Source organism: Meles meles, chromosome 10 (genome assembly GCF_922984935.1).
Source record: "Meles meles chromosome 10, mMelMel3.1 paternal haplotype, whole genome shotgun sequence".
Classification (NCBI taxonomy): Eukaryota; Metazoa; Chordata; class Mammalia; order Carnivora; family Mustelidae; genus Meles; species Meles meles.
The window spans coordinates 58,649,798-58,721,886 of NC_060075.1; the positions used below are offsets into that span (position 1 = coordinate 58,649,798).

Genomic DNA, 72,089 nt, shown 5'->3' on the forward strand with positions numbered 1-72,089 from the left:
AAAAAGGCATAAGCATATGAAATGAAGCTGAGTGAACTGAAAACAGGGTAAATCCATAGAAATCCATAAGTATTTATGTTTAAGTGTTTAAGTAACCCATAGGAAATCCATGATGAAACATACCATAGTCAAACTTTGGAAGACCAAAGGACAACAACAAGAAAAACTTTTTAAGGAAATAAGAAAGAATTCTACATAGAGGCAAAATATTGAATGATAGCAAATTTCTCATCAGAAACCATGGAGGCCAGAAAAAAGTAGTCCTAGTTTTCAAGTACTGAAAGAAAAGATCAAGCTAGAATCCAATACCCAATAAAAATAATGTTTCAGAAATAAAGAGGAAATCAAGATTTTTGAAATAAAGGAATGCCAAGAGACTTTATTCCTAAAAGAATGGCTATGGAAGGTCCTCTAAAGAGAAAGAGAGGAAAAAAAAATAAGAAAGAACCTTGGGACATCAGGAAGGGAAATAGAGCATAGTGTGCAAAAACATAGATAAAATACTAAATTATGTTTGACAAATGAGGCAAAAAAGTTGTAATTGTTTTTTGTGGTTCTACAGATACATAGAAGAAATGTTTAAGACAATTACACTATAAATGGAGAATGGTAAAGAAAAGCAAGCTCTCAAACTTCACTCAAACTAGTAAAATAACAACACCATTAGCATGTGCTGAGTGTTATATGTATAATGTAATTCTTAGAGCAATCATTTAAAAAAACTACACAATGATGTTAACTTAAAATGTGATATATAAATCATTATGTAAATATAGAAAATGTTTAAGTAACCCATAGGAAGACAAGAAAAGGGAAACAGGAATAAAATGAGAACAAATAGAACAAAGAGAAAAGAAAAATAATACGGCTGACTTAAGTCCTAATATACTGAAATTTACATTAAACAAAAGTGGTCTAAATACATTAATCAGAAGATACCCTAGCAAAGTATATTTAAAATCATGACCTAATATGCTTTCTTCATTTATCTTCAAATAAAATGATATAAGCAGATTAAATGAAAACGTTAGAGAAGATATATCATGCAAATATTAATCAAAACAAAGTTGTATGTGTACCTGGGTAGCTTAGTCTGCTAAACAGCCAACTCTTGATTTCAGCTCAGGTCATGATCTCAGGGTCATGGGATTGAGCTCCATGTCATGCTACATGCTCAGCAAGGAGGTTGCTTGGGAATTTCTCCCTTTGCCCCTCCCCCTCAATTGCACTCTCTTCCTCTGTCTCTCAAACAAATAAATAAAATAAATCTTAAAAACCATGAGAGACGAATAGCCAGAAGAATACTGAAAAAGAAAGCCAAAGTTGGTGGCATCAAAATTCCAGACTTCAAGCTCTATTACAAAGCTGTCATCATCAAGACAGTATGGTACTGGCACAAAAACAGACACATAGATCAATGGAACAGAATAGAGAGCCCAGAAATAGACCCTCAACTCTATGGTCAACTAATCTTCGACAAAGCAGGAAAGAATGTCCATTGGAAAAAAGACAGCCTCTTCAACAAATGGTGTTGGGAAAATTGGACAGCCATATGCAGAAAAATGAAACTTTCTTTACACCACACATGAAAATAGAGTCCAAATGGATGAAGGACCATGATGTGAGAAAGGAAGCCATCAAAATCCTTGAGGAGAACACAGGCAGCAACCTCTTCAACCTCAGCCACAGCAACTTCTTCCTAGGAATATCATCAAAGGAAAGGGAAGCAAGGGCAAAAATGAACTATTGGGACTTCATCAAGATCAAAAGCTTTTGCACAGCAAAGGAAACAGTTAACAAAACCAAAAGACAACTGACAGAATGGGAGAAGATATTTGCAAACGACATATCAGATAAAGGGCTAGTATCTAAAATCTATAAAGAATTTATCAAACTCAACACTCAAAGAACAAATAATCCAATCAAGAAATGGGCAGAGGACATGAACAGACATTTCTGCAAAGAAGACATCCAGATGGCCAACAGACACATGAAAAAGTGCTCCACTCAGCATCAGGGAAATACAAATCAAAACCACAATGAGATATCACCTCACAGCAGTCAGAATGGCTAAAATTAACAAGTCAGGAAATGACAGATGCTGGCGAGGATTCAGAGAAAGGGGAACCCTCTTACACTGTTGATGGGAATGCAAGCTGGTGCAACCACTTGAAAACAGCATGGAGTTTCCTCAAAAAGTTGAAAGTAGAGCTACCCTACAACCCAGCAATTGCACTACTGCATATTTACCCTAAAGATACAAATGTAGTGATCAAAGATACAAATGTAGCACGTGCACCTGAATGTTTATAGCAGCAATGTCCACAATAGCCAAACTATGGAAAGAACTTAGATGTCCATCAACAGATGAATGGATAAAGAAGATATGGTATATGTGTGTGTGTGTGTGTGTGTGTGTGTGTGTGTATATATATATATATATATATATACACATATATATGTGTATACACACATATATATATACATATATATATGTATACACATATATATGTATACACACATATATATATACATATATATATATACACACATATATATGTATACACACACATATATATACATATATATATATACACACATATATATGTATACACACACACATATATATATATATATATATATATATATATATACACACACACAATGGAATTCTATGCAGCCATCAAAAGAAATGAAATATTGCCATTTTCAATGACGTGGATGGAACTAGAGGGAATCATGCTTAGCGAAATAAGTCGATTGGAGAAAGACAACTATAAAATGATCTCCCTGATATGAGGAAGTGGAGATGCAATGTGGGGGGCTTAGGGGGTAGGAAAAGAATAAATGAAACAAGATGGGATCAGGAGGGAGACAAACCATAAGAGACTCTTAATCTCACAAAACAAAAAGGGTTTCCAGGGGGAGGGGGGGTAGGGAGAAGGTGGTGGGGTTATGGACATTGGGGATGGTATATGCTATGGTGTGTGCTGTGAAGTGTGTAAACCTGGCGATTCACAGACCTGTACCTCTGGGGCTAATAATACATTATATTTTAATTAAAAAATAAAAAAATTAAAAGAAAAAAACCATGAGAGACTGTGGACTCTGAAAAACTGAGGGTTTGGGAGGGGGGAGGGGTTGGGTGAGCCTGGTGGTGGGTATTAAGGTTGGCACATTTTGCACGGAGCACTGGGTGTGGTGAATAAACAATGAATTTTGGAACACTAAAAAAAATTAAATTAAATTAAACTAAAAGAAAAAAGAAAGCAAGTTGTTGTAGTTATGCTAATATTAGATAAAGTAGACTTCAAAGCAAAAATTACCAGAGACAGAGAGAGATACTGTATCATTATACATCTACCAAGAAGACATATGCATCATAAATATATACACCAAACAATGAAGATGCAAAATATATGAAACAAAAACCAATACAACCAAAAGGGGAAATATCCAAATCCACCCTTATAGTTGGAGACTTCAACACCCCAATCTCAACAACTAATAGGACAATCAGAAAGGGTAAGAAAAGGGTAAGAAAATCAGCAAGGGTAGATAACAACTGAACAACACCATCATCAATAACAACAAAATGTCTATAAAACATTTTTAGAATATTTCATGTAACAGGAACAGAATACACATTATTTTTAAGCACCCATGGAATGTATATCATGATAGACCATATCCTAGGTCATAAAAAAACTAACAAATTTAAAACAACTCAAACCACAGGAAGTATGTTCTCTGACCACAATGGCATCAAATTATAAATCAATAATAGAAAGAAAACAAAAAATCCCTAAGCACTTGGTAACTGAGTAATATATTTTAAATAACTCATTGGTCAAAAAGAAAAAATATAATGTATTTATCTGAATGAAAAGGAAACTATAGCAAAATTTGGGAAACATAGGTAAAGCAGGGGTCAGAGGAAAATTTTAACGCTAAATTTATAGTCCTTAGATAAGAAAAGAGGAAATGTTTCATATTAATAATTCAAGTTCCCATTTCAAGAACCTAGAAGAAGAAAAACAAAGATAACCCAAAGCAAGTATAAGGAAGAAAATAATAAAGAGCAGAAAACAACACAATTGAAACTGAAAAACAATAGAGAAAATTAATGAAACAAAGAATTGCTTCTTTAAAAGATCAGTAAAATTAATTAACCTTCAGAAAGACTATAAAGCAGAAAACAGGTAATTCAAATGGCCAATATCAGTTATTAAACAGACCTTGTGGATATCAAAAGGATAAATGAATACTGTAAGCAAGATTGCATAACTAAATTTGACAACATTGCTAAGTTTGACAACTTATGTTCCTCAAAAACATAGAACTATCACAATTCATCCAATGTGAAATAGATAATATGAATAGACCTATAATAATTAAGTAAACTGAATTCATAATTTAGAAGTTCTCCAAAAAAAGTAATCTTTAGACCAGTTTCTCTGCAGAATTCTATCAAATTTTCCAACAAAAATTAACATTAGTTATGTACAATCTCTTAGAGAAAGCAGAAAAGAAAAAAACACTTCAGGATTCATTTTATGAGGCTAGCATTACCCTAATACTGAGGACAAAGATAGTACCAAACACAACAAAACAAAACCCTCAGACCAATGCCCTCATGAATATAGATGCAAAACCTTTAACAAATATTAGCAAATAGAATTCAGCAATGTGTAAAACAAACTATACAACATAACCAACTGAGTTTTAAGCCTGGTTTAATATCTGAAAACCAATTATTATAATCTACATATTAACAAGCCAAAAAAGAAAAATTACATGATTATATCAATCTATGAAGAAAAATAATTTAAAAAAATTCATCACCCACTCATGATAAAAGTTCTCAAAAAAAAAAAATTAAGGGGAACTTCTTTAAACTGATAAATAGCACATACAAAAAAACCTGCAACTAAAATTGTGATTAAGGTGAAATACTGAAGGCTTTATCTATAAGATTAGGAACATGGCAAGAATATCTGTACTCACAAGTCTTGTGTAACATAGTGCTGAAATTTCTAGCATTGTGATAAGGCAAGAAAAGGAAATAAAATCATAGAGATTAGAAAGAAAGTCTAAAAATGTATCACATGCAAATGGCATAATGACCTACATAGACAATCCCAAGGAATATGAAAAAAGCAAAAACAAGCAAACAAACAAGAACCTCCTAGAACTAAAAAGCAAGTTCGGCAAGGTCACAAAGTCACAAGGTCACAAAATACAAAGTAATCATAGGAAAAAATCTGTTGCATTTCTATATACCTGCAATGAACACATGGAAGTAGAAATTTACAATATAATGTCATTTATAATCACTTAAGAAAATAAAAAAGTTCAGTGCTATTTTATCAAAATATGTACAAAACTTCCATGCTGTAAATACTACCAACTGCTAATGAAAGAAACCAAAGAAACTTACTCAAATAGACCCAATGACTTAAACTCAATATTACCCAATAACTTACTCAAATACACTAAACTTTATGACAAAAGTGCCAAATAAATTGAATGAAGAAAGGAGAGCTTTTTCTAAAAACAGCATTGGATCTACCCAGCATCCATGAGACTGGTAAACAAATGAACTTTGAACTAAAACCTTACACTTTAGGTAGAAGTTAATTTAAAAGGGTTCACAGACTTAAATGTAAAACTGAAATATTATGAAAATTTTTGAAAAATTACAGACAATCTTTGGACTAGGAGTTTTTAAACTTGAAAACAAAAGCATTATCCAGAAAAGAACAAAAGAAAAAAATTGAACTTTATCAACATTAAAAATATTTGTTTTGCATAGGATCCTGTTAAGAATATGAAAAAATCAGGTAGAGGCTGAAGGATAATATTTGCAAACCTTATGTAAACAGAAGGAATAGTATCTATCGTATGTAAAGAACTCTCACAATGTAAAAACCAAAAAAAACCCCCAAAAATACAATTAAAAAATTGGCAAAAATGGATATTTCACCAAAGGGAATGTAGAGATGGCAAGAAATCACATAAAAAAGTGATCAACATCATTAACCACCAGGGTAGTATTAATTAAAACTGCAGTGAGAGATCATTATGTATCAGCAGAATGAATAAAATTTTAAAAATGTACCTACAACCTTAAGTACTGGGGAGGATACAGAGAAATTGAAACACTCATACATTTTTGGTAGGAATGTAAAATAGTACAGACATTCTGGAAAACAACTTCACAGTTTCTTAAAAAAAATAAATAAATAAACATGCAACTACCATATGACACAGAACTACACTTCTGGGCACTTATCCCAGAGAAGTGAAGACATGTTCACATAGAAACCTGTACACAAATGTCAAGAGTAGCATTATTTGTAATACCCCCAAGCTGGAAACAACCCAGACATCCTTCAATGGGTAAGTGATTAAACAAACTGTATGGAATGCTACTCATCAGTAACAGAAATAAACTATGAGTACATGCAACAACTTGGATAAATCTGCAGAGGATGATGAGTGAAAAAAATTCTAAAACGTTACATGTTCTATGATTCCATTTATGTAACATGATTGAAATGACAAAATTATGGAAGTGGAAAATATATTGAAATATATTGAAAATATTGGTGAAGTAAAGAACTGTGATTTCAAATGGGAAACAAAGAAAGATAGAAGAAAGTAAAGAAAAGAAAGAGAGGGAGAGAGAAGGAGAGAGGGAGGGAAGACGGAAGGAAGGAAGGAAGGGAGGAAGGGAGGAAGGAAGGAGGAAGGAAAGAAGAGAAAGAAAGGAAGAAACCTTGAAGAAGTGGTTCACAAGATGACTGGTCAGGGATTAGAGGAGGGAGAACAGTCAGAACATCACCATGAAAGACTGAACAAGAAATTAAGTCTGAATCTGAGAGCAAATCTGGCAGAGGATTGTATACTATTCAAGTGATGTGTCAAAGAAAGAAATAACAGGGCTTGGAGACAAATAGATACAGAAATCAGTTTTTCCTCTTTATTTTTTTTTTAAGATTTTATTTATTTATTGGAGAGAGAGAGAGCGTGCGCACTTGAGCAAGAGACAAAGAGGGAGCACAAAGGGCTCAGAGGCAGAGGGAGAAGCAGACTCCGCACTGAGCAGGGAGCCCAGGACAAGTGCGCAGGTCTGGATCTTAGGACCCTGGGATCATGACCCGAGCTGGAGGCAGATACCTAACTGACTGAGCCACTCAAGCACCTCTTTCCTTTTTAATAAGAAAAATTTTGGTTGACATTTATTGGCCTTTATATCTATTAACCTTAGGTGAATCAAAAAAGAAGAAAAATTATTTTGTCCAAAAATTGGTAATTGTCACCATTTTTTAAAATCCGATTTTTATCTGAAATCTGCACAAAAGCATACAATGTAGCCTAACAGTGAGGCACTGCAATTCTAATCCTGATTTTGCCACCTGACAACTATTGGACAGATCAAGAAATTTATCTTCATGAGAAACACATTGAATCAGTGTCATCAATTCCAATTTTCTATAAATATGGAAAAAATTAATGTCATTTTTCTTCTCTTGGCACCGATGGAATGCTTAATCATGAAAATGCATGATTTTCATGCCTTCTCAGCACTAAACAATATCCTTGGTGGATGAATGACTGTGTGAGCAAATTTTCGTTTTCTTTTTTAAAGTTTTTTCCAAATAGTTTCTAAGCAATTTTCAGACAATGTTCTAGTAAGAACCGGACCTAATAGATGTATGCTTGAAACAGATTCACATACAGAGCTGTTAAATCTAAATGTGATCTGAAATACATGTATCCAGGTGACAAAACTTCTTATAATAAGTGAGCACCAGTGGAAATCTAAATTGATCCTCAGGGCCTCTGATAGCCTTAACAGGTCTCGCAAAATATCATTCCTGGGGCATTCCAACTACAGATGTTCTCCTATAAAGAATATCCCCAAAATCTTTGAAATGTAAGGTAGAACTCACAATGTTCACATCTTCCAAACATATAAGAGTGCCGCATAGTTACATGAAGTTGATGCAAAAGACATGAAGTTTTACTCTAATGCTTTACTCAGGCTTTACTGTCTGAGCAGGACAGTAGTTATGAAAATTAATTTCCTATTCTCTAGAATTATTCCTGTGTAGTAAGCATAGGTAGATCTTTAGAATCCAAATTCTTTTAATTAGAATATACCATTGTGTTGGTCTTTTTTTTTTTTTAAAGATTTTATTTATTTATTTGACAGACAGAGATCACAAGCAGGCAGAGAGGCAGGCAGAGAGAGAGGAAGGGAAGCAGGCTCCCTGCCGAGAAGAGAGCCTGATGTGGGGTTCAATCCCAGGACCCTGGGATCATGACCTGAGCCCAAGGCAGAGGCTTTAACCCACTGAGCCACCCAGGTGCCCCCATTGTGTTGGTCTTTAAAAAAGTTTAAAAAGAGTACATTTTAAGTATTCATCATTGCAAGATGTGAAAACATCTTCTTTTAGAAATATCTGTTATTCTTGGAAATGAATAATGGTTTATAGTAAGAAGGGGTGGCAAATAATTATACTACTCAAATTCAACTCCGACCTCTCCCATTTCTGTTTTCCTTTTCCCTCAAGGCAGTATCATTTCATACAAGACTTAAAAAGCCCTGCTTTAGAGTCAAGGAACAAATTTTTGTATATATGGTAGAAATGTTAACATAATTTAGAAATTGAATACTTTTGAGCTCTGAAAAATATGTCCCCAAGAACTGAGTTGCCTGTTTCTATAGCAGGACACGCCACCGCTCACAAGAACATCATCAATAGAAGTCAGTGATTCAAACTGAAACACAGATGACAGGTATGCTGTTTCCACTAGTAAATTCTGTTTTTACTTCTTAACAAATTGTTCAATCGAACTATATTATAACGCTTTTAGAAAAGGAAACTTCTCACATGAAAAAAATGGTCAGTAAATAGTCTTTGAGAACGTTTGAATAAGTTACTATCCAAATCAATCTGTCACTTACTTAATATAATTGGGAGAAAATAATATTTCATTTTTGCATCCAGAAGAGTAAATTATACTAAAGTCCCACATATTGGCATTGGGTTACCCATAGAATGCCATAACTTCCTGCTTTCAATGAAAAGTTTTTAAAAAATCATGATCCAGTTATTTGGATACCCACATAACTATTAACAAAACAAAACAAAACAAAAAATTAAAACAAAAGCAAACCTTTACCAAAGAGACTAACAGAAATCTCTGTTCAGTTCTAGGCTGCACAATTTACAAGAAAATTGGAGAATATGAAGAAAACTTAGACCACAGCCATAAACAATATTAAAAGTCTAAAAAATGGGATCTAATAATAAGGATAAAAGAAACATTTAGACAAAGGGAAACTAGTTAGGGCTAAATGAACTTCAAATTACCCGATAGCTGAGCGTCTGTTTCCTACTGGAGTCCACGCAAGCCTTGGGTTGCCCTGGGGTGGCTAGGAACAAGAGCGGTAAACTGCTGTTCCCTGCATTTTCATAAAAGAAGACAAAAAAAATCACTTGAAAATAATAGACCTTTTAAGTAAGGATCTGGCAAGTGCTATGAAATATACAGATGTTATTGTAAGATTCTTAGCACTAATTATCCAAAATTTTTCTTCCAAAAGGTTGTCTCTTTGGTGTATTGAACTTTACTACTTCACTCTAGAGCCCCCACACAGAGAGATGCCATGCAACTGTCCTCATTCATGGAATGTTTGAGACTTCTTTGTTTTCTTACTTAATTGAAATACGACAGATTCACATTTGTATCTTAAATAGCTGTTCAAATGAAAACTCGCTGTACCATAATCTTCGTGATTTCCATCGATGACCACCCACCTAATATCATTTGTTCCTATCCCCAGGAGACTATACCTTTATCTTAGTAAATATAGAAATTCTGTACTGTTCTCTATGCTTTAAAATCTTCATTTTATCTTCCAGTTTCTGAAGACACACGTACTATCCGACCTGAAGTGTTCTCATATATAAGACTTAAAGGAATGCTCAATTCTTATGTCAGATCACGTAGATTTACACAGAGCATGTAAAAATACCGCTCTTCTATCCAAATTCTGGTATCGAATCCCACCTCTCAGGAACTACCTGGCACAGTAATTCTTTAATTGAAAATTTTCTAAAATTTCACAACATATGTGAATATTAAATTTTGAAAATTGATGTTCAGCATCTCTTGTATTTGAAAACTTGGTTTTCCCAGAACTCCAGAAAATGAGGTTTGGACCACAGCTTAACTACAAATCTAAGCCACATTTTATAAAACACACACACATTCCAAATTATTTGCCAAATTTCACTGCTGCTAGCTTCCCACAATATTCTAAAACATATCAGACAAACAGGCGTCAGTATGATTAATTCTGATGATTACTGAAATTTTCCCCTATACACAGTGACCTCTAGAAGCTCTAAGTTCAGTTGAATACAAGTAGAGTCACTTCAGTTAGCTAAAGTGTTTGTAAATAAATGATATCTTTTCTCCATTAACATGTCTCCATCTTGACCTACAAGAGTGAATTGTGTGGGTCAACCCTGATGACTAATTTTCCTTTTTTTTTTTTTTTTAACCCATTGCAAGGGAACTAAAAGGGCAGAGAAAAACAGAAATATTTTAAAATATACACATATTAAGACACTACTGCAAAAAGTGAATTTCTGCTGAATTTAAGTCAAACTTTTCCTGTGGGTTTTTACCAACTTTTTATTATAAAACCCAATAGATAATGACAACAAATAACATAGGAAATTTTAAATTTTTCAGATAAAAAGATACTTTCATGTGTATTATCTTGTTTTCATAAAAATCCAAAGGAAGAAACTGAGTCTTGGGGAGGTGAAGTTAATTGCTTAATTCTCACTGACAGGAAGTGGTTCAACAGACTTCTACCTCCCGATCCTAGCCTCTGTCACCATGATCAGGAATATACAAGCAGACGGGTGTGACACAAATCTGCACACAGAGACAGGCCGAGATCATTGTTTAAATGGGACAGAGATTTCCCCAAATTCCAGTTTGCTTTAAGGTCACTTCTCTGGTTTTGCTGGCCATAGGCTGTACAGTTTATTCTGTGCAAAGTGATATAGTATTTGCATACTTAATTAGGAAGTTACAGAATTAGAAAGCTATCAGAAAAATATCCTTGTGGGGGTGCCTGGGTGGCCCAGCAGGCTAAACAAAGGATCCTTGATTTCAGCTCAGGTTGGGTCTCAGGTTTGTGAGCTGAGCCCTTCACCAGGCTCCATGCTCAGAAAGACACGGCCTCAGATTCTCTCTCTCCTTCCGCACCCCATTCCTGTTCCCCTGCTCAAGCACACACTCCCGCTTTCTCTCTCTCTCTCTCTCAAAAAAAGTATCCTTGTTATCTATTATTTCTTTAAAAAGTGAGATATCTGTGTAACTACAGAATTCATTATAAATGCTTTCAGTAAAAAGTAACCTTTTTCTACATCATCGTTTAAAAAAAGGAAACACATGTTTAGTTTATGCAGTATTTATAACTTCTTAAGTAATTCACTTTCTAAATTTCATAATTTAAAATTTATTTAGAGCTTACTTTTAGTTATCATATAATGATATTAGTTCCTTATGGAAATGTAGGTTTAATTCTGTACTGGGAAGAGAATATCAGCTGTTCTAATGAACCCCACACTCTCAGTGGTGGCCGCAGACATTTATCTCATGTGGACACGTGTGTGATCTGCTTGTTCCTGGCAGGTCACTTTCCTTCACATCATGATCCAAAAACTCAGGCAACTTCCATTTTATGACCCTTCTATCTCTCGGGCCTTACTTTCCTCTGTCTGAGCTGGCAGAAGGGGAAGAAAGCTCAGAGAAAACTCTTGGACTGTGCTTCTGTCCGTGTTCTACCGGTAAGACCTACTCCCACATTTAATGTAAACATAAAGGGAGCTACGATGCCTAGCCCAGCAGTGACTTCCCAACTCCTACTCGGTACTATGGCAGGGCAGTCCTGAATTTTGGTGGCTAGTTGCCATCTCTAGGTGACTATAAAAGGATGTATATATATAAACTGCCTTTGCTCTATTACACTTAATTAATAATTTTTATATCATTATATATCTAGTCAGGAGGCTAGGTAAACACATTTGCTTGGTATGTGAATGCAATCTAAATTGCATTGTTTTCCCTGTGTGCAAAAATGAGAAAATTACTTATGCTCCCTCTGAATTCATTTCATTTCTGTCAAATGATATTATGGAGTTGAACATTTATTAAATCACCCATGACCTGTGTTGGAAGAATTTTATAAAACAAAGAAAGATAAACTATACTACAGTAGAATTCTGGATGTTTGTTCATTTGAAGGTATTTTATATCATATATATGTATATAACACGTATCTTTATATATTCATATACACACAAATATATATGCATACACATATGTATACACTTTTTCCACCTGTGATCTTGAAATATTAATGAAATGGTGCTCTTTCACGAAATAAGAATAATAAAGCATTTGACAAGGAGTTCATAACAACAGGATGTATGAAATGTCAGGGATTACTATTATTAATTTCATTAATATGAAAATGTATGTGAACCTCTTTTAAACTTCAAAACTCCTTATGAATATGGAGTTTTAATTTTCATTCTTATAACTGTTATGATATAGGATCCTAGAATTCATGTTACATGTTTTATTATATAATTGGAACCTCAGTGTCTAAGGTAGTTTACACAAATGTTCACACTAGGAACTTGAGTCTATACAAAAGATGATGAACTTTATTTATCTTTTAAAGATTTTATTTATTTACTCGAGAGAGTGAGCAAGAGAAAGAGAGCATGAGCAGGGATTAGAGGCAGAGGGAAGGGGAGAAGCAGGCTCCCCACTGAGCAGAGAGTCCGAAGCAGGGCTTGATCCTAGGACTCTGAGATCATGACCTGAGCAGAGGGCAGACACTTAACTGACTGAGATACCCAGGTGCCCCAAAATGATGAACTTTATACAAAAACCTCTAGCTTCTGAAAGAAGACACCTATTAGGTTGTTTTTACTGCAGATGTTCCCTATGGAGTAGAATTGCCAAGTATATATTTTCTAGAAACTGAGGAAAGCAGGAAAGAACAGAAATACTAAGCAGAGAAGCTCCAGCTATTTTCATGTGACTAAGTAGCACAGAGGAGGAATAAAAAGCAAGAGGAGGTAGGTTTCCAGTTTCAACATACATTTATGACACGTGTGTTTATATATGTTGAAGTGTACTTTGCAAACTTTTAATCCATAACGTGCTATTTCTCATTTTTGAAATCAAGTTTATGATCTTGACCTCATTTTAACAAAACTTCTTACATTTTTACAACAGTGTCTCCCACACTCAAATCATTCAAGTATTCAAATAGGTTATTATTTGGGGAATAATCAAAAAAAACTCCTAAGACATCTAGCTATTAGCTTAGCCACCCGGCACAGACTGAGTCTAGGAACCAACAGGTTTATTTGAATAAGTGGTTTATGTTATGTTGTCTGAGACCACCCACACAAAGCATTTGTCTGGACAGGCCACGTGGTGTGCATGTGTATGTGAGCCCTCAAAGAGGTACACTCGGCTTCCTCTACAGTGTGTAATGGGAGACAGGTACTGGGTTTTCTTGGCTCTGTCTTTTTAACAATAATGTACTATGAATTTTTAATTTACTCAGATACAAATGCTCATGGAATTCAATAACCCTACCATACAAATTTATTTTTAACTGGTCACTGAAAAGGAAGTGGGAAAATCCTTTCAAATCCTTTCTACTCTTTAAGATCTGTAGTTTAAAAATCTGGCAGTAAATGGTCTATTTTAAATTCTTTCCTGGGAACTCACCAGGAGTTTTTTTTTTTTTTTTTTTTAAGATTTTATTTATTTATTTGACAGAGAGAGAGACCAGAAGTAAGCAGAGAGGCAGGCAGAGAGAGAGGAGGAAGCAGGCTCCCTGCAGAGCAGAGAGCCCGATGCGGGGCTCGATCCCAGGACCCTGAGATCATGACCCGAGCCGAAGGCAGCGGCTTAATCCACTGAGCCACCCAGGCGCCCAGTAAATGGTCTATTTTGCAGAGGAAATTATACTGTATAATCCAGAGGCCTAGGAGAACAACTGTGACTCCGTGGGTTAAAAGTTGCATTCCAGATTGACAGTTGAAATCAATCAAACCAATGTTTTCTTTCAAATCTGATGCCTTGTCTACCACATGCCACTACTGACAATCCAAAAATGAAAATGAGAACAATTGTCTTAACAACACGATCAAATACTACTCTGCCTGAACTCGGGATCTCCAGGTTGCTGAAATACATAATTTGTTATATGTATCATTCAATGACGCATAGGATGAGAATTTCTGGTTTTCATGTTTTTGAAAAAATTAAAGTTTGTTGGTTGGTTTTCTTCTTCTTCACCAGAAGACACTGCGATATAGTGGAAAGCCTTGAACCTGGATTCAGAAGTCACGAATGTTTCATCTCTGACATTTATTCTTCATATCCTCAGACAAGTTACTCCATCACACGAAGCCTTAACTGACTCATGGGAATTATATTCATTCCTCACGGGGCTGTTGGAAAGATAAAACACAACAATGTTTGTGTTTCATTTCTAGTAGGTATCATGCCGTGTTGTAGGGCCTCCCAACTTGCAGCTAAAAGGACATTAGACTGACTTGGGCATAGGGAATGCTCAGGGTGGACCCTCCAGAAGCTTTTTTGCAGTAGGACTGGGCAACTCCGAGAAGGTTAATTGTTTTGATGGAAAAGGGACCTCAGAATGAAGAGTAAAGCCTCGGTTACCAGTGATGAAAGGAGATTCTGAGTCATACGATGCCTCTTCCTTGGATTTATCTACTGCACCAGCCCTGCTGCTCTCATCTGGGACACGTAAAAGGAAAAACGACAACACCACCACCAAAAAAAAAAAAAAAATCAAAAGAGCATTTTTACTAATATCCTAGTCAAGACAGTGAAAGAGAAATAGCACTTCCTTGATGGCCACCAGGAAGCGTTTTGTTTTTTGTTTTTTGTTTTTCCATTTAAAGCAGAAACCCGAGCAGCTTAGTACTTGAAGGGCTCTAGCAACCCAGCTGCCCGGGGAGGGTTAGAGGGGTGTGCTGGACATCAAGGCACCCCGAAAGTACTGGGCCGGGGTTGGGAAGCAGACCTTCTTATCAGCATGTGCTGAGCAATCTGGAAAAGGGAAGTTCCCTGGAAAAACAGTGAGACTGTAAGCAGAGGGCTGAGGTCTTCTATCAGCAAGCAGGGGCAAGATGAGATGCCAACTAAGATGCCATAGTCTGTTTTACTATGTGCCGATGTGCCATGGGGAGAAATTCTGAATATGAAACAATATCGTCTGGCATATGGTTAATCAATTTTTCATTTTTTTTTTAAATTCACGTTCTGGACTCTCGAAGACCAAAAACTTCTGTGAAATAGGATGTGAAAATTTTCAAACAATATTGCCACACAGTTTTTCTTTTTTTCTCAAAAATAAAAAAGGATGTGAGAAACCCTACCCAAACACATGTTGGACATATCATAAGAACTTTTTTTGAAAAGCAGAAATACCTATTCATTTCATTAACTACTATGTAACCTCTGATACAAGGTTCAAGATGTTAAGTGATTATGATTTTAATTACAAACAAATGAAACAAATGAACAAATTATTTTAAAAAATTGTCCACAGACTTTTGAAGCAAATTTGAAAAATAAGCTCTTTCCTGTTTGTTTCCTCATTCTGTTCTCTTCTGACATGGTGTGGTATACAGGAAAAATCATGAACCCTTGGAATTGGACAATTCTGATCCTTCTATGTAACTGGTTGCAACCCTTGCAAACTGTTTATCTTCATAAAATAAAATGTTGCAGTGGGGCGCCTGGGTGGCTCAGTGGGTTAATCCTCTGCCTTCAGCTCGGGTCATGATCTCAGGGTCTGGGGATCGAGCACCGCATCAGGCTCTCTGCTCAGCGGGGAGCCTGCTTTCCCCTCTCTCTGTGCCTGCCTCTCTGCCTGCTTATGATCTTTCTCTGTGTTGAAGAAATAAACAAAATTTTCCAAAAAACAAAAAAACAAACAAACAAACAAAAAAAGCCTTTGTTTGAAAAAAAAAATGTTGCAAGACAAAATGAGATACACAGGGTGTGTCGCCTAGCCCAGTGCCTGGCACATTTGGTGGGCAGTGTGAATTCTTTCCCACCTTCTCAATTCCCTGCCTCCTTTTTCTTGCAAACATCCATTTCCATTTCAAATATCCACAGGCAGGATAGTAAAATGATTAAGAAAGCATTGCACGGTGTGTATTCTATTTCTGCACGTTACGGCAATTCTCAAGACCTGCTTCCTCATCTATAACAGGGGGATACAGCACCTTCCACATAGGTGTTCATGGGAGGGAAGGGTTAAGTCATGTGAAGTACTTTCAGGAGTGACCACTAGAATACAAGCCCCATGAGAAGTTACTGGTCACGCCTGTGTCCCCAGCACACAGAGCAGTACCTGGAACAGAGGATACAGAATAAATATGTGATAAGTGAATAAATGCAGTACTAACGTGCTTGCTTCCCTTTGCCTGACCTAAACGGTCCCTTTTGTAAAATGTGGGACCTGTGTGGGTGTCTGCAGGGATTAGAGACTGCATCCTCAATGTAAATAAGGAAACCCCACCATGCTTTCCACACCCCTAAACTGTATTTGCCATGACCAGGGATCACATCCCTCCATAATGACAATACCCGGCCCATGTTGTACAGGACACAGATCTGGGTTAGATGCATGAGCTGTGGTGGAAAGGCCAGCATGCCTGTGGGCTGCCTTCTGCTCGGGGGCCACTGAAGAGCAGGGGAGCACCTACAGCTTGCGTGTCAGAGACGCGCTCCATCAACACCGTGCGGAGGGAGCAGTCCGCTTGCCACAGCACCTTGCAAATAACTGTTATTATGATACGTTCTCGTTTACAGAGTCTTGATATTTTCTATCTCCTTAACAGTAATATTATGAATTCCGGGGTTAGATTAAGAGCTACTAGAGTATGGTACATCTTGATGATTCTCTTCGATGGTCCTGAGCGTGCTAGCACATAGTTCCCTGTAGGTAGCTGCGGGTCATGGATTAGGCGATCCAGTCTCAGGGAATTAAACTGTTTTAAAAGCAAAGTATAAATTCAAGAAGGTATTATTATGCATCTTCTAACTCTTTCCCATGAAAATCTGTGAGACTCTATGTGATCAGAGCTATATTATTTTTCCCATATACTTTCAAGGGCAAACCCTTAGGACCTAAGGTCAAGCAAACTGAACTATATTCGAGCAGTCCTCAGAGAACCTCACCATGCTGTGTTTTGAGAAGACCCATACAATGAGGTTGAAATATGAGGATATAGGCTGTTCTAGCAAAGCCAAACCAAAGGAAACCGGTCCGTTTCAGCCTCACGCATGCTGCTTTGTTTTCTCCCTCTCCTTCTGTGATGAGCCAGCCGAAAGTTTAGGATGAAAATCACTGGAAGCGCCAGGCGATGTTTGATGAATCAAAAAAGCCAGTTTGGCAGCCAGGAGGGTGTGCAAGCCCAACACTGAAGAGCTATTAGGAGTTCTGTATTTCATGTTCCTCTCCCCTACGCTAACCATGGGAAGACAATCACTAGGGGAAACACCTTCCTATTTGAGAATATTCATTGTTAGAAAACTGAATTAGGTGAATCCATTGTTATGATCCCCTCCACACTATAAAATGCCTAATGAAGACGTCACGGGATAATCCAATCATTTTCTCCTTGAGTCTGAGTAAAGGAGATTTTATAGTTCCTCACTTTAGCGATCAAAGTCTATGATGATTCAAGCATGAGTCATGGTCTCTCTTCCTGTAGTAAATTTGTCCAATAGTTAGATGTTTAAGAAGAGCGAATGCAGCAAAGTATTTTACTTACAATTGTGTGTACATGTGTGTGTCAAAATGCTAAAATTTAATATTTTTGGTACCCTCCAAGATTACAAGCAAAATCATCTTTAAGAACCAGTGATAGTATAGGACCCACAACCTAAAAATACCCTGAAACCTTTTGACATACTCTCCCCAGTAATACTAAATCTATGAACATAACCTTTCAATTGATTTCTTAAAAACAAACTCCCATTTATAAATGCTTCAGGTTGCATAAACAGGAGGATTCTTCTCCCAAACTGAGACCTGTAGGACTTACTATTATCTAATTCTGGTTTGTCACACTCCACCAAAGGGTCTGTTGAGAGTGTCATTGCTGACATACATACACACCCACGTCCACCCCCACACAAGGTAGGTAGGAAATATCCCAGGAATAATGGATGAGATACAGACTTGCATGTAATGAACAATAATAGATGTTTGCATCACTTTCATTTAACAGATTATATACAGCAATGGAATGCTATGCAGGCATCAAAAAACCCTGAAATCGTGCCATTTGCAATGACATGGATGGAACTAGAGGTATTACGCTAAGCGAAATAAGTCAGTCAGAGAAAGACAATTATCATATGATCTCACATATGAGGAATTTGAGAAAGAAGACAGAGGGTCATAGGGGAAGGGAGGGAAAAATGAAACAAGATGAAACAGAGAGGGAAACAAACCATAAGAGACTCTTAGTCTCAGGAAACAAACTGAAGGTTGCTGGAGGGGAGGGAGATGGGAGGGATGGGGTGGCTGGGTGATGGACATTGAGGAAGGTCTGTGCTATGGTGAGCACTGTGAATTATGTAAGACTGAATCACAGACCTGTACCCCTAAAATCAATAATATATAATATGTCAATAAAAAAGATTATATACAGATTGAAATAACACTGAGGATAAATCATCCCAGTTTTTTCAAATCATCAGTCCAGGTGCAGTGAGAATGCTAAGGACATCTGAAGGCAGTACAGCTCAGCCCTGCCTCGTGGACTGAGAGGTAAAGGAATGATTCTCCCTCCTCCTGGTAACTGACTGCAATGAGAATCTCACCAAAGCTCTGGCCAGCTTCACTTAAAAATGCAGAAGCACACACCGGCAAATGCCTAAAAAATAAGCTCTTTCCTGTTTGTTTCCTCGTTCTGCTCTTCTCTTCTGATGTGGTGTGGTATAAAAGAAAAATCATGAACCCTTGGAATCGGACAATTCTTGATCCTTCCACATAACTGGTTGCAACCCTTAGCAAACTGTTTACCTTCATAAAATAAAATGTTGCAAGACAAAATGAGATACACATGGTGTGTCGCCTAGCCCAGTGCCTGGCACATTTGGCGGGCATTGTGAATCAATATAAGTCCTTTGGTCTGGACTATAGTTTAAGAATCCCCTGAACAAGTGCCTAAAGAAGTCCTTTGTCCTGAATGATCTTATGATGAACCATCATCTGGGCTAATATCCCCAATGGACTGAACTGGGATCCAACTATTTTGATGTTCCTGCAGTGACATACATGGCAGTCTTGATAAAACATATTTGCATCAAATCTTATATGTACCCACAAAGTAAAATACATTGACAGACAACTTGTGTTTTACCTCTAATTGTATGAGGTTCTTAACAAATTTTCCATAGCTCAGAATCTCATGTTCCTTCTAAATATACATATTCCTTTCCAAATGAAATCATATATTTTTAAAATATCAAGTTTACTTCTTAGTGATTCAATACTTTATCTGAAAAACCATTGATCCACTGATATACTGTGACTGTGATTAAAAAAAATTATTTCCAAGGCAAACCATAAGAGACTATGGACTCTGAAAAACAACCTGAGGGTTTTGAAGGGTCAGGGGTGGGAGGTTGGGGGAACCAGGTGGTGGGTAATAGGGAGGGCACGTATTGCATGGAGCACTGGGTGTTGTGCAAAAACAACGAATACTGTTATGCTGAAAAAAATAAATAAATTTAATAAAAAAAACCTTATTTCCATAGTAACATAGAGCTCAAGAATGGAAGCAAAATACTGACCATTTTTAAAATTTTGCAGTAGTAATACTATGAACTATCATTTAGGTCATATAGACTTTTTAAAGAAAATGGCCAAATAGTTCCTATCTCAAAAAAGAACTGCAATGTATTAAAAAAAAAAAAGATGAACTCTGCATAAAGGAAAATACTAGTGTAAGGCCACACACACCCACTTCTAGGTCATCTCCCCAATGACTAGCATTAACACAGCTGATGTGTGTGTAGAGCTCTACCGATGTGCCAGAGAGGCTCAGATTTCATAGTCAAAATACTTACTGGCTAAGAACTGCTTGGGGCAGACAGGGTGTGAGGGCATTCATGGACAAACAAGTCACAACATAATGAAAGGACATTTGGTTAGGAAACATTGGGCATATGTATATTTGGAATAATCTCAACTCTATTTCCATACAAAAATTTCAGTCATCAGGTTGCAGATATTCAACCAACATTTGACAACTTTCTATGATTCCTAAGATGCCAGCTATTTGTAATACCACCTTGCCCAATGGCAGAATCTGTAATGGGCCTGGCTCTTGTGAAGAAAATTCCAGTCCCAAAGTTAGGCTCATGCATGGGAATGGCTCAACTCACATTCTTCTCTTACCTTAGCAACCATTTTCCCCCTGGTTCCTAGAGAACTCTCTGGGGCACTCAGTAGAATTCCCAGATATTCTCAGACATGTCCGTCATTCTTCAGTATTTCCCAAAAGGTCTGTCATGGAATTTAAGCCCTAGAAGATACCCTGCTAAAGAAGGCAGGAAATAAGGAATTTCTCCTTAGATCAATAATTTTAGGAAACATAGCAGAAAATGTTCCCTCATATGTCAAATTTGATAAGACAAGTTGGCAAATTAAAGATCTGTTACTTTGGGTCTTCACAAAATTGCTTTCTCACCTAAAACTGTACTTGGTTATTAGCCAAAGACCTATTACCATCCTGGGGACTAACATTTTGTAATACTTTGGAATGTCCTTCACCATTCCCTAGAGTTCATCCACACATAGATCCCACTCCTAGATCCCCATGAGCGAGAACAGAAGCTCAATTTCCCTTATCTTCCCTCCTATTTGAGTTTTTCTTATCCTATCCTTCCTTTATCCAGAGTCAATATCAGATATAACCTAACCATGGGCTTTCTCTTGGAAACATTCACTATGGATGACTATCGAATTCAGAAGTTTGGGAATGTAAGAAATTGAAGGTATTGTGTTAATAAAATACGTTCTGCTTCACTGTTTATTATAGGTTATAACAAAATACATAGTGCATTTTAATGTAATTTAGCTGCAAATGGAATCAATATTGGTAGTTCTTCTTAACTTTCCTTTGATCTAAATTTGTAAGACTAGAAATTAGCAAGTAATTTTTATCATTATAAGCTTTTACCATGGGTTCTTGTGCTTTACATTGACTCCAGCCCATCAGAGAACAAAAATTATTCATTCTCTCATGAGCTCTTTAATAATTATCAGTATTCACCTGAAAAATAACAATTTTTATCTCATGTCTAATTTCCTGGGCTCTGGACCTCAATCCCTTGCTATGAGTCAGTTCTCCTGTTTACTCCATGACTTTTGCAAAGTTTAAGCTTTTTTGCTCTGGGTTTTTTAAAGTAAAAAATGGTAACAATACAAATCCACATGCCCATTGGTCTACTGAGTGGATTAAAAGCAATAATAAATGCAGAGGGTTTGGGCTATTACCCAGAGTATGACAAGGGTTTAATAAATATTGGCTATTGTTATTATGGCTAAAGCGCTAGAGATTTGCATAAAATCACAGACTTCAATGTCCACCTGCAAATCCTTTTTTCTCCACCTTACTAGAAAGTAAATGTCAGAAGCAACAAGAAATTGACTCAGAAATAGAGAAAGCAGGGAATTTGTCTCAGCAGATAATCAGTCCTGATTAGTCATTCAGATGACTAATCATTCAGATGACTTCTGTGAATGTGTTATCTTTGTGTTATCAAAGATAACACATTCACAGAAGTCATCTGAATTGTCCATGACACCAGATCTCAAAAAATGCAAATACACACAGATGGAGAAGCAGGACACTGTGAGTTGCTATGAAAACCGGAGTAAAATACACATGATTTTAATATTAATAAGCATGCTTCTAATAACAGAGGGAAAAATCACTAGGGAAATTTTTCCCCCATATTTCCTTGTTATCTTTGATATGATGCCACCTTCTCACTTAGGACTCTGTGTACGACCCACCTTCCAGCATACCTTATCCCCTATTGATTTAGTTTCTTCATTGTACTCATCACCTTTGCTATAGGCCAAATGTCCCCCCAAAATGTCTATCTTGAAACCCTACCCCCTGCTATGATGGTATTAGGGGGTAAGGGCTTTGAGAGATAATCAAGATTAGATGGGGTCACGAGGGTGCATCCCTTATAAATAGGATTAGTGCCTTTATAAGAGTTAGGACAGAGCTTATTTCCTCTCTGCCCTAGGACATGTGAAGGTATAAGAAGCTGGCAGTCTGCCACCTGAAAGAAGGCTCCCACCAGAATCCAACCCTGTCCCCTTGTACTTGAACTTCCAGCTTCTAGAACTGTGAGAAATAAACTTGTGTTGTTTATCATCTACCCACTGTGTGGTATTTTGTTATAGTGGCTTGTCCTAAGACACATTTTAAGTTACTAATTCATTGTGTTTAGAGTCTGGCTTCCCTCACCAGAACGTTAGCCTCCTTGCATTGAGATTTAAAAAAATTTTTTTTTCAAAGCTATATCCCTGGCACTTAGAACAATTCTTAGTACCTAGGAGGTCCTCATGAATATCTGACGAATGAAGGAACAAGACAAGTCCAGAAGTGGGACAGATACAGTCTTGATTAAGTCAGTAGCTAAAGAATATTATCAAAATTAGGTCTCTTTTATCTCCCCAGGCTGCCATCCTTAGTATTGTCTTACTCCTAAAGCAAAATGTCTTTCCCTTGGTTTTCTAATATCAAAAATGGTAATACTTTAACAAACTCCCATCCTTTTCCTCAGTGGGTTGAAGCAGATAATAAGTGACCCCTTCAAAAAGCAGGAAAATATTCACAGAAGACTGTCAACAGATAACTCCTCACACCTCACTGTGTGAACTTGATGACTTAAACTAATGAATTAAAGAAAAAGTAATTAATTCAAATATTTCTTTAAATATTTGAGAAACCAGAATTTCTCTCTAAAATGGAGAAAGGGATCACATTCCCCAAGGGGTAAATATTTGAACTGATGTGTTTCCACTGGCAAAGAAGAAATTTTGAAGGGGTAGACAGCAAGTGAGCAAAATAATTATATTTGCCACATGGTCAGATCTCTGCTTCCATGCACTACTGGAGTGAGCTAGAATAAGACTAAAAGCTTTTACTGAGGGTTTCCAGAGGGAGAGGGGGTGGGGAGAGGGTGGTTGGGTTATGGACATTAGGGAGGGTATGTACTATGGTGAGTGCTGTGAAGTGTGTAAACCTGGTAATTCCCAGACCTGTACCACCGGGGCTAATAATACATTATATGTTAATAAATAATTTTTTTTAAAAGACTAAAAGCTTTTAAAACAATTTCAAGTAATACTGTCTTTAAAGATAAACAAAAAGAATGGGAAAGCAGACCCACATTCTAAAGAGAACGGGACCACTTCATGTGTGAGCTGATTCAGGGAACATCATTCAGCAACTAAAAGCAAACAAGGCGATTTTTTTTTTTTTTTTTTTTTTTTTTTTTGCATGCTACTCTCTGGATGCTAACTCTGCTTTTGGAAAGAGTTTAAGTGGCAATGACCTAAATAAATCCATTTGTGAACTATATCTATTCCAAGAATATCGGCTTAAATTTCAAAATGTGTGTGGTGTGTTCATGTTACAAAGATGAATAGCATTTTTACTTAACATAAACTGTCCATTTTTGTTGGCTCTTCAAGTGTTCAAGTGGCCAAGGTAAATTTTTTAAAAATTAGTATTTTTATAGATGCAAGAAGTGATGTGTTGACATATTTTATTGGTTTACAGTCAGTTTGGTAATCTTTTTTTTTTTTTTTAGTTGGATAACAGATGTGAAAAGCATGGGGTTTATAAAAATGTCTTCTAAAAAATAAAACAGCACAATGAAATATTGGCTCAAATGTACAACTGGATTTTAAATGGCAGAATTTTAAAGAAGCCATTCATGTTAAATAATGCTCCTTAACTGTAAAACTTTCAGTACCTAAGATTTACTTTCTTAACCTTCATCTGTTATTTGATTTTATGTATTTTACCTTACTATTGACATCTACAAAAGAAAAAAAAAGTAGTAGCCACAAAAATGATAAAATGAAATCGGGCCATTTTGCCAAAACTTAATATTCCTGATTCAACTCTCATATTAGCTAGAATGAAAGTGAAGATTAACTACGAAGTTAATATTTTAACTTGCTTAGGTAATTGAAAATTATGTCAAAGTTCTCTCTTTAGGAAATCCTGAGTGCTTTTTCAGTCAAGTGTGGCCTTTATATGCATCTAGCCAGAGTCTATAAGTGAAAAATATTGCATGGAAGCACATACCCTAAGATTTTATTTGCAATACTTCAATATTAAGTACTTTTGATGTATTTAATAGCCAAATTATAATGAGGTCTTCCCTGAAGAGTCTGTTTACAAGTACCTTGACACTGTTCCACACTCTGCCTCTCAAATGCCATGTCTCTCATCTATTTCCCTTTTTCCATGGCACCTATCGTCTATGCACTATGTAATTTACTAATTCATTCTATTCATTTACTAGGAGTTAAAGTTGCAATTTGATAAATGATTTGTCTTTGTCAGAAAGCTAGAGAGATACCACAAATTTAGCAAACGATATAATTAAGTGGTAGAGATAAAGAATATTTCCAACATATTAAATTGGCCAATTTTTTGCAACACAAAGCCAGTAACATTTATGTTTTATCAGCGCTGTGATTTATGTAATAGGCTCCACAAACAAATCAGATAGTAACAAATTTCTGCAGGGTACACTATGTGTCCCGAGGGTTTCCTGCTTGAAACATAGAATACTTCTATTCATTGACCTACATACTGAAGAAATAAAGAAGATAAAGGCTCGTAAATTATCAAAATATGTAGAAGTCCAAGACTGGAGGCCTTTCTTGGTCAAGGAGAATGTGATAGTCATGTTTTCACAGAAGTGCTGCTGACATCAACCCCTGGAACAGATGACTCTAACCTACAGTCAAATCAAAAGCGATCTCTGGGTGGGAAGTTGACAAGCAGCCTCTCCAAAAAGAGCAGTCCTCTTCTGTGGCTGTAATAAAAATCCCTAATTCTATACAGGTTTATTTTTGATATAATAAGTGAAAGATGAAAGTCATAAGCATTCTACCCATGATAGGGGATGAATTACCCTAAAGCACAGAGGATGCCACAGTCAAAAGCATGTGCAGAGATAACATGAAGTTGTATTTCTCACAGAGAAGTTACTAGAGCAAGCAGTGTCCAAATCATGAGAGTCTTAGAGAAGAATCCACTGATCTCCTGACTGAGAGCTCAAAGAAAAGTTGAAAGTGTGTCACTTTGGCACATCTAAGTAAAGTATATTGAGGGCACTGAATGCAGGGACATGCTTAGTGCCTCAAGGCATGGACTTCCCCGGTAGTGTCAGGACTGGAGTGTCTCATCTGACAGAATCTGAAAACACATGATGCATTCACACTTACACTTTTGGCTCTACACTTCTACAAAGGTAATAGAATTGTCTAGTGCTTACTCATTTTTAATCATTCTATTTAAGAAACTATCTAATTTGTATCTGTTTCTTCAAGTACTTTTTACAAACAAAGTGATAATTTTATCTGATTTATATTACCCATTCCTATAGCAAAACACCTAAAGGTTGGAACATGTTTTCCAGGATATTAATTTTCAATTTCATACAGAAACTCTCCGTAACAAAGAAGCAGAAAAAACCAGAGAGAGGAAGTAATTTAAATCAGCTCTGTGTTCTGTGTGGTATTTAGATATATTTAAAGAAAAAACAAAACAAAACAACTTTAACTTTGTCTCTAGGTAACTTCATTTCAGCCTTGGGTACAAAAGGATCCTTATGTTTGGGCAGCAAATCATCTAGTAGGTTTACCATGACTTAGTCAAACTGCATTCAGTCTTCAAAAATGAAATAGAATTGTCCCATGACAATCAGAGGGATAAGAATTGTTTGGTTTTTTTAGCTCACCACAAAGAGCTTATAGAAGTCTGGTGCTCAAAATCATGGATTCATGCTAATATTTGAAATATAAGCATGCAACCCCACCCTCAGAAAATACTGCTCCTTATGTGTCCCTGGTTACAGTAAACAAAACGGAAGAGAGTCCAATATATATATTATGATGTAAAACAAACAAAAATGAAACCATTTGTGGGCGAGTTGTGAAATAATCTCTCCATATAAAGCGACGATGACAATAATCTTTGAAATGACTACTGCAACAACAGAAGCTACTAAGATCTCAGTCTTAATCCATATTAGAATGTCATTGGAGATATTCAAGAATATTCTCGATGACTACTCAGCTGGTATTTTAAGAACTGATTCAAACGCAATTAATGGCTGGGTATCAGAAATAAATAACCTTCAAAATTTCTACCTCTTGAGCAATTGTCATTTCATGACCATTCAGTTTACCAATAATCTGATGATTACCACCTAAATTTGAATAAACTATTTTCTTCCGAAACAGCAAAATCAAGGCAACTGAATACCTCAGGTCCTGGTCTGTGCAAAATAGTCATGTATATCTTTATCTCTTTGATGACTGTTTCAGTTCCGTCAAGCCAGCTTCTGTTTCTGAATTTCCTCTGTGATGTTTTGGTCACAGAGTCAGTTAGTGACTCATCTCCTCATTCTTCTTGAAAAAGCAAAAGTAGTTTGTTGTGTAGCACAAATTTTTTTCTCTCTCTTTTCTGTATGCCTTTTTATTTGAAACATACTAAGCTTTCCTTCAATTAAAATAAATAAATAAATAACCTGTTCAAGAATACCAGGTCTCTTGTTTGCCAAAAGTTCTCCCCTCTAACCTGTAGATTTTCCTTTCTTTTCTTTTTTTTGGACACGAATTGCTGAAGAGATTCTGAACATTTTTTCTGGGGTCCTTTTATAATATATTTGAAAGACTTGTGGAATATTAGAACTAGAAAAATAGAATTTAGTCCAAATGCCACATCCATGAAGAACTTAATACCTAGAAAACTTAAGTGGCTTAGTTAAGCCAGTATCTAGAAAAGGAAGAACTAGAACTCAGAATTCTTTGTCCCCAGTATATACTCTTTGCAGGTCATAGTATTGTCATGATACAGTACGATTTGAACTTTCCAGAAATAAGTACTTGAGGGGTGCCTAGGTGGCTCAGTCGCTAATTGCCCGCCTTCTGCCCAGATCAAGAAACCAGGGTCCAGGGATCGAGCCCTGAGTCAGGCTTCCCGCTCAGTGGGGAATCTGCTTCTCCATCTCCCTCTGTACCTCCCCATCCTCCCACTCTCTCTCTCTCAAATAAATAAAATCTTCTTTTTAAACTACTTAAATAATGTATTCCCAATATCTATAATCTATAATTTTGTATTAAATTCCAAACAGAGCTCTTATTATGTAAACAAACAAAAAAATTGGATATCTTGTATGTGTACATCATTCCATTAGGGGTTAAGAGCTGGGTGGAAGATGATCTGTAATAAAATACGATTTGAGCCACTATAAAATAGGTACCTAATACTTCAAGATAACCATGAAGCAATGTCATAATGCAATGCCTAATAGATTTATGCCTTTAATGACTCTTAATATTCAGAAGAGAAAGATAACTTACGGAGTAGGGTTATCAGAATGAATTCCATAGAGAAATAAGTCTTGAAATAGGCAGAGGATTTTTAATTTTTTTTCTTTTTGCTAAATAGAACACAGAAACACAAAAACACACAAAGTGAAAAATTGTAAAACACATACTCATGTAGCCATCATCTTACCCATCTCAGAATTAACCTCAATTTATTCCTTCATCCCTTAGAGGAAGTTTCTTTATTAAATATGATGGTAATCATATCCTTGCTTTGTTTTATAGTTTTGTTATTTAATTTTGAATCCCTAAACATTATAGTTCACTTTTGCCTATTTGCCTATTTTTTAATTTCAAGAAATTGGAAACTGGCAGTATGCTTTCTTCTAAGTCTGACTTCTTTTGCTCAACATTGTGGTTTTAATATTCACCCATGAGATCCATGGAACTTCCTCATTTACTCTCAGTGCTGTATTACACAGTATGATTATTTATTAATCCATTCTTTCTTTGATGTGCTTTTGGGTGGTTTCCAGATTTCTGGCTCTTATGAATAATGCTACTTTGAACATTTTTGTGTTGGAATCTTGGCCCAATAATCACACTTAAGTATTTAATTGCTGGGTCATCATTTATGTGCATATTTAATCTTAAAAGATAATGCTAATTTTTTTTTCTTTAACCAAGTAGCTCTAATAATGTTCTTACATGCTGAGTAAGTTCTATGGTTCTATGGTTCTACCTCCTTTTTGATGTTCAATATTCTCAGATTATTTAATTTTAAATAATCTGGTGAGTATGTAATGGTTTCTCATTGTGGTTTTCATTTGTATTTCCCCGACTGCTAATAAAATGCTTTCTCACATATTTATAGGTCATTTTGGATTCTTTTCTTTGTGAAATGGTTGTTTGGGTATTTTATCTGTATTTGTGTTGACTGTCATTTTTTTCTCATTTATTCATAGTAATGTAGTAAATGTAAACACCATTAACCCAGTCTTTTGATAGTGAAACCATCTTAATTTTAATGTAGTCTCATTTATCAAGTGCTTCCATTCTGGTTAGAGTTTTTTGGATATATGGAATTCTTATAGCCTGCAATGATGGCATTCCAGCTGGATAAATGGCATAGACACAATCATGGAAGTAAGAAAGCTCAGGTTATGCTTCCATAGAAAAGTAGTCGAAGAAAAATCTGGGACAGGTCATAAAGTCAAGTTAAAATATCTGAACCCTATATCTCAGTTCTTTGCCTACAGGAGTGCTATGGAAAAGTTCTGAGCTGGGAAGATCCATGATCAAAGGGACGCTTTCAAGCGATAAACCCTAGAGTACTAAACTCAAAATTAGAAGGAAGAGACATCTGGGAACCAGGAAACCAGCCCATAGCGTTAGAAAAAGGCAGAAGATGCAGAGGCTGCTGGGATGGAGCTGTTAAGGCTTATTAAGTCAGACAAAGCAACTAGGATGTAAATGTTTTAAGTTATTTAAACTTAACAGCAAAATTATTTCATCTATAACTATGAGGCCTAGAAATTTGGGCTCTACTACATTGGCAATATTTCATCGAGGTAGACATAAGGAGGAAAGAAAGAAAATCTTGAGCAAACACACAAAGGTATAAACAAATGAAATCACTTACGAGTAAAGAAGACAGATGGCATTAAGTCCGAGAGGAAATCAGATTAGATAGTTACAGTAAGGCTAAATATGGAGAGAATCCAAGGTTTTAATAAGACAGATACAGTTGTGCTGTGGTATAAAAGATCCTGAAATTCCAGTGGCTTAACATAACAAAAGCTTCTTTATTGCTCATATAAAATGTCCTGCAGGTGCTGGAGACACCCTGGGGCAACCCTCTGTGCAGTGACTCAGCAGTCTGGTCTGCTGTGATCTTGCAGTCCTACCATCCTAACAAGAGGACTTTCAATAACCCTCACCAGAGCAAGAGAGTACTGGAGGGTCTTATCCCAACGATTAAATGCTGTGGCTCAAAAGTGACACAACCAATTGGTCTTGCTAACTAGAAGAGGACAGCTAGTATCATCCTCTGATGTGCACAAAGAGAAGAACCATGGGTGAAAACTAGAGGGCAATTGAGATTTCACATGACAGACTGAAGGAAGCCATCCAGAACTTAGTGAGAAGAGGATGAAATCATGTGCAGCCACCATTCTGCCCAGGACCTGTTGAATGCCTTGGACACTCTAACACCTCCTCTTATTTAACCCTCATCATAACCCTATTGATGTAGGAAGACATTAGGGTTTGAAGCTGATGACCAAGAAAGAATTCTTGAGACGTCTTTGGTGCAAAAAGGTGGTTTTAATAAAGCACCGTGATAGGACCTGTAGGCAGAAAGAGCAGCACCCGGGTTCTGAGGAGTAGCCCATTATGTACTTACAAGTTGGGAGGAGTAAAGTGTAGCATAAGCCTCCCAGGTATTTTGGAAACAAGGTTTCCAGGATCCTAGGGTGTTAGGTATTGTTACAGAAGGTCACTTATTACTGTTTAGTGAAAACTGAGTCAGGAGATCTTCAGCTGTCTATCAGAGGGTCATATGCTTGGCGGATGATTACCAACAGGTATTTGGGATGGGGCAGTGTTGAGAAAAAGGAAGTTTCCAAAGGTATTTTTGTATGTTAACACAGACTTACAGGATCCTGGGTTTGGGGCTAAGATTGCTTTTTGCCCTTAGCGAAGTGTCAACATCAGTGTAGTTGAGTCCTTAAAGGAAGGTCACTCTGCCTGTTTGACGGACTTGTCAATGGGCTGGCTGTAGGTAGTAAGGAAATTTAACAATCTGAAATTTAACAATCTTTCTTCTGCCTTTGTTTCCTGCATCATTATGACTGAAACATTAGGTCTTAACAAATCAAGGAGCTAAGGGCCGAAAAGTTGGGGAATATACTTGAGAGAACCCATGGCTAGTAAGTAGAAAGAGGTTTCACCTGTATTTCCAATTCTAAGTCTGTGTTCTTTCCTTAACAGTATCCTGCTACTTCCAAAAACATAAAGACTCATTGGTAGGAGCTCAGGAAGGATAAATGATGTTTCAGGGAAGACTGTGGAAGTTCTGTGCATGTGACATGATAAATCGTTGGTCAAGTTATGAAGAGGAGACAAAGAATGCTCATATAGATGACGGTTTATGGAAAACAATTTTTAAGAAAGATTTAGTATCTAGATCAATATGGAAGGAAATAGCAATGAAGAAATAGACATAACATAGATTATTTCCACTTTCTAACCAATCTTCTTGACATAGCGACATACCCTATAAACAAGAAATGGAGGTTGGAAAAAATGTTTGTAAAAAAATCAAATTCAGTTTCAGATATTTGAGGGAAATGAAACATCTGAATATAAATATCTAAGGATATGAATCTGGATTTTTGGAGATAGATAGTGAAGATGTTAATTTGAGCTTTTCTTTATAATAGTATCTATATAAATAAACTACTTTTTCAACAGACAATGGGACAATTTATAAAAATCACTATATTTACATGTATAACATTGCCAAAACATTCCTTATGTGTAAAAATATTTTCCTAAGATCTTGAAAAGAATATTATCCACCCTCAGCTGAACAGCTTCTATGGCTCCCACTGTCTACAGAATAAGATCCAAACTTTTCTATATGGCATTTGACTTTCTACAATCGAGTCATCCCACCTTGTCTTTGCTCACAACCACTGCCTTCTAAACACCTGAGCTGATCACATGGCCTTCCTCTCAGGTTGAATGTGCCATGCAGTGATGAACCTGAGATTCTTTATTTTTCCCATAATGATAAAACACAAATTTAATTATAGCACTAATTTTTTAAGTATTTTTATTTTATCCTAATGTTTATAAACTATAAGCTATAAGTTGTAAATAGCATAAAAGTATTTACTATCAGACAAATCCAAATTTACTTGATATAAAAACACAAATTTTTGATAATGTTGACTCATTCAAACTGAACACTCATACTATATATGTGAACTGGCATCACGCTCCCCTCCCCCCAGCTCAAGAGCAAAGAGAGTCAATTACTTGATTATCAGTCAGAACTTTTATTTTTTTTTAATTTTTTTGTTTTTATTTATTTCAGTCAGAACTTTTAATCAGAAGTTTTAGTCAACTGGAAGGTCTTCTGTGATTCTGTGGGGAATCTATGGATTGTCTTACTGCAAGACATATTTCTTACAGTATTTCTTCCATCGATGCTTATTCTAAAAACCAATTTTTCTTCTTCTTACAGGCATATGTAACAACCCTTTGGAATTAGCATGCACAGTGATAAGAATTTTGTACATTTACTTCTTTGCTGTTGAGTAATAGGAAGAGTTCCCTCTTTGCCCAAGAACACAATTGGTTCTATAATTGACAGCCAAATTGAAAGATAAGTGAACAGTTCTTTTGTTTTTGTTAATTTTTTTTTCTCTGAGTACTGATGAGTGATCTGTTGAAACTGGTCATCTCCAGATGATAATCTTTGCTCCTGGGGTTGTATTTATTTGTTTTCTAAGGTAAGAAAACTTGCTAAGCTTCCATTCTTCCAGCCTACATAGTCATATAACCACACTCTCAGATGTCTGAGAGAGTATTTAAACTTCACTTTATAGATATTTTGAATTTCTGATGTTTCCTCTGAGACCTGCCCTAACTTGCCTAAAACATGACATCCTTCCGTTGCTCAGGCCAAAAACCTTACTGTTGCCTGGACTCTTGCTTTTTGTCATAGTTCTACAACCTGCCTGTCAGGAAATCCTGAGGCCTTAACCTTCAAAATAGGCCCACAATTTGACCATTTTTAGATCTGGGCCTTTTTTTGGCGTGGGGGTTGGAGGAAGGGGAGGCTCTTAAATGGTCTTGCTTCTATCCTGCCTCCCTCACAGTCTGCCCTAAAACAAGAAGAGTGACCCTCGCCACTCTATAAAACATAAGTGAGATATTCTGCTCACTCCCTGCAGTGGCTCTCTATTTTACTCAAAGCAAAGCCCAAGGACTGAACCTATACAACTGGCCCTGGGTTCCTCTCTCACCACTGTCTCCTACTTTTCACCTTTCAGTCACTCTGCTCTGGCCACATGTGCCTCCTGGCTATCTGCTGAACATTCCAGGCCCAGTTTCCCTCAGGAAGGTTGTACTAACTACTCCCTCTGCCTGGAATGCTCTTCTTCTAAATAAACATATGACTTATAAGGGTTATGTAAGTATATGCAAGTACAAATGTTTCCTTAACTATGAGGTACCAAACAAATATAAGAGTTTTTATTATTATAATGTTCATAATAAATATCTGTTGGCACTCTTCCTAGTTTCTTTTTTCTTTCTTTTCTTTCTTTCTTTCTTTCTTTTTTTCACATCTGTAAAATCTTCCTAGTTTCTCTAGAATGAATTTGATCTAACTGTACATTGGAATCTAACTATAAGAGCACTTGTAACACATAGCTTCAGTTATAGCACCGGGGAAAGCACAATCTTTGAGACACCAATCTCTAAGGTATGTTCTGTTACTCTCAGTAAGATAATTGCCATTTGTTTAGCAGTCAGTATAAGCCAGGCCTTCAATTTGAGATGCATGATCTGATTTAATCCTCACCTCAACTCTATGAGATAGGAAGTATTGTTTCCCAATTTAACATATGAGGAAATGGAGCCCCAAAAGATTAAATAACATACTTAAATCCATGCTCTATAAATGTGCTGGTACTCACATCTAGGACTGATTCCAGAGACCTACTAGTCCTCTTTATAATAGCTCACATTGGAACTGAAGCATTACTGTGCATTTGTACACATTTATCTGACTTATAATGCTCTTGAAGGTACTTGAACTCTTTTGGATGCCAAAGTAGTTTAAAGATGGGACAAAATGATTTCAGGCTAAAAATGCAATGGCTACCCTGTTTCCATTTAATACTCAGGCGAACATGGAAAATTCCTGATACATAGAACAACATCTAAAAACAAAGTGCCAAAGTAAATTAAAAGTGCAATAGTGCAAAAGAAGGAAACATCAAACATGTTTGAGAGCATCAGAAAGAGTTCATTTAAGAATGTTAACATTCTAGAACATTCTAGAAATCCCAAACAAAAAAAGGCCAGGCACTTCTTTTTTATTTTAAGAAATGAACTCCAATGAACTTGGGCCCCGTGATGGTAAATCCAAGCATATGGACAAGCTAGGGGCAGATCCATGCTGATATGTTTCTAGTTACCAGGCAAACAACTGGCCACATTACAGTTCAGCAGAAGAGCTTTCCCCCCATTCTTTCCCTTGCCTGGCATGCGAAGAGACAAGGAGTTGCTTTAGAGCCAAATGGGAGTTGCCATCTGGGCTTTTCTATTTCTGGTCAAGAGGAGGCATATGCTGATTGAGAAGATACCAACAAATACAGATGTAAACAGTTAGCATAATTAGCGTGTGTTAGGACCAAAGAATAGAAATTGTCATCTGGCTCAAGGGCTGAGACCCTTTCAGATGAGGAAATGAGTTATAAGTCTATTACCTCTTGCTGGGAAACACTGTTGACCACTACCAAATAACAAACATCTATTCCACTTGTTTGAAGGCTTTTAGGAGTCATTAACTGAAAACATTTTTGTAATTGATACACATCTGCAGACCATAAGGTAGCCGAAACATGATGGTTATAAAGAAAGAATGATCAAGTGACAAAATCAAAGTACACCTTAAATATCCAGACTTATTAATATAATGCATTTCTTGTCCTTTGGATGGTCAGGGAAAATACACTTCTCTATTCTCCAAATATATGTAAGTCTTTGCTAAAGTGTTTTCATTTTTTAAAAATGCTAACGATAATAGAACATTAAAAAAATAATTACAATCCTTATTGTTTTCCTCCACACAGAGAAAAAAAAATGCTCATGCTGCTAGAGGAGACCCCCCCCCCCTCCAAAAAAGACCAAGAGTAGTCTTTTTTTCTTTAAGTAGTTAAGAGTTCTTACATTTTGATGGGAAGATATTTAACCTCCCTTGGCCATCAGAACTGTGTTTTCTCTTTTTTGAAGTATACCAAAGATTTATCTCAGAATCTGGGAAGAATTGTTTTACAAAGGAAAAATGTTATCTTAGTCTAGATTCCACAGTCACAGTTGAAATCGTCCACTCCTTTCTTTCATTTATTCAAGAAGTATTTAAGAAGGACCTGCTATGCACTGGGTACTATTCTAGTCACTGGGGATAAAACAATGAACAAGACAGACAGAGCTTCTGTTCTCAATGTGCTTACATTTTAGTAGAGGGAGGAAAACTCATAAATGAAAAAGATTTTATGCAATGATTTTATATAGTAAGAGTAAAACAAGAAAAAATTGAGATTGACTAACAAGAGGAAGAATCTATGAATTATTCAGGGTGGTCTAGGTTTTCTGTACTAATAAACAGCCCCAGCGTCTGAATGGTGTGAACAACAAAAATTTCTTTTTCTTTCACACCATGGTTCAGTGAGAGGCTTAGTTCCATGTCCTCTCTCAGGGATAGGATGAGAGAAGCTTCACTGTTGACTGTCACCAATTACAGTGACATGGGTAAGGACTGTGTGACAAGTCATATTCCAGCTTCTAGAGGCTTCCACCTGGTGATGTCAGGTGATATGCTCTCACACTTCATTGACCAAAGCAAGCCATGTGTCCACAACTCACTTTAAGGAGATAGTGAATTGAAACCCTCCAGCATGCCTGGCAGGAGGAGGTTAAAGGCAGTAATGATTATCACAGTCTATTTTAATTGGCCTTGGGGCAGAATGTTGCCCTGAAGTAATGGTATTTAGATGAAGATCTAAATGATGAGAAGTGAATCATAAATAGATCAGCAAATTGTAAGTGCAAAATTTCAGGAGGTAACGCATTTGGTGTGCTGGAGGAAAAGAGAAAAAGATGTTAAGTCTTGAACATAGTTAATCAGCACAATTACGAAGACTAGAAGAGGGGCACTGGGGTGGCTCAGTCAGTTGAGCATCCAAGTCTTGGTTTCAGTCTAGGTCATGATCTCAGGTGGTGAGATCGGGTCCCGTGTTGGGCTTCCTGCTCAGTGGGGAGTCTGCCTGAGATTGTTTCTCTTCCTCTCTGCCTGACCCTTCCCTGTTCATGCGCTCTCTGACTCTCTCCCTCTAAAATAAATTAATAAATCTAAAAAAAAAAAAAAAAAGAAGAAGAAGATTGGCAGATTTTAAGGTTTTGGTCAGAGAGACAAGTAGAGACCACATCATAGTAGAAGCATATAGGTAAAAAGAGTAAATGTATATTTATTTTATGTGTAGTGAAAGTCCATGTATAGTTTGATAAAACTAAAACTAAAAAGATCAAACATAAATTTTCAATCCACAAAAGGACACACAGTTATATACTCCTTGAACTCTTCATACTTCTTTCCTACAAATTAACCAAAGTCATTGTGCTATGTATTAATAATGTACATTCTTCCCACATATGTCATACTTCCAAATTTTCATAGGAAGATATTCCTAAATGATTTACCAATATGCTGCCTGTCACTATGTTGCTTCATAGGATGAGGCACACTCAGGCCTTTTAAACTATGTCAATGAAATGTTTAATAACATGGGAAAATTTTACACTATATTATGAGCCAAAATAATTAACTCTATATTTATTTATCTCATTTAAAGAATATCTCACTTTATGAGAATACACACCCATAACCTGTTTTGTAATTTCAAATTGGAACAATATCCTAGAGGGCAATTTGTTATCTAAAGACATAAAAATATACAAAACCTTTGCATGGATTAACTATGCTTCTGAGAATTTGTCGTAAGAAAGCAATTAAAGATACGTTTGAAAGTTAAACTTTTAGGATGTTCATTGAAGTACTTCTTGTAAAAACAAAAAGGCAAAACAATGTCTAACATTGTATTTTTGAAAATCATTTGTGTATATCCACAAAGTAATTTCATAAAGCTGGTAACCACAATGGTGCAGAACTATTGGTGTAGAAGGATAATTATATTGTTATTCTTTAAAACTAGGTCACAAAACATCCTATAAAATATATAATTTTTCAAAAATATATATTTGCAGATATACAAAAACAAATTTTTAAGATCACACAGCAAGATATTAACAATGGTTACTTCTGGGCTGTTGAGATCTTACATGTTTTACGTTCTTTTTTATTGTATTTTCTATTTTTTGGTAAACAGGTATTTAGTCTATAATAAGAATCCTTATTCTTAAGAAAATAAATATCCAGCACATTAATAAACACTGTGTATATGAACACAATTTTGTAACAGTATTTACAGGTGTGTTTGTTATAAATTTTTGGCACTAACCTTGCGGGTACTACACACAAACACACACACACACACACGAATACACAAATATGTTTCAAATAATTGTGGTAACATTAGGAAAGATTTTTCTTTTATGTTTTTCTGTACCTTAAAACTTTCTTATAATAATCATATATTACTTTAATGATAAGAATATTTTAAACAATAGATCTTACTTCTCAGCTACTCCCATTTTCCACCATGATTTTCACTGAAAATCTTTTATACGTTGAAGGATTTAAATCTCCCATAAGCGACAACCCTCTCATTTTTTTTTTTTAAGATTTTCTTTATTTATTTGACAGACAGAGATCACAAGCAGGCAGAGAGAGAGGAGGAAGCAGGCTCCCCACTGAGCAGTGAGCCGAATGTGGGGCTCGATCCCAGGACCCTGGGATCATGACCTGAGCTGAAGGCAGAGGCTTTAACCCACTGAGCCACCCAGGCGCCCCAACCCTCTCATTTTGATTCTCTACCCTTATAGGGATTAATTTCAATACTTATGGTCTGTTTATCTTAAAAAGATACTCTAGTTTTCTCTCATTGTTATGCAATCACCTTTGGGCAACTGTACTTAAGGCTGATACCAAAATGAAATTCTCACAATTCATTAATTTGGGAAACTCTAACTAGAGCATAAAAAGGAATAAATGTTGAAAACACATTTGTCAAACTTGAGACTATGGTTTGACATGTATTTGTAGAAAACCTATTATATGATGAGATCTATGAGATAAACTTAAGTTCAGTTTTCCTAAAGTTTATATGCTCTAATTTGAAAAGCAGTTACAGAAAACAAAGGATATCACTGTATCTTAGAATACTAGTTTAGGGTACAATCCAACATCTGTCCCATTTGGGGAGAAACTCCCTTTTTTGTGAGTCTTGGCAGGAAACAAGGAGATTGGATCTCTCTCCTTAGCCTCTGACAGGCAGCTATGGCTTAGGAGCATAGCAGAAACTCATTTGGATACTTCCACCCAGAAATTCAACACTGAATGTCTGATATGTGTGTGTGTGTGTGTGTGTATGTGTGTGTGAGAGAGAGAGAGAGAGAGAGAGAATGAGAGACTGAGACAGAGTGAGAGAGAGATTATGAAAGATAGAGAATTTACTAATGGTGATCGCGTCCAGGTACGACAGTGCCCAGCCATGATATTCTAACCCAACTGTCCTATAAGACCCTGCCTACGCTTCCTGCTATCTAGCGTCTTTTGCTTTTAACCTATATATTTTGGCATTGTTATCAAGAAATGCTGATGGTTCTGTGAGCTACCCATATAATTCCATATAGAGTAGCTAGAATTTCTTTCTTTTGATTGGAATCAGTAATCTTAACTGAAAAAACAGTATAAAATTAGAGTCTCTGCAATGGTACTAGTTAACATTTATTGAAGGCTTGATACAATGTTTGATTCTTTACTTATACTACCACATTTAATCTTCCCAAGAAATCTATGAGGTAGATATTATTTGTGTTTTGTCAAGGAAAATCCAAAGTTAAGACTGGTTGGTTAACTTGCCAAATGTAGATGACAACTGATGGAAATGGGATTTGAACCTAGGAAGTTCAACTTCAGAGACCAAGCACTTGACCACTGCACAAGAGCCACCTCTGTTCTTCTGTGGCTGGGGGAATCCCCATGGGTGTCAGAGAAGTGGGTCAAGGAGATCTTGGGTCAAGTGCCAAGTAAGAATTTTATTCAGAGGAGGGAAAAATTTCTGAGGCAAAGACTACAGTATTTTTACGGGTCATGGAGGCAGCAGGTGTCTACTAAAAAGAAATCTAATTTGATGCACATGATCTCAGGGTCCTGGGATTGAGTCCCACGTCCGGCTCTCTGCTCTGAAGGGAGCCTGCTTCCCTCTCACTCCCTCTGCCTGCCTCTCTGCCTACTTGTGATCTCTTTCTGTCAAATAAATAAATAAAATCTTAAAAAAAAAAAAAAGAAAGAAAATGGTTGTCTTACTAGAATGATAGAAAGTGTCTGAGCTGTGAAAATGGATTGAAAAAAGACCATTTAACTGACTTAAATATGACTGAGTTCAAAATGTGGAAAAGGTGTCATTTTTAGGTGTTACATTACCATGACTTTAGTACTTGTGAAGGAAAACCTAAGGGCATGGGACTGACTATTAGGCTTGCTTATATTATCAATGACATACTTTCAAGTTCATAACATCTACTTGTTCATCAAGTGAAGGCAGATCAACTAATGCTTATCACAGACCTAGAGCACAGAGATTTAATAAATCCTTGGACTTCCCCTACCCAACAACCTCCTCCTACAACAGTCATTTTAAAAGGTCTGGTTGGATGTCTTTAACAGGTCTTTGAGCTTTGTTCTAATTATATCACAGTTAATTGACTTTTCCAGAGAATGTGTAGTTCATGGTCATTATTATCAATATTTACTGAAGTCTTCCCTCTGGACTTTCAAGGGAACAGTGATGTACTCTCCCAGAATACAGAAAGAAGACTAACTTTTATTTTTCTTCACCTCTTATACACAGCTCTATCTAGATTTCCTGTACTACTGCCTATTTTATAACACTTTTAGTGAAAAAAATAATTATTGAAATCTATAAGCAATTTAAAAATGTCTTGATCATGTTATAAGAGAGGCAGATGGCAATTTGCTCTATGTTTAATCATGTTTGAGGAAAGCATCCACACAAAGTCATAAACAAAAGCCTAGCATTAAAAGGTCAGAAATGTAAATGAGTGGAGTGGGCTAAGTAAGAAGTATGGCAAACTAGAGATGGCAAATCCACCAACAAAAGGCAGCCATATATAGCCATATATAGCTTTAGCTAATTGTTGTCATGTGGGAGGGCCAGCCTAATGTTACCAAAAGTTCCAATTTTTCGGGGCACCTGGGTGGCTCAGTGGGTTAAGCTACTGCCTTCGGCTCAGGTCATGATCTCAGGGTCCTGGGATCGAGTCCCGCATGGGGCTCTCTGCTCAGCAGGGAGCCTGCTTCCCTCTCTCTCTCTGCCTGCCTCTCTGCCTAGTTGTGATTTCTCTCTGTCAAATAAATAAATAAAATCTTTAAAAAAAAAAAAAAAAGTTCTAATTTTTCAAAAGTGACTTGGAATCAGATTTTTTAAAAAATTTATTTGGCAGGTAGAGAGCACAAGTAAGCAGAGTGGCAGGGAGAGGGAGAGAGAGAAGCAAGCTCTCTGCTGAGCAGAGAGCCTAACACGGGGCTTGACCCTGGAATCATGACCTGAGCTGGAGGCAGCTGCTTAACCAACTGAGCCACCCAGGCGCCCTGAAATCCAGATTTTTGTGTAAAATATTTGTTATTTTAAAGGTTAACCACTGATTAATATTTTTTTTAATTTCATGAGCCAAACAAAATATTTATGGATTCTGAAATCAGTCTGCAACTGCTAGTTTAAGACCACTAATCTACAGACATACATAAGATCAGATGAGGTATTTCCTCTCAAATCTTTCCCAAGTAGAAGTCCCACTTGATCTTTTCTTTTTAAATTAGAAATCAGACAGCACGCCTGGATGGCTCAGCCAGTTAAGCATCTGCCTTCAGTTCAGGTCATGATCCTGGCTAAGATCCCAGGATCTTAGGATTGAACCCCATGTTGTAGGCTCCCTTCTCAGCAGGGAATCTGCTTCTCCCTCTCCCTCTGCTCTTTCCCCTGCTTGTGCTCTCTCTGTCTCTCTCTTAAATAAATAAATAAAATCTTAAAAAAATTAGAAGTCAGTCTTTACCTTCTGTAATGTACTAAGGGAAACTTCACCTATTCCAGAGTCTTCTCTCAAAGTATACTATCAATCATAATGATATGTGACTAAGGAAGTACCCTAAGCCCGAATATCAGGGAGGCAATACAGAATATTAGAGTTTAAGTTTGGAGTCAAGTATATCTGTGTTTAAACTCTAGTATTGCTGTTTAGTTTCTGTATTTTCTCTGAGTTTAAGTATTCTCACCCACAGTTTGAGCTTTGTACCATCTGTAAAGATTAAGTATGAGAACACAAATATAAAATACCTACAACATATGCAATTTATAGAACATGATGAAAAGCTGTTTCTTGCCTCCTAGGAAGGCTGAGGAACAGATGAAAAATCTGGGAGTTACAAAAAGAGGTAATTTGCCTTTAGCCTTCCTACAAAGTGGCAATATTGTTGAGATTATGAACATGATTAATGATTTTTTTGAAGATTTTATTTCTTTATTTGACAGAGAGAGAGATCATAAGTAGGCAGAGAGGCAGGCAGAGAGAGAGGGGGAAGAAGACTCCCCACTGAGCAGAGAGCCCGATGCAGGACTCCATCCCACGACTGAGATCATGACCTGAGCCGAAGGCAGAGGCTTTAACCCACTGAGCCACCCAGGCGCCCCAATGAATGATTTTTTTAAAAAGCTAATATAACTTGAGGACAGACTTTGATTCTCCTCTCATATCAAAGGTCTGAAGGGAGGTGATCTAGGATCCTATGGGAGCTCAATTTCATGATCTCTTTGACACCCAGGCTTTTTCCAGCCACCATTCTCCCACACTGAGGTATGACATTGTCCACAAAGTCCAAGACAGGAGCATCTGGGTTCCAGAGAGCAAGAGAGAGCAGGGTTACATTAGCTGTTTCTTAAGGAAGGTTCCACGAAACTGCCATAGGATAGTCAGTTTACATCTGATTGGCCAAAACCTAGACACATGACATTTTGCTGCAAGGAACTCTGGGATATGTAGTCTCTATTCTGAGTGGCCATATACTAAGCTGAAATTTGTTGCTGTGGCCAAAGGAAAGAAGAATTATTCTGGGGACCAAATTGTAGTTTGTGCTTCAGGGGCCTTTTTACCTAAGGAGGTTGAAAGTGTAACTTCACGTCTTTCCATTTTTATCTTACAGGTGTTCCCACTGCAAACAAACAATCTGTGGTCTACAATGCCTTTCTGTGCTGTGGCCTTTGCTTCTTTTGGAAGATATGAATGGAAGGAATAATTGGACATGGGTACCCATGTTTAAATGCTTCCCTAATTTATTGTCCGTCTTTTGTTATTGTGGGTTGCCTTGTTACTTCTAGCAATATAGTAAGATGTGTAGTTAATCGAAAAAAGTCTCCATTTTCTTTCCAAAATTAGTTTTTGAAGCATCATTGCTAGTTTTATCAGCTTTCATGTGTTCTAAAATTCTCAAGTGGGTGAAAGATATAGAAGAAACTTGGCGCACTGAGCATTTCTTTCCTGACATAATTGACTGTTAATTCTCAATTACAGAACTTTAGATTAAGAAGAAAATCACCTAACACAACATAGGAATTTAATACATGTTCAAGGAATCAGCAGGAATGAGGGAGAAGGAAAGGGAGGAGGAAAAAAAGAAACCAGAGATAACAGAAAAACAGGAGCAAAGAAAGGAAAAAAGGCCTCTAGCAATATAATACTTTCTTCTTTGACTCCCCTAAAATCAAACAGATCAGGAACTCTTTCTCCATCATAAAGCAGGAGTTCAGTGGCTCGTTATTGCCAAGCTCTTCCTCAGATGGAACAAAGATCTACATCCATCTACTTTCCACTTGCATGTGTCCCACCCTGCCCTCGCCAGAACCAAAAGTTTAATTTCCGTATCAGGGTATATTCATTTTAGGCAAGTGCTTTCTGACTAGAACAAGGATCGCTTCACAGATATGTGTCTGGTTTTTAAGTGGCGATCATGTTTATGCATTTTACAGATAGAGACAGTAATGCACACAAGTTGCTGAGCAAGGCTCAGAGGACAAAAATGGGTCACAGGAAAGCTCCCCACCTCCCTGAAACTGACATACTAGGTGAAGAATCAGGTTACAATAACATAACAGTATGTTAGTGTATGCAGTGATCTAAAGAAAAGAAACCAAATAAAAATAACCTAATTTTGGTTAAGTGGCTCGTAAAGTTGAAATTCTTCACTGAAACATTAGATCAATGTTTGGATCTTAATCGCTGTTCTCCAAACCTCTCATGACCGCAAGATCGGGTCAGAGAGTTGCATCCTGCCCTCTTCAGCATGCCCTCATATTGTTAGCACAGGATGTAGGGAAGTGGATTTGGAGAAACTATTCCAGGAAGAGTCATGAATGCATTTTATACACAGACATTCGTTCTAACAAAAGAAGCCAGCATTACAAAACTCTGCCTTATTTACGTGCAGGACGGCTAAAGAGTAAATTACACTGAAAGTGAACACACACAGTAGTAGCCAGAGCTATTTACTGCTTTGTCGTGATGAGATATTAAAACAGAGTTGTTGTGACTTTCAAGTCACAAGTTGCTAAGGCCAGAGTTAGTTTGAAAGTAATCATGTACCTTCCCTATATGGAGAGTCAAAATGGACCAAATCATAATAATAAACTAGGCTTTGAGATCTCTTTCTTGAAATGTTTCACGTCTATAAAATTATTTATTATTCTTTCTATATTTGATAAATACTCATTTCTTTTTGTCAGCCCTCCCCACCCATGAGCAATTTTTATTTTAAAGAATCTTTTTAGAGTAATGCACTTTCTAGACATGTAAATAGGGTTGCGGGAAAAGAAAACAAAAGGTGCCTACTGCTCAGGCAGGAAATAAAAAAAACAACTTCTGAAGCAATGATTTTACATAGACAAATGTCAAGCCACCAAAAGAAACAAAGAGTGTTTGGCAGTCAATCCAAGGTTTGCAGGGAACCAAATGTTGGCTCCTTTCAATTTGATGTCTTAGGAAAACAGAGGTCTCTACCAGTTGAGCTAAAGATGTCTGAATGTGATTCTCATTTTTTACAAAGGAAATACAAAATCTGAACAGTGTGAGAAAAAACGTAACAAAAATTACAGAAACCACTATATCTGAATGTACAGAGAATCATCCGAAAGACTTTCTTCTTTCTCCCAACACTGACTTCCTTTTTCCTTATCAAGCTGTACTCTGACAACTACATGTCTGAATGTTATATACAGACCTATAAACAATCATATAGAATAGTTGTATACATATAGAGAGTCATGTAACTAAAGCTTTCTGTCACCTGTACGTACACAGAAAAAAGGGGACAATATTGTATACATTGATCCTTCCTCTCTTCTTCCTCATGGTTAGAAGTAGCTTTAACTCCTGAATTTTGTTTTAAAAAATTCCAAATACAAAGGAATAAACCCAGAATATGATTCTAATCTCAAAGCAAAGGTCTTAATAAAATGACAAAATGTATCTAATATACTCTTTCTTCCTCCAAAAATGGAGGAAATAAATGAAGTCCATAGTAAAGATGAGTGGCTCTTTCTGTGTTAAAGTTCATTACACAAATTATTTTTCTAGCCCAGCTGTTCACATTCTCCAAATTAATCTGCCTTGAGAAGCCCTTAGGAAACACAGACTGATTCAACCTCACACAATTTTAGGGTTACTGTTTGTTTTTTTTTGTTTTTTTTTTTTTTTTTTGACTCCGCTGGGCTGATATGGAACCAAGAACTGACTTCCACTTTTTTCTCAATAAAAATTAAAAAAAAAAATCAATCAAGCATCATGTTGTTTTGATTTGGACGAGGCTGCTCCCTGTTTCTAATTGTTAAATTACCTATTTACTTCAGTAGTTAGGCATTTGTCTGTGGCTTCTCTCCAGCCAGTGGTTCACCCTGGAGGGCGCTCCTTCATTGACAAACACATTTCACTTGATGAAACCTACTATATTTTCTGTGCCAAAAAAAATCGTATTTGAAACACAGCCAGTATCTCATTCCAGGAAGAGAAAAGGGTATCAAGAGTTTCCATGGCAATCAGTTGATGGAACTAAATTGGGCAGGAAACCTCTTCAGAATGCAAAATAGTCTGCAAAACAGAGTGGTTTGAAATATCCAGGAAATGTGTCACAGCAAAACGAAAGAAATGGAGATATGAATACCTCCGTAATGTAAACTCTCTAACCTTAAAATAAACAATTAAAAACTCGCCTTTGTCCTACAAAAATAAACTCCCAAACAACTGTCATCTCTAATCAAACCCTTTGTTCCCATTGGTTTTAGCTTTTTAAGTCTTATCTATGGTGATCAACATCATGGAGGAATATAAATCCAATTGTTTACGTAGCTAGGAAAAATCATTTCTTTAGGTTGTTGCTGTTAAAATTTAGTTTGTGCACTCACTTCATAATGAAATTGTACAAACTCCATATTTCTTTATCAAGGTGATCAGAAAGAACAACCAAAATTTATTTTAATGCAATAAGGAAGAAGAAATAAGTAGATTCCTCAGTTTAGAAAAAGGAATTGAACTATCAAAAAGAGGACTTTCTGTAGTCATTTACATTACTGATAGTTTAAAAATGTCATTCTATTTCCTGGAGTGAAAGAAATGAGTTTTGAAATTCCAGAAGATAGAAGAGCTACAGTAAACCAGGAAGGCCTCACCTCTCTTGGGTCAACAGCCAAAGCTTCAGCACAGTTTGGTTGGAAATATGGTAGTTACTTGTAAGAATATTTATTTTCAGAAGGTTTTCAGACCATCCATATATTTTTTTCTTTTTAAGTAGAGGTTTGTAGAACTAAACATTTCCAAAGCAGAAAAAAACCAAACCAAAACAAAACAAAAAGCACATTTCTAAAGCAGATTTACAATAAAAAATTTTAAACCATTCCTCAAAGTCCATGAACCACTGGTTAACCTAATTCTTAGGTTCAGTTGGTACTTATTTTAGGTAAGACCGTAGGGTCTCTTTTTAGTAACAAACACATAACACAAATTTTAGGACATTACACTGTAGAAGAAGGTTTTATAGATTTCTATGTCAAATAATCTAGCCTAATTTCAATGTGAGCTTTCAACCATGATCTCAATGATTCTTGTGTGTCATAAAAGCATAAGGGGGTTCACCTTCACACGAGTTGCTTGATGTACCTTTACTGGCATCACTGTGCTAAGGTTTCCCCCAAGTTTTTGGTACCAAAACCAGTTTTGTATAAGCTCAGCTTTGTACAGCCATGACGCCTCATAATAATACATGTAGATACAAGTCTACGTACAGAGAAAAACAGTCTTAGATGTAGCACCAGGAAGCAGAATGTGCCCCAGGAAGCCCCATCTGAGAGCGTTACTGGAAACTGGACTCCTCTGGTTCATGGCCACCAGCTTCCATTACCACCATCCTTCCCAAGTCTCCTCCCCAATTCCATTACATTCTCTGGATCACTAATCTCCCTGGTGACAAAACATTAATGAGATCTTTTTAACTAGTCTCTTCAAAATGTACTTTAACCTGGAAGGGTTTGGTTGTTGTTGCTTGGAATTGTTTGTTTTTGTTTGTTTTTGTTTTTCTATGCGAGATAGAAAGAAAGCAGGTGGCCTTCTTAGTTTAGGTTGGCAGATAGATACAAGAATCTGAGTGCAAGTGGTTGATTTGGGAAGTGCTTCCAGAAAGAACAGTGAAGGACTAGGGAGTGAAACAAAAGAGGGAAAGGAGCCAGTGCAGCCTGTGTGAACAAGCAGATGACCACGGTGTGACTGGCTCAGTCCCACTGAGAGCCTCTACAAAGCTCTCCACAACACTCCTCAGAACAGTCTCCCTAACAAGAAAGCTGGGATAGGTAGCCCCCGGCTCCCTTCCTCTATTAGTTGAGGGTCACTCCTGCAGTATTAACTCCTTCCCCTCTCCAGCCTGTACTCTTGAACCCACCATGCTCTCTGGTCAGGGGATACTCTCAGGCAGACAGACTCCAGATGCCTCACTTATTCTCAACTAAAACTGAGGGATTCAGAGGCTCATAAGTGTTAATAATCCAAGTGTTTTCTGGTGTTGGCTAGCCCTGGCGCAGTGTCCAGGATGTCTAGCAGAGCAGCCCAGGTCCTATTCAGGAACACCTTCTAAAGAGCACTATATTTTTTACCTGGTCTCTGGAGATAGCCAAAGCTTGCCCATAATGAAGAGATCCTCCTGACCCAAATGTATGAGTGTGTTATTTTTATTTTTTTTAAGATTTTATTTATTTATATGATAGAGAGAGACAGTGAGAGAGGGAACATAGGCAGGGGGAGTGGGGAGCAGGGAGCCCAATGCGGGGCTCAATCCCAGGACCCGTGTATCATGACCTGAGCTGAAGGCAGATGCTTAATGACTGAGCCACCCAGTGCCCCAAGTGTGTTCTTTAATGCACACACGCACACACACGTCATATATAAAGGCAATAGAATGGCAGGGGACACAACGCAGAATGAGACATGTAATTTTTCCTGTACTGTTAACTTAGATACGAATACGCATGCAAAACTTAAAATGTGTGAAGTGAGTGTAGAGCTCAGTCATGCTGTTAACATCTAAACCCTCCTCATCAAAGCAATCTGTGAAACTTTCACTGAGGGAAGTCTCTCGCTCCTGTCCTTTCTGTTATTTTTTGGTCCTTGCTTTCTAAGTCTGCCCTCACCTGAACTGCCACATTCCACAGTGTTTATATTCTTCCGTGAGACCATAGCAAAATGATTGCTTCCTTGATGCAAGGCTTCTGATAATAACCCCAGAGAAATCTGTCTCCATCTGTTACTGCCAAAAAAAATTACAGGGTGTTGCTCAACATTATTCCTAAAGAGATTGCTTTTCTTTGATTACACTTTTTTTTTTTTTTTCAAAATACCTGCTGCCTGTTTTATCTTGAGAATGACTGTTTTTTATTCACACAGCATTGCAAACTCCCAAATCTATCTTTCTGAAATACCTCAAGATGTATCCATGAGAAAAATACTTTCCTATTTTGGCTTTCACTGGGAAAGATGATTTCCCAACATTTTCCATTAATGTGTAGGCATCTTCAAACCCTGTGGTATTTCCCACGAATCATGAATGTATAATATATTTAATAAGGCCCTTCAAGTTGGCTGCTTGAGATTTTACTGTTTAATAACTTCATCCTCACTAATATGTAAGTTAGACTAGCATTAAAAAAAAAGAGGTTCAAGAAATGGTCTTATTTATATGGGACCACCTCAAACCAGGACTTGAACTTTACCAAAATATATGTCTAAGAATAGCACATTAAAAAAAAACAGCATATAGTACGAGCACAAAAGGTAGAGCCTGAAGCCTACGTTTGTGACTTCCTAGGGACTGACTCAAGGCAAGATGGTAACTTCTAACTACCTTGCCTCATCTACTAAGTAGAGGATTGTCCCATATGTCATAAGGTGTGTGACCATTCTAAATGAGACAGACTAAACAGTGTCCTCCACTGCTCACATTTCAGGGTGTCAGCAAATAGTAACTCTTTCCCTTTCCTCCAAAGTTCCAGTTGAGAAAAATATGAATTTAGGGAGATGTTATGGTGAATCACTGAAAATTTATTCTCATACCATAATCTTTCTGGAGAGTGATATGCATTTCTCTTTTCAAATACCATGCATCAGTGCATTTGTTCTTGTTTCTAAGTCAATGAATCCTATATCTCACTGCAAATATTAGTAAGACATGTGACCAATACAAATCCTAAATTTGGATGGAGGCTTAGAAAGTATATTAATCAGGTGTGACATTACTGGAAGGGAGAATAAAGAAAATTGGAAATAAATTGTTCTGAAATAAAATGACTGACCCTACCCTGCCTCTGAAATATTTAGCAAAAAGACATAGTTTTGTTTTCTTATTAGCAAATTGCTTCACTCCTCTCCATGTTTTCTCTATCAGATTTGCCACAGGAGGTGAGAGACACAAACATAGTGTACACCTGGAAAAGTAAATACTATCTGATGGAAAACACGCCTCCATCTTTTCTTTGGGTATTACATGTCAGGGCTTGACTGACTACTTTTGACCATAAAGAATTCAATCAGCTCATCTCTGTATCTCTTAGCCTGGGGAGAAACAGCTAGAAAACCATACTAATATTTTTGGATTTTAGGAGAAGAACATAATGTAGAGAACTCTTGGATGGATTTTGCAATGTCATTGTGAGTGAAGGCGAGTCAAGTGAGGACAATAACTTTTTCCCCATGTTACAGACAGATTTACTAGGCTTGGAGAAATTAGGTAACTTGACTAAAGACACAAACTAGTGAGAGATAAAGTCAGGGTTTTTAACAAGATCTATGTAGTTTAAAGAAAAAGAACGTGGAGTATATTGAGAACCTATCATGTACCAGTCAAGATGCTCAGAAGTTTGTCTATGTTGTCTAGACCCCTCATAAGAGTTCTGTAAGGTATTATTATTGCCCTTTCATAATTGCAAAAGCTATGACCCACCCACTCTCCCCAAATTAGTTACATTTTCTGAGGCTTAAATTAAGATTCAAATCTATTGACTGCAAAATCCAACATTTTCATCCACGGTAGGATACTGCTGCCTAAGAACTACCTACATTAAATTCTGAAAATATTAGCAGCATAATAAATGCTGATTGGCTCATCCCTCAATAGCTTCAATATTTCAATTGATTGTGCTGTTGTTTCCATCTTGAATTTATTCTGGTTCCTTCATTGTAGAAGGCATGATATTAAATAATGATAAAAATCCTGCCTTTATACCAAAATAATATGAAATTATGAAAAGTATCTAGAAGCCTTCAGCTTTTTAATATAGAACAATGGATATGACACAATCCATTCAAACACAAGAATCAGTGGTGAATTCTTTATAGAAATACTTAGCTTACAGAAAAGGAGTAGGCTGAAAAAAACAGGCAGAGAAATGGACACACATACAATCAATACAGAATGAAAGTGAAAAAAAATAAAAATTTAAGCCTGCATTTTCATTATTCAGCTCCGTGGCCTCATACTGCCAGAACGGCTTATTTAGAAAAAAGCTTACTAAGACAAAAACATTTAAAAGAACATGCAATGGACAAAATTTCTCACAATTTAATGATGTGCAACATTACACAGCAACATGGGTAATTTCAAAGTTATCATTCCATATGCTGGGTGATTTTAAATCCTGAACCTGGAGGATAAGAACCTGAATTTCCATTTCCAGAAATAGTTTAACTGCAATTCTATAGCCAACATTAAAAATATGAAATATGTGTAATTAGCAGCTACATATTTGTTTGCCGTTGTATAGGAGAAATGGGATGAGGCTGCTATTAAGTAGTCACAATATTCCATTTATCTAGGACTATTTTATTATAAAAAAGTCATATGGAAATATTTCCTTCTTGGAAAGCACTATATTAATATGTTTGTGTTAATAAATTTTAAACCAAGCAATTTTTCTTCCGCTATATATTTATCATTCTCTTTTCTCCAAAACTTTGGTCATTAAGTGAACTATTAAATCATTATTTTTATAAGCTGATTATTCTAATATAAATTTTAGAATAAGAAGAATTGTTTATTCCATGAAACGAGCATACTTTCTGCTAATCTAAGGGGTAGCTTGATCAAGTTAAGAAGGATTGCAACCCCTCATTTTATATATATTAGGGCTCAAATTTAATTTACATAATTTTTCTGGATATTTCCCAGAAGACCAACTCTACCTCTGTAAGACAGAAATTGATGTTTAGCAATATATTCTAATGTTTTTGGTTTCTTGGTGGATATTAAGATGGTAGGATAGTAAACACATTGCCACATTTAGAGTCTGAATTAATGTCTTCTCTACTAGGAGTAAACCAGACTTGACCTAGTACACTAAGAGTGAACAGCTACCCCCTTGGTAATATCTCGGTAAGTTAAGTTCCTCATATTTTCTACAGTGTTTTTGAGTTTCAAAAGCATTTTCGCATATCTTTTTTAAAAATTTCCTCTTATCCTTAAAACAAATCAGTAAAGTAAGGATTATTACCTCTGTTTCAGAGATGAAGACATCGAATTCCACACAACACACACATGTTCCCCCCAACTTTTACAGGTAAAAAAACAGACTAAACTTTCACCCTTGCTCTACCCTTCAGTTACCCTCTTTTTTTTCTCTAATAATATTTAAAAGGAGGAATTCCCAGCAGAGGTTGGAACAGGCAAATGGACTAGCTGTAGCTTCCATTGAAGGCTAAAACTTATTTTAGATAACAGGAAAACCACTCAGAGACCATTACTTACAGTCTGCAACTCCTTATATACTAATAATTTTAATTGATTCAATTTGATACAAAACCTTAAAGAAAAGTTCAAAATAATTTTTATGCCCCCAAATTGTATGTAATTCCACCACATAAGTTAACATCTTGATCCTAATCAGAACTCAACAAAAATAGGATTGAAAAGGAGATTCCTACAAGAGCATCAGGACTCAGAGCTATAGAGCTATACAGGGTATCAAAAATTGTCATCTTGCTGGTCACTAGGCATTGACCATATCTATCATATAAGCATAATATTTCAAATTGACTATGTTATTTATTCATTTTTGGGGGGTAGCAGAGGGAGAGAGAGTTTCAAGCAGACTCTGTGCTTAGTAGGGAGCCAACGTGGAGCTGGATCTCATGACTCTGAGGTCAGACCTGAGCCTAAACTAAGAGTTTAGTTTAGAAACCTCGATATCGAATGCCCAACCTACGCTAACCTTAACCGCCTTATTAGCCAGATTGTGTCCTCCATCACTGCTTCCCTCAGATTTGATGGAGCCCTGAATGTTGATCTGACGGAATTCCAGACCAACCTGGTGCTCTATCCCTGTATCCACTTCCCTCTGGCCACCTATGCCCCTGTCATCTCTGCTGAGAAAGCCTACCATGAACAGCTTACAGTAGCAGAGATCACCAACGCGTGCTTTGAGCCAGCCAACCAGATGGTGAAATGTGACCCTCGCCATGGTAAATACATGGCTTGCTGCCTGTTGTACCGTGGTGATGTGGTTCCCAAAGATGTCAATGCCACCATTGCCACCAGCAAGACCAAGCGTACCATCCAGTTTGTGGACTGGTGCCCACTGGCTTCAAAGTGGGCATTAATTACCAGCCTCCCACTGTGGTGACCGGTGGAGACCTGGCCAAAGTCCAGCGAGCTGTGTGCATGCTGAGCAACACCACAGCCATCGCTGAGGCCTGGGCTCGCCTGGACCACAAGTTTGACCTGATATATGCCAAGCTTGCCTTTGTTCACTGGTATGTGGGGGAGGGCATGGAGGAAGGAGAGTTTTCTGAGGCCCGTGAGGACATGGCTGCCCTTGAGAAGGATTATGAGGAGGTCGGAGCAGATAGTGCTGAGGGAGAGGATGAGGGTGAAGAGTATTAGGCTGTGTGCTATGATTTTACACTCCGTTCGTTGTCTTGGGACTGTCTTTTTTCTGTTATCAACTACACCACCCATGTACCCCCAAATTGATTCTTGATTAAAAAGATGGAGCAGAGAGCAAGGATTTTGAATACAGGTTTTAAGTTTTAGATAGCTTATTTAACTTCTCTAAGACTCAATTTTGATGTGCCCCTCTATGAGGTTAGGACAATGGGTATGGGGGGTGTTGTTTGTGAAATTAAATGTATTTAATGTATGTATTACATGTAAACTACTTAGCACAATCATGAACATCATAAGATCTCAGTGGATTTCAAGTGGTGGATGCAATAGCGTTAGAGTGTTAAGTAGTAGAATAACAGTGACCATTACGACACCTCCTTTCTCCTGCGCCCTGATGGAGCTGGATGCCTCAACCACCTGTACTTACCTGTCCAAACCTGAGTCCATAGCTCTTTCTACAATACTGCAACCATGCTGGCAGAGTCAAAAGCAACTATCTGGCAAGTGTCTTCCAAACTCTGCCACTGTGACCATATTCGGAGACCCTGCAGCCAATCCCTTCTCAGAAAATCGGATACATCAGGGTGCTTGGTGGCTCAGTCAGTTAAGCATCTGACTCTTGATTTTGGCTCAGGTCATGAAATCAAGCTGTACTTGGGCTCTGCACTGGGCATGGAGCCCGCTTAAGATTCTCTCTCCTTTTCCCTCTGCCCCTCCCCCTCTTCGTATGCATGCACACTCTCCCTCTCTAAAAAAAAAAAAAAAAAAAAAGATAGAAAATAAGAGTTAATGAATTATTTATTACATCAAGAGAGTATGATAGTATGATACAATATGATAGAAAAAATAAACTAACTTATAAGAGTGACTCATCTCTTTGAGAAATAAATATCAATTATCCTACTCTGCAACATAAATTCCAAGTTAATTAACTAGCACAGTGAAAAAAATAAAACACAGAAAATCAGAAGGAACTTTAGGTAATTGTCTGAGTGGGAAAGGACTTTCTAAGCATTCTCTCTCTCTCTCTATATATAATATATTATATATACATAGAATATATAATATAGAATTATTATTAGAATTATTATTCTAATTAGAATATTAGAATTATTATTCTATATTATTAAGAATTATTATTCTATATTAATAATAATAATGAATTATTATTCTAATTATTCTATAGAATATTATAATATTCTATATACATGAATATAGAATATATACATATATACATACATAGATATACATACATATTCTATATACATATATATAATATATAATATATATATTATATATATATTCTGTAATATATATTAATTATATATATTAAATATAATACATAAATATTACATAACTATATAAATATATATCTATACATATTTATTATATATTCTATATAGAGAGATATATATTTATAAATTTATGTAATATAATATATAATATTTATTAATAATATACTATAATAATATAATATATATTTATTTATAATATATATTTATATAGAGAATGCTTAGAAATGCTAATATATATATTTACATAGATAGATATATGTATATATATTTATATAGATAGATATATGTATATATTTTATATATTTGTATATATTTATATTCATATGTATATATTTATATATATAAAATATATGGCCAACAAATAAAATAAAACTAATTCAAATTTAGTCAAAGAAATAAAAACTAACCCAATGCCACATCATTTTTCTTAGCAAATGAGTAAGATAAAAAGAAATAGTATAATACTGTCTATCAATAGTGTTTAAGGATAAGGTCATGTACTCAAAATAAAAATCCATCAAGACCTTTCTGGAGAGATTTTGGCAATTAAAGCCTTATAAATAACTATACTCTGATCTGAAAATTTCTCCTTGAGGAATGTACCCTACGAAAATTCCCAGAGATATGTGCAAAATTTTTAATTAAAAAATAGTCATTATAGCCTTATTAATGGTAGCAGATTTTAAAGCAACATAAATATCCAAAGCTATATGGTTGATTGAACAAGAAATGAATGAGATTTTCATACAACAGAAGAACATATAATTGTACTGAATGAGATTATAGAAGTTTTATTTACCTGAGAAATATTTATAATACACTGTTATAAAACATATAGAATAATTTGACCTCTGCAAACTTACATACCTATACACATAAACACACCACAAATATCAAAAAAAATGTCAAAGATACTTATCTCCGTGCAATAAGATTATGGGTGTTTTGTTTTATTGTTTCAGAAATTTATATATATAATTTTTATACATACATATATAATATATTTGCATATATTATATATATATAACTTTTTAAATTTTAAAATGTTGTTCTTAAAATACGTACGAAACCAGTACGTATAAAGCATAGAATATAAAGCATAATATAAAGCATAGAATGGGCACCAGATGGTAAGGTGGAGAACAGTGGGAAAATTAATAATGTTAGACCAGCACATCCAAGCAAGAAGATGTTCGTCTTTAACTGATCTCCCAATAACCAAGATTCTAACCAATTAACTTGCACATCGGCAAGGCCATTTGATTGAAATTGGGCAGTTGCCACACTGCAAACCTCTTTCAGTTTCTGGGTCATTTCCATTGAAAACGGGAAGAAAGGGAAGTGGCTGACAGAGCTGCTCCTCCCAGGGCCAGTCAGGTCAGTGAGGGGCCATGGAGAGAGCAAGGGAAGTTTCCTGATTTTTCCTTAGAAAGACACTTAGTGTCAGCAGCTGTCTCTCTAATCTCATTCTTTAAGCAAACACCCTGTCTCTTCCCGTCCCCTTTGAGATGCAAGGAAACATTTGCAGTCCTTTGTGCTAAAATTTAAGTAATTTGGCAACAATGTAAATAACAGATGTTTGTTTTCACAAAAGCAATTTAAAGTGATACCTCGGGTTGCTTCCCAAGTTGAATGAACCTGGCTAATGTTATAGAAGAAAGAATGGAGGTAGAAGAGACTAGAAAGAAAATGGGAGAGTGGGACAGACCAGAGGTGTGGAACAAATGCCCTCAGATTACAAGAAATCCAGGGAAAACATTACAGACTCTGAATGTCTACTATAATGTGGTCAATGTCTACACTGCAAGGAAAAAGTCAAACATCTGAAACCTCATCTCCTGGAAAGCCTGGAATCCTTGGAAATCCTGCTAGAGGCTGGCATCTGACTTTGTGCAGGGTTAGAACCACTGTGTTCTCATTTCTCTCTTTCTTGGAGTTTTCAAGAGAACTGCGCAGCCCCTTTCCCTCTTCTGTTACAGGAATGGAAGTGTTTTCTCAGAGGACAAGCCACAGCTGAAGACCATGTTAAAAGCAAGAAAATGGGCCCAAAATGTATTTACATATGCTAAGCTCCAAATCAAGAGTTAGCTTAATTACAGTTTTGTCTCTCCCAGAAATGACATCTTTCTTTTTCTTTTTCTTTCTTTCTTCTTGAGAGAGGGAGAGAGCATGTAAGTAGTGAGGGAGGGAGAAAATCTTAAGCAGGCTCCATATCTACTGTGGAGCACGAGTTGGGTCTTGATCTCGTGACTTTGAGATCATGACACTGAGATCATGACCTGAGCTGAAATCAAGAGTCCCGTGCTTAACAGACTGTGCTACCCAGGCATCCCAGAAATGGAATCTTAAACCAGTGCATCAGGAATTGTCTAATCAGCACTAGTTAGATAATCTGCCTGATAGACCCCTACCATGCCCTAAAGGAAAGTGACCTTGTAATAACCAAATTGTTTTACCTAGTATAATTTCCTTATTCCTGTTCTCTTCTGCCTATAAATCATTCCATTTCTAGCCCCTTTATCTCTGCTAGATTGGATGCTGCCTGAATCATTCATGAGTCATTTAAATAAAGCCAATAACTCTAAGATTTACTAGGTTGTGGGGCACCTGGGCAGCTCAGTGGGTTAAGCCTCTGCCTTCAGCTCAGGTCATAGTCTCAGGGTTCTGGGATTGAGCCCCGTATCGGGATCTCTGCTTGGCAGGGAGCCTGCTTCCTCCTCTCACTCTGCCTGCCTCTCTGCCTACTTGTGATCTCTTTCTGTCAAATAAATAAATAAATTCTTTAAAAAAAAAAAAAAAAAGATTTGCTAGGTTGAGGCGTGCCTGGGTGGCTCAGTCTGTTAAGCATCTGCCTCTGGCTCAGGTCATGACCCCAGGATCCTGGGATTGAGGATCAAGTCAGGCTCCCTGCTCAGTGGGAAGCCTGCTTCTCCCTCTCTCACTCCCCCTGCTTGTGTTCCCTCTCTCACTGTCTCTCTCTGTCAAATAAATAAATAAAATCTTAAAAAAAAAAAAAAGAAGTTTTACTCAGTTGAATTTTGTTTCTTTAACAACCGGAATCCCAAAGTTAGGGCTGTCCCTCTCATTGTATGTCCCAAAAACACCTCTAAAAAGCAGCAGTGGTGTTCTCCCACCCACGACTGCAGGGTAATTCTGTAGTACACTGAAGAGAAAATGACTCTCTGGTTTGCTTGATTAAGACTTTCCTTTGGTCATATATCAGTCATACTTCCTTTTGGAGACATGGAAGCCTTCAAGATAATACTCTATTTACAATATAAATCTAATTTTCCTTATTAGCTATTCTGCTTTTCTTGACAAATTAACATTTGATAGACTTGATAATTCTATTTAGAGACTTTGTTATGGGAAAAACAACCTTCTACAAATGACTAAATTCCCTAAGCTTACCTCAGATATAATTATTTGCTACAAGGTACAGATTGTTTTGGGGTTTTGGATTAAGATGTGTAGGATTTACTTGCTCCTTGACAAGAAAATAGCTGAGGGCAAATGGGTTGAATTGAAAGTTCCCTTAAAATACTGAATGTCCAGGTATGTATATATGTATGAAAAGTACATTTTGGCTTTTCTTTGCAAACCTCAGCTCTACAGGGAAGATGTTTTCTGATATTTAAAAAAAAAAAAAAAGGCACTGTTTTATTATCTTGGACCACATCTTTAAGCAAGGCTAAACAGAAAAAATTCTAACGCCACTTCCTGTCTTCCCGAGCTAGCTCTCATACTTCGGCAATGACCACAAAATAGATGTAGATTATAAAGCACTAGCTAGTAGAGGCCTGTGGATGTTGTTTCAGTTTGAAACAGAGAAATGCCACTAATCCAATTAAGAAAGTTCAGCTTCCCAGGTCACTGAAGGAAAATGTCTCTCAGGAGAGATTTGGACATGATAGAATTAAGGTTTGATTCTCTCCAGTACAGCGTTGTGTAGACCTCTAGGTCAGGAAATTAATTAGAGATAAGCAGAAATCCATAAATATGTGAAAATGTATTTGCAAGAAATTTGATAGAACATTGGTTTCTTCACCATCTTATAAACAAAGGCGTTTCCACATATGTAACTTTATACATGGCTGTCCTACTCTCTTTGCTTTCTAGATAAAATGATATGCTACCGTCTAAACCAGATCTCACCTTTTTTTTTTTTTTTGGTAAAATTTTTCCAGTCTAAGATTGTTTTATTTATTTTAATTCCAATCATAGCCATTTATTGTTTAGTTTATCACTTGTTACCATATTATCATTAGCTTATCTTATGATCTTGGATTCATTTATTCACTCACTAACTCATCCAATCAACAAATACATATTCAAGTTTATACTGTGCTGGGCATTAACCTAGTTTGTGAGTATGCAATAGTGATCAAAACAGGGGCAGAGCTGCCATCGTGGACCTTAAACTATGCTAAGTTCTCACAAAAAAACAAACACACACAAAACAGAAAAAGCTAGGGAGCCAGAGAGGGATTATCATGGAAGATACACTTCAGTTGGGTGATCAGTATTGCTGATGGCAGTGGACATCTGTCTCTAAGGGCTACCCACTATCTTGTCAACACCTTCTGTATATCCTGATAGCTTCCATATTGTGAAAACAGCCTTCTTAAGGTGGAAACCAAAAACCCTACAGTATAGGACAAAAACTTGACATGTACGTAAAGGATACTTCTAGGCAACATGCTGGAACAGTAGAAACTTGAGCAAGGCAAAAGGGCCCACAGTGACTCTCTAACTGAACGCAAACAGGCTCATGAAGCCATAGGCTCTAACTGACAATGGGCTACTTAAAACTAGGCACAGTTCCTAACATTACCAAAAAAGAGAAAATTCCATAGTCTCCCTCACTCCACCCTGTAACTATAGCCCCTCTCTACCACCACGAGGCAGACACTCTCTCTTTGCTGTCCTGTCCATGGCTCCCTTGCGGTGTAGTCAATAAACTTTTATCTCTTTTTTTTCTGAATTGGGTGAATTTTTTCACTGCCTGTGCAGCCAGCTCCCATCTGATCAGGATGCCCCACAAGGCAACTTAGATTTTTTCAACTGCCTCCTTCCTTCAAAGGTACTACCCACTTCTGGAATGTGTCACTGCCATGAGATGAAACTCTGACCCGTGTGGTCAATGTCTCTCAGATGTTAAAATTATCCACCCTAAAGGTCTCCTCCATTTACTTAGATGAAATGCCTCAGCACCAGGAGTGGAATCGGGCTTCCTCAATGGTCACCAGTAGGCTGAATTATACAACTTGGGGGCATGAGGGAACTGGCCTGCAGTAAGGTTGACCTTGGTCAGTAGGAAATATAAGAAGCTCCACAAATAAACTGTTCCTCCTTTTGTCCTGCTGAGGACTACCTTGAATCAATTCGTCTTTTCAGTTGTTCTGAAGGACAACCGCATACCAATGAACATGTGCTCAACAGTGACCACAGTAATGCATTATAGCACCTTGTTCTGCCTCTTCCCTCTCAGTCCTGAATTTGTACCTCTCAAATACCATGTCAGCATATGAATCCTTGGCTCTGCCTTCTGGAGGACCAGGTCTAAGGGACTTGTATTTCCTACACTCCTTTGCAGCTATGCAAATATCTCAGTTTCATTAGTCAGGGGCACTTGAGATTTGGGTGCAGATGAAACCAATTTGAGTAAGCAGTCACTGGTGAGGACATCTTTTAGCATGTGCTTTGGTGGGAGTAGTATCATGGATCTTCTGGAATTCAGGTGCAAGATCCATGAATGACCACTGCCATCCTGGGACAGTAGAAGCCATGATGTTTTTGCTAGAAAGTTCTCATAGTGTATTGGGTATGGTCCTAGCTGTATCATTAGTCTTAGTTCTACACTCTTTTTGGGTCATCTATAATCTGATATTCTTAGTAAATGTTTATTCTTAAATACAAACTTATTGCTTGTAACTAGGAATCCTAGTTCCTAGTTGGCTCTAGGAGGGTTGGCTCACTGAGCACCCATTCTGAATCTCCTCTTTTCCTGACAATCTTCAAAAAAAGAGACTAAAGTGGTGTATTTATTTATTTATTTATTTATTTATTTATTAAAGATTTTATTTATTTATTTGACAGAGAGAGAGATCACAAGTAGGCAGAGAGGCAGGCAGAGAGAGAGGAAGGGAAGCAGGCTCCCTGCTGAGCAGAGAGCCCGATGTGGGGCTCGATCCCAGGACCCTAGGATCATGACCTGAGCCGAAGGCAGAGGCTTTAACCCACTGAGCCACCCAGGCGCCCTAAAGTGGTGTATTTAAATTTATCTCCTTATTTGTAGTTACGGGTATCCCTGCAGTACAGCACTGGCTTAAGAGACAGAGGAGGAATTTCATGAGCAGAGTTCATTTCCTAATTAAAAAGTAATGGACTTGTCTTCACACTTTTCTCTTATTCCTACCTTTCTGACAAATGTTGTACTTCCTGCCATGGCAGTCATCTCACTGCCATGAAATAGTAGACCAATACATTAAAGATGGCAGAGTGAAAAGAAGGATAAAAGATGGGTCACAGATGGTGTATGAGTTACTGCACCATCTCTGACATCTCTACACTAACTGTATGTGTAGTAGGCTGAATTGTGGTTCCCCCAAAGTCCACACCTGAATCCCTGGAACCTATAAATACATTATGTTTACAAGGGACTCTAAGGGTATGAGTATGTTAAGGATTTTGAGTGAGAAAGATTAGCTTGGATTATCCAGGTGGGCTCAATGTAACCACAAGGGTAATTACAAAAGACAGACAGGAGGACCAGTATCAGAAAGAAAAAAAAAATAAGGCAAGAAGCAGAGGTCATACAGGAAACTAGATGCTCAACTGCTAGCTTTGAAGGTGGAGGAAGGAGCCATGAGCCCAGGAGCATAGGCTGACCCTGGAAGCTGCAGGGTGCAGAGAAAGGACTCTGTCCCCAGGCTTTGGAATCAACACAGTCCTCCTGGCACCTTATTTTCAGCCCAGGGAATCTAATTTCAGTGAAGCCAATTTTCTGACAACTAAAATGGTAAGATACTAAATTTGTTTTAAGCCTCTGAATTTTGGTAATTTGTTACAGCAGCAATAGAAAACAAATGCATGACACTCTTAATCTGTTGTTCATTAATCAGATCTTCTGTTACTCACAAGACTGATACAACATAAGCTTTTGTTTTATTGTGGAAAGGATTCTTGACTGGAGGACACCAGACCTTGTTTTTCATCTTAGTTGTATCACTAATGTTCTTTGTGGACTCAGTTGTTTTTTAATCTACAGTTGGGATTCAAGTGGTACATACTTTACAGGATGGTAGTAAAAGTTAACTGTCTCAGAATATGTGAATACAATGCAGTCACTGATGTGTCATATAATAATAGAGTCATTGTTAAATGTGTGGGGTTTTTTTTCCCCTGTAAATGTAAGATGTTTCACTAGATTAAAGGTGTCAAAGTACTTCACATACATGCAGCCATTCCCTAGGCTGAGCCCATGGAGACATAAGTAATCAACCACAGAACTCTTTTTTCTTAATTGAAATGCATCCCCAGAACTCTCAAGAAGGGCTCTATGCAACCACAATTATTTCATCAGTGTTGACACGAGTTACAAAACAACTCACAATGCTGAGACTACACGGTTTCTAAGATCTGATCTATCTACGACAGGCAAATTCCAATATTTTGTACATACAAGTAAATTACAAATAACTGCAAATATTATGCTATAACAAAAATAGATGACTAACTTATGATCCCCAAACCCCCAAATGGAGGATTTTTAGTATAAATTTAAAAATCAGCATGGTGCTACTGATACATCAATCCTATGAATATGATATCCCAGTTTATTTAACAAGTTAAAACTCAGAGTACAATTACTGTATACTCGAAATCGTGCTTTTATTCTTTAATTTCACTTATTTTCAAGATCATAGTGTTCCATCCTCATTTTTCCCTCCCTTCCTCCCTTCCAGACTTTCTGTCTGTCTTTGCCATAAAGACACTCATGAACACAGCAAACACACATACACAGACTCAGAATACACAACACTATTCAAACTTTCCCAAAATCTAAAAAAGAACCTACACTCAAGACAAATGTATAATGAAGTATTAATTACACATCAGTGAGATTACACACACCCACACAAAGAGGATATGGCAAGAATTTCTGGACAAGGCTCTATGCTGTATTTGAGATGGAACAACTATCAGTCCAGTTGAGGACTCTCTAAAATCTCCAGATATTCAGAAATCACCCCAAATTCCCATACATCATTTGAAGTTAAAGTTCTCTGCTCTCCAGGTAGTAGATAATAAACCTCAAGATTCAACTTCAGATATTTACACTAATCCAAAGTCATCAGATTTATCTCCTTTCCCAAGAAAGCAACTAGAAAGAGGTATTTCATTCCTGTACATAAAGGAGGACATATGGCTGTTGTCAACTAATTCACTGAGCATGAGATCAGAGTCAAGCTAGAGCTGGAGTACATTCATCTCAGAGGCTTCCTGAGCCACTGAAACATGAGACCCAGGTCCTCTCAAATGAGGCTCTGCCTTAAGTAATTACCAGAACACTTCCGTGTAAAAAACACTTACCATTGGTATCTTAGGCCTAACTAGGATACAGCTGCAGTTAAATACATGTTAATTATTGGTTATCTAAGATATTTTAGCCAAAACTACTTTTGAATTAGTATTTCTTTGGAGATTGATTTCCTGCATTTTATGTTTCTCGCCTTTTCACTTTACATGAATACTTCATGAGTGGGAAGGTGAAATATTTATTTTTAGCTTAATTTCCCCTATATTCATGTAGGAGAAGGAATAAAACAGGGGGAAAGGAATTTCTTCACTTACCACCTTCTAATTTTGCCTTCTAGTGTTCTCCAAAAATAAATCAGCCCATTCCAACAGATGCGAAAGTGGAAAAATATTCTTGTCATTAAGACAAGAAAATCTGGTCATAAAATGAATCTTGAAAACATACACGCACAGTTATATTGATTAGCACAGTCTACAAACCAGAAATCCATTTGGCCTGGCCCCAAAAGTCAATGTCTGGAAAAACAATAATAATTGAAATTTTAATCCATGTTTCTGATACAGTAAAGCATTTCTTAAGACTGTTTATGCTAATTACATTCAGATGTATCAACATTATGATATTATTAAAAGTGAGAGGAAGAAGACAAGTCAAATTCCATTATCACAAATGAGGTTTCATGTTTCCATGCTAGAACAGTTAGCTGGGTCATTATACATAATTGTAATTTCAATGATGGGCTAAATTCCAGGACAGAGATGAAGAATCTTAATGGAGGCAGTGATGTCCCATTGAAATATCTGTGTGCTGAATCTAAGATACAGGAATTAAGAAGTATTGCCACTAAAATATGATATGATATTTTCAATAACTCACGAGTTGCATAAAAGACAGACTAGTAGAAAACCTAGGTATAATAAAATGATACTCTAGTCACACATTGTAATGAAACACAATAATAGAATGATGGTCAGTAGAGCCCATAAACCCAGGGAGCCTGAGTGGCATAGTCGACTAAATCGAAACTTTTGGTTTCAGGTCAGGTCATGATCCTAGTCAGGGTCATGAGATCGAGCCCCCACATGGGGCTCTGCACTCAGTGTGGAGTCTGCTTGAGATTCTCTCTCTTTCCACCTCCACCCCTCCTCCTACTTGTGTACTCATTCTTTTCCTCACTCTAAATTTGAAAAAAAAAAAAAAATACAACCCATATCCCTACAACAGTGAAAAATACCAATGAACATGATTTTGCACAGAGATATAGATGTATATACTCAAGCAGAGCTCTCTTTGAGAAGGGCTAAAACTAAAGCATTCATGCTTTCAAAATTTTACCTCAAAATCTGTCCTGATCCTTTAAGACTCTTTCAGTTTTGAATTAATCTATGAAGTCTAAATATTCATTATGCACATATGCAAAAAAAATTACTAAGTTTCCAAATAGAGTACATGAGTCTTGGCCTTAAGTTCCATCTTTAACTATGTAAGGCAATTGTTAGACAGTCCTGTATTAATGACTTGTATTGTACTAGGATGATTTGCCAACTACAATAAAACTATGCATGTGATACAAACAATTCAAACATAAAACCACACATGAAGCTATGGTGCACAATAGAGAATACACAGGCAAACAAAGAGAAGAATGAAGATTTAGGAGATGGTGGAATTAGACCTGGTTCTTAAAGTGTAGTTAGGTTGTAAAAAGGTCTAGCAAAGACAAACTTGACTATTTTGTTTGATTATTATTGATAACCAATCGAATATACACAATGAGAAATTTTCTGAGAAAAAAATTCTAAGTTTAATGTATTAGTGTAGATTACCTACACATCACCATCTTTTTTGTGACAGCATGACATCTTCACAGATTTTCAGTCTTCATGAATCACTGTGCAATTGTCATTTTGCTAAATTCACTCATAAAAACATTTAATCTTCAAAGCACCTGTATTTTCTATAAACATATTTTCTAAACACCTATAGTAATTTCTCCCTTTTTTGTGAAGAAATTTTAAATTTCATCCATCTTGCTAGATGATCACAACCACAGAGATAGACATATTTATGATCCTCTACAGACTTTCTTTTTTTTAATCCTTTTTTTTTTTTTTTTTTTTTTAGATTTTGTTTTTATTTGTCAGAGAGAGAGAGGGAGAGAGAGAGAACACTAGCAGGGGGAGAAGTAGGCTCCCCAATGATCAAGGAGCCCAATGCAGAACTTGATCCCAGGACCCTGGGGTCATGACCCGAGCAGAAGGCAGATGCTTAACAGACTGAGCCACTGAGGTGTCCTCAGAATTTCTTTTACTGAATTGAATTCCACAAACTACCTGAAGGACTCTATAAGAACAGCCATATGAATATTACTACATTTGTATGTATATTAGTATATTTGTACCTATTAGAGGAAAATTAGAGATTATACACTCTGTATGTATACTATAGATCTCCACTATAAATATAACCCATCTTATAATAAAGATACAAAGAAAAGCTTCTCTAAGATTTCAGTGTAATGAAAAGATCTACTTCTTATGAACAAAAGATTTTCTTTTATTTTATAATCACCATGAATCTAAACATAGATATTTTCCTCTTTTCTTTTTGAAAGAATAGTGGAATAAAGGCTAAATAAATGATAGATTAATACCTCAATAAATGGCAGATGGTCAAAATATTTCACCCTTTCCTACCATATTAGAGTAAATTGAATTTCTACCCAGTAAACTTTACAAAGAGGATCCACTCCAAACTACTAATTACAGAAATAGCCACACTGATATGTAAAATCCTCTTTTTTTTCCTTCTGGTCACCATAGAAAAACAGAATCTGCTTTACTAATAGTCACATATATAAACTGTCAAATTAATTAAGCTAACATGCAGCTCCTTATAAATCATCTATTATAGGATATTGAGAAACAGTAATTTTTTATATAATATCAACAGACATATTGGAAAAATAATTTTGAACTTCTAGTACTAACAAATAATCCATTTTCAGTACTTCAAAAGCTAATCATTTATGCATTTTTAGTTATCCTTCCTTCTTTTCTTTCTTTTTTTTTTTTTTGAGTTTTCTTTTCTATTTTGACTTTGTTTCTTGGTTTCAGTCCATGACTCATTTTAATAAGCTAGGTAGCTAACAAATCTCGTGGGAAAACTGTTTTTGCCTCAAGACCAAGTAAGACACAGGAAAATAATGCATGGAAGAGACAGAATATTCAGCTGGCCCCCACAGCCTCTGTCCCCAAATGAGATTTTCAGGATGACAAATCTGGACCAGGAAACTTGGCTGGGAGTAATGAAAATAATTGATCTTGGATGTGGAGGATGGCTGCTGAAGTTGTCTTCCAGCCCAGCCCCTCAAAGATTCCTTAAGGATGGGGACATATATTAAAAATGAATCAAGAACTGCACTCCATTATTAGATGTACAGTAGGGAAGAAAATGGGGTCACTCTGGTTTTTGACTCACAAGTCAGATCAACACATGTGATAAGATGATACTTACCACCAATCTCTGCATAACCACAGCTGGAGGAGAACAGAGAATTGCTACTTGCCAAATCGGTGATACAGGAAATGTGACCTGAATGCAGCTGACAGAAAAAGTGATGTCAATAAAAAATGAGAGGGAGCAGACATGAGAATATACTGGGAACTGGAACCAGAGTTCCCTTAGTTAGAAATAAGGTGGAATCTAAAATCAGAGAAGATGATCTTACCATCATTTTATGCCTTTAGTGATTCATTATACCCAATGGCTAATATAATATTAGGAAATGTGCTTTGTACAAGTATGCAAATGGATAATAGCCTGTCAAAGAAAGAATTTCATCTAAAATTGTGAGATTAATGTCAATATTCAAGTTCAAGACACAGAATAAGAAGTTCAAAGCAGCAGACAGAACACAGAAAATGAAAAAAAAAAAATGTGTTCAAGGCACATAAATGAGACTCTTGCCATGGCTGAAACATACAGTGAATGAGGCAGTAGGATAACAGTGGAGAGTTGAGTCAAGTTGTCATGAATCTTGTAGACCAGGATTAGGAGTTGAAATTTGTTCCTAGAGAAATTTGGGAGTCATTGAAGGCTCCAGAGCAAGAGAATCATATTTGTGTCTAAAAAGTAACAATACAAATAGTTTGGTAGATGGAGCTGAGGCTGATGGCAGGCGAGGGATGCTGAGGACTTCCTCCAAGGGCATACTGGGAATGATAGTGAAAGATATGTGATTCGATAGAAGCAAAAGATACGGCAACTGACTGAAGTGGAAGAGCATTAGAGCCAAGAAGTCACTTACTCATTCAATATCCAAGAGAATTTATTAAGAGCATTCCATGTGTCAGTGACTGTGCTTGATACAATGGTGGACCAAAATTACACCCCCTGTGATCTTGCAAAACAAGTGGAGAAGTGAAAAACATAATCCTTTATTTAATAATCACTCAAGTGGGTTTTCTGCTTCAGCCAATAAGAAGTTCTAAGGAGGCAAATTGAATTTTGAAACAGCTAATGAAAAAAATGAAGCTAAGAGAGTGTCTATGAGGTATTAGCATGAGAAGGGTAAGATCCTTAAGAGGTAACTAAGGGCAAGTGCATCTGAGAATTTTGCAGGTAGTGAAAGAATATGGGTGACGTCCTGGAGGGAAGAGAGTCTAGCATGGCCTCGCTCTAAAAAGATGTTCATGTGGTCCACGACAGATGGTGAAACCATAAGGCATAAGGCAGAAATACAGGAAGAGCGTAGGTCTAAGGGCAGCAAGGATAGAAAGTAAAAAGACATGTTGTACTTGGGATACCTGAAGTTTAAAATAACTGCAAAACATTGGGCAGGGCAGGTAGACAGAGCTGGAGGTTGAAATTTTGGACTCCTCAGTGTCTGTGGGATGCTTTGATTCATGGCTTAGTAACATCACCCAGGGAATGTGTAGAGACAATAGGGTGAAGAATGGAACCCCAGGGGAAAACCAGTAATCACAAAATAAGTAAAGTAAAAAGACAGACTGAAGGAAACTGGGGGAAAGCAGCCAGAAGGACTGGAAGAGGGACACAAGAATGGTGTCATGAAAGTCAATGGCAGCAATTTCCACAGAGACAATAGCTAGTTAGGTTAAATGTCATGGAAGGATCAAGCAATGCCTACAGTAGAGTCCATGGTTGGGGAAGTCAGAGGCCAAAGATAACCTAAACAAACAAAATTGCAGTTCAGGATAGTCAGGATAGTTACTGAAGGCTGAAAAGAGGAAAAATTCCACACATACTAAAACAAAACAAAACATTAGTTAAATTTCTATAGCTCTTAGTTGTACTTAAATTGCTTTTTCTCACACAAAAAGCCTCCACTACCTTTGCTTAAAACCCAAGATTGAAAAGCCAACTTCCATGAGTGGTTAGATACTTGATGTGGTGCAGTTTACAATTTTTTAAACTAGCCTGATTTTTTTTTTCTTTTTGAAAACAAATCTGGTGTAACTTGAGAGAACAATATTTTTTTGTTTTGTGATTTCCTTGTAGAATCATATTTGATTTTCAAAAAGATGAAGGTTACATGTGCAGGGGTTGGATACCATCTTATACACATAGCAGATTCCAAGAAACCATTTTGTGGCGTGGGTGGTTAGGCAAATATTCTTCCCTCAGTTCCGGTACTTTCCACTGGACTTTTGCCTCCTAAGTCTGAACTTGCCTATTGGGGGAAGCAAGGAATGTGGCAGAAACATGTGTCAGCAAGTGTATGCTTATTTCGAAACAGTCCCAAAGAATGAAATACGTAGACCTTGATGACTTTGATTGTATAAAAAGTAAATGACCCTACAAAATGAACACAAAAGTAAATGAATCAAGAATTTTCTAAAGAAATAAAATGATACTTCTCCAAGTGGTAATGTACTTTTAAAGCATTTTAAAGCTATAGATGCCTCTTAATTAATATCTTAGTATAAACTAACACAAAAGAACCAACTTTCTTCCCTCCCCACTACCGCTAGGTACCAGGTAGGCAGGTGCATACATATGCACATGTGCGCATGTGCGCCACAAACGCGGCTATGCACACACACACACACACACACACACACACACATCCTGCAGAAACCAAAGGAAAACTAAGAGGCCATAGAGAGCTCAGACAATTTCCAAGCTCGTAGTAAAAGAGTAGAACACATTATTTATTTTTATACTAACTACTTGTAGATAAATAACTACTGGATCGCTTTACTCACACCATGAAGAGATTCCTGATTTCATGGAGGAACTTGAGAATAAAGATGTATGACACAAGATGATACATCTGTCAATTTTAAGTGCTGAACTGATTTTATTTTAAGCAGTGAGACTTTGCTCCATATTGACTGCTAAGTTTTATTTCAACCCTTTTAAATTAGAAAATCTCACTATTTTTTTTTTCTCTCAGTGTAACCTCATCTTCAAAACAGTAATCATGGTGATAGTCACAGCTACTACTTTTCTAGGAACCCCTACGATGCAGGAAACATGGTGTAGGTGCTTTATAAATATCCCATTTTCCAGATGAGGAAACTGAGTCTCAGGGAATTGATGCACTCCGTCTGGGGTACACAACTAGTTGCAAGAGCAGGATTGAAACTCGGGTATTAATCTGAAGGCCAAACTTTCCTTCAATCAGCTGGAGTCTACTGTTATACTAACAGTTGAATAGAAGGTGAACTTAGAGACATGTGGTTATGATGCACCATGAGATGAAAATAAATAAATAAAACTAATGCGTAGAGGGGAGGAAAAACCTGTTAAATATGTGAAGCCAAAGCTTCTTATGTGGTTTGAACATTTGTTGTTGCAGCTGAAAATGATTAAATTTAGAAATCCCAATCAAGTGTTCACAAAATGATTTTTATTCTGGGATCAGGCTCCACATTACAACCATTTTCATAATTTTCTTAAGCAATACATTTTGGCTTAACCACCCTCTGCTTGAAATGTTTTCTCTTCGTTGTTGAAGTTGGACCAATATGTGTTTACTCTGATCTTCCCTGCAGACATGCCTACCTTGTTCTCTGGCTCTGTTCGCTTTCCAACACAGCACGTTCCAACCGTCCCAGTCCCTGCCCCTTCATTCTAGTCTGTCTGCAGGCGAAGCCCCTGGCGTTGGACTAAAACTCAGTGGTACACTCTGCACAGCCTAGCTGTCCCTTATGAGGGAAAGAACAGGTGCTTTACAAAATTAAGCAGTTCTCAAAGGCATTCCTAGTGTGTCTTAAATTTTATTATCTCACCACACGTCCCATGATGTGACACAAACGACTTAGATGTGAAAGGGAAAAGACAAAGAAACCCCGTCAAAGGAGCACTGGGGACATCTCACACTCGCTCTGCTGGAGGGCAGCAGGTAAATTACAACACAGAAGCTATTCTGTTCTGAGAGAAGTCTGTGCTCACCGTGAGAAGAAAATGACAACTGCAAATGCTGTCTGCAGCCACATCAAAACAAACACTCAGGTGCACAATGTGAAATTACTGCTGGTAATCTACCCCCACCCAGAGATAGTCATCTCCACCAGGAGTGTTCTGTTGGAAGGGCAGAAGTTTAAGTGCTTGCAGGGCTAGCCAGGGAAAATATCATAGACCCTGAGACTTACTGATCAAAGCGAGCTGAAGTTCCCTAAAGGAATCAGGATTCGAACCAATACACATGTTTTTAAAAAGAAGATACACTCAGCTTATACATATATAACCCCTAGATATGGCCCCATAGGCATCCTAGTCTAGACCACGCCCTTTGAGCTCCAAAAGAATTTAAAGAAATAAGCTTGGCATGGCCAACACTCTTGTTCATGGTTTTAGGACTGAAACCTTGAAATTCCTCTCATTTCTTCCAAATCAAGATATTTAGATTACAAACCCTTTAATCCAACTAAAAAGAGATATTTGGAATGTCTGATCTCTCTGCCCAGATTTAAGAGTTGTTTTTCAATTAGTACCATAAATTGAGAAATTTTCTGGCATCTGCCACTAAGTGAGTAAACTCAAAGATGATAAAATAAACTTAAAAGCAAAAAAAAAAGTTCATTTTAATTAACTTCCGGTGAGACTTAAAAGCCTAAACCACACAAAGTCAGTTTCTGAGATGTTGCTCGTTTTTCTTTTTGCCAGACAGCATGACTCCACTACCACTTATTAGGGCTGATTAGCGTGGTATTGCTTTTTTTTTTTTTTTTTTAATGTAACTGATTTGTAAACAAAGAGAAAAGAATTCTCAGAAGAGCCAAGGCAATATTGGCATTTATAAGTTATTTTAAATTAATGCACCGAAACTAAAATATGAACATATCTCAACATCAACGTTCAAAAATCTAGGTCAAGGCCATGCTAAATTTGTAGCATTTCTTGAAGTAAAAGGAATAAAAATCAATAAATCTTACTGGGTTTTTCAACCACAGAAACTCTCCAACTCTCTAGGTATATATAGTCTATAAAACTACTAGCCTGATCACCCTTACATCCTGACCTTTGCACCATATCCTCACTACAGTATTAAAAATATATATATATACGTATGATCCATTCATTGGTATTTTGAGAGAAGCTGCCATCATATCATCATTGGGTTAGAGGAATTTTTTCTTTTAATTTAAATGTATCAAAATGTATTTTCTTAGAGATCTTTTTCTCATGAGAAAATTTACCTTTCAAACATTAAAAAGGCCCAACAGGATGAGAGCTCTTTACAATACGTTCATTCAGTTCTTCTGTTTAGCAAAGTTTGTAAAATTAAGATTTGTAGAGGTTTTACTCCAAGAAAATTGGTTCATTAATCTGACAATGACTCACTCTGTCTTGAGCTGTGATCTTAGTCAAGTCTGTGTCTCCACTGCTCTTAATGATGAAGTAGGATTATTTGCCAATTTGTCTGAAAAATTCATAATAACCTATATTTTAGTTACTCTATTATGTATAGTTTATTGATATTGTTACTAGCATGTCAAAGTTTAATGACTTTCTAAAACAAAATGTTCAAAAACATTATTTAACCTATATTAATTTTAAGCAATAGTAGATTACAGATCAAATACATAACGTGTGGATCTAGTCATAAAATTCTTTATTTTGGAAGTGTTCATGATTCTCTCAGTATTCACCGATCACTTAAAGACTCATTCAGGAGGCCATCTGACAGAACACTAGATCATTCCCATTGCTTCCCAAAGACAAGGAGATGGGAAAAGGAGCTCATAGTCTTCTCCAAAGGCATCTGCTCAAGCATCGGACTTAACAGGACATAATCAGAAATTTGATGTTTTCATAGGCACTTTCGAAAAATGACATAAACTCTTAATTGTGAAGAGTGAAATTTCCTTTCTTCAAGGGCAATTTTGAGAAAGCATTCCAGGCCACCATGATATTAATTGCCTCTTACACTCTTTTCATCTACTTTGGTCATGAGCCTGAAGAGCTTTTAAGAGAATCAAATTATACTGTCCTCATGCTAGGCTGGACTGGACAGCCTCAGAATTGATTCTGCTCTTTCATGACTGTCCAGCACAATCGTGTTGCACACTTACACCACACCACCCCAGGACCTAATGGCTGCTCTGTAGGTAAGTGACGATAATCCACTGCCCCAGGGTAGAAAAACTCTCTCCTCCTGCCTGCTAGGCTTATAGAAATAAAGATGGCCCATTACGCTGACATCAAGGAGCTTAACAGTGGAGTAGGAAAAGTGAAAATCAGTACTAAATCCCAAACTGCAAATGAATTCTTTAATTTTGCCCTTATTAGTGGAAAACCAGAGAAGTGTGAGGGGAAAAAAAAAAAGTATAACCTATTACCAAAGGAAGATTTTACTGTGACAAGATCAAAAACACTTCTCTTGGTAACACTTATCAGTGCCCCCCTCAGATGAACGTCTGATAGTATTCCTCCCTGTTCCCTCATCCTCTTGCTCCCTCCTCTGTGATCTGTCTTCCCTTCAGCCCCTGGCTCAAGCCCGTAGTTAATCATCCATTCACTTTCCCCTGGAGGCCT

General features: G+C 36.8%; 1 pseudogene; it reads left to right on the top strand.

The window, feature by feature from the left end:
* The first annotated feature begins 21,106 nt into the window (after window positions 1-21,106).
* Window positions 21,107-52,292, top strand: LOC123951521 (annotated as a pseudogene).
* The last annotated feature ends 19,797 nt before the right edge of the window (window positions 52,293-72,089 follow it).